Source organism: Scyliorhinus torazame, chromosome 11, assembly GCF_047496885.1.
Source record: "Scyliorhinus torazame isolate Kashiwa2021f chromosome 11, sScyTor2.1, whole genome shotgun sequence".
Taxonomy (NCBI): Eukaryota; Metazoa; Chordata; class Chondrichthyes; order Carcharhiniformes; family Scyliorhinidae; genus Scyliorhinus; species Scyliorhinus torazame.
This window is the reverse complement of record NC_092717.1, coordinates 153997268-154069356: the sequence shown is the minus strand read 5'-3', so window position 1 is coordinate 154069356 and position 72089 is coordinate 153997268.

Sequence of the window (72089 nt, the reverse complement as noted above, 5' to 3'; positions counted from 1 at the left end):
TTTGTTTACGCTACCTGACCAACTTAATTTCGGTCAAAAGCAGTGTTAAAATATAGACAATATTCCCAGCATGCTTCTAAGTGGGCAACTCATTAATTTCTCTTCCACAGCTGGTTTTCACTGTGCAGCCGCCTTCATCAATCGGGGGCTGACGTTTCATGACAGAGGCTAGAAAGAGGAGGCAGGTGTGTTTTCAGGTCAGAAACCTGCCTCTGGTAGGATTAAAATACAGATTTGCATGAGAATGAACACTTATCTGGCGTGTGGATATATTGCCTGACCAATAAAGGGGTGGATGGGCTGTTGAAGCTGGAGAGGGTGACACATCAACAAGTAGGTACACCCTTAGTTACTTCTAAAAACATTAAATTAAAAAAACTGCAAAAGAAGTTGTGGGGGTGAGAATCCCTCTACAGAGTGGTCTTTAGCTGTGCCTGCACCTTGGCAGGCAGGGAAGGTCAAGAGGCTCACCAGAGTCACCGGAACTACAGCCTGCCGCTGAATGCCTGTCAGTTGATCTGCCCCCTATCGTGTTGGGAAATTGGAGGCTGATTTAAAAATTGCAGTTGGCTTCCTAAACCCCAGTTTATTCAGGCCCCACTGCCCTCTGCCCCTCCAGATCCCTGCCTCTGTTCCCACCTTTGAGAGGGATGTGTGAAAATGTAGCCTCTAATGTGTGCCCCAATGCATCCTTCAAACCTGTGCACACACCGCAGACTCCATTTTGGAGTTCGAAAGGCACTTGTAGTATTGATGCTAATGAGTCCAACCTCCAACCCTAGTCCCAAAAGCAATTGTTTCTGCTGGGAAACCATAGTTATTGTTTTATTACTCTTCTGTAGTATGTTATGTTATACTACTGAATGTAATATATGTTACTCAATCCTGTTGTTGATGAGGTTTTATGAATCTTGATGAAAAAGACTCGAAGTTGTCCAGTAGTAACAAAAAATATATTGAGTAACTAAAACAATAATTTTGTGAGTTCTTTACTTTAATATTAATACTAGTAGTAATGTTAACAAGGTCTCAATACAGTAACTATGTTTAACTACACTAACACTCTGAGCTCACCTGTACTCCTGCTCTCGTCACAGTACACCCAAAAAAGAGAGAGGAGCAGCATGAGCTTGCCTTTTATACCCCTGTTGGTACTACCCTCTCGTGATCATCTGATTCTATTGATTACACATTGGCCCCTTATGTACATGGACATACAGATATCACTACAGTTCTTTTTTAATTCGGTAACCCTGGAAATGTGTTATCTTTCAGTGCTATTTATTTCTATCTCTTTTTGTTGTACATCAATCTAGGTTATATATATACACACCAGTAGTTATTAACAATTCTGTAACCTTTGTTGAACTGTGGATGGGATTTTCCTGTGGGATTGAAAATTTCCAGCCAAAGTCAACGGACCATTTGCTGGTCCGTCACATTTTCTATCCGGCCTGCGATGATTTTTGTGGCCAGCGGGATGGGAAAATTGTGCTCTATGTTTTGTATTGAATCCAGACAAACTGTTCATCCTTTGTATAGTCAATGCATGGTTTGACATCCAAATAATCTTGTACTGAGTATTCCAGGGAGTTTTGTCACTTATATTTCGCAACTTTTAGATTGATGGAAAGTTTATTGAAGACCTATTTTATTACAATTCATAAATTCACCTCTTTATTCCTGCAATATTAGGTCTATTATTATCTTTATTAATATAGGCAATGTGTATATATGTCAAATATAACCTTTCAGTATCAATGAAATCACAATTCCACAGTGGCTTGTTAAAATCCCACCAATTTATTAATCTACTGGTGCTTGCAAACTATTTCCTTGGTTCTTAGAAAAGTGCCCACAGCAATTACACAAAATGGTAGGAAGATAAGAAATCAAGAAGCAAGAAAAGACCATTTGGTTCGTCAAGGCTGCAACCAGCATTAAACCGGATCTGCTTCCCACTTTCAGAGGCCATTCCTTGAATAAAATTCTGAACAAATACTACCTGACTCCCCAAAACAGTCAGGCAATGCTCCTTTGTAATTCATCCATTTTTACTTTTTCCCACCATTATCTGCAGCCCTGCACAGACAACACTTGTTGGGGTCAGTCGTGGCGGAGGAAGCTACGTGTATATAGATGTTGTAAAATGGAGTGTTACTCATTGAACTTTAGGCATTCTGGAGCTGGAACAGCTTAACCAAATTCTTTGCAAATCATTGTGCTAACTCAGCAAGGCTCCTTCTGAGGGAGCCACCAGCTACAGCATGCAACAAAGAAATGTCAGTAATGTGATTAAGATCAAGAATTCCTGAGCAAAGAGATCCACTGCAAGAACAGAAGGACTGGTGATAAGATGATTTGCAACTGTCATGAGATGGTCAAAGACTGACTATGAACTGATCATGGAGCGAAAAGATGCCAAATTACTACCGTGATTGGATATGTATGTAATCAAGAACTGTGTTGATTGGATTATAACCAGCCAGGATGGGCTGATTAAATGTAAAAAAACTGATCATAGCTCATCTCTTCCTGGTCTCAAATCCACATCCCTACCTGTTGCCCATATGTTGCCCTGAACCCTTTAACTCATTTACTGTAGAAATATATCTATCTCTTTCTTGAAACCATTTAATGACTCTGATTCCACTGCACTATGGGACAGCGAATTCCACCAATTCACTTCCCTCTGCAAGAAGTAGTTCCTCCTTATCTCAGTTCTAGATTTACCACCTTGCAACCTATATCCATGACTCTTGTTCTAGATTTCTCCACAAGGGAGAACATTTGGTCTACGTTTACTTAATCTGTCCCATTTAGTATTTCATATACCTCGATCAGATCCACTCGCATCCTTCTAAGCTCCAGCGAGTATAAGCACAAACTGTTTAATCTCTCCTCATACGTCAACCCTTTCATCCCCAGAATCAATCTGGTGAACCTCCTCTGAACTGCCTCCAATGCCACCACATCCTTCTTCAAATAACGAGACCAAAACTGGACACAATACTCCAGATGTGGTCTCACCAACACCCTATACAACTGCAACAACACTGCTCTACTTTTATACTCCAGTCTTTCTGCACTAAACGCTAAAATTCCATTTGCCTTTTTAATTACGTGCTGTACCCGCATACCAACTTTCTGCGATTCATGACCAAAGACACCCAGATCCCTCTGCCCAGACGCATATTGAATCTGCTTTCTATTTAGATAATAATTTGCCCTTCCATATTTTTAGTCAAAAGGGATAACCTCACACTCACTTAGCGACATTAACTCCATCTGCCAAATTTTGGCCCAAGCCCCTTGCCTATCTATATCCACCTGTAAGATCTTATCCCCTCTTCACTGCCTGCTTTCCCACCTATTTTAGTATCATCCACAAATTCTACCACGTTACAATCTGTCCCTGCTTGCAGATCATTTATATAAATTGTAACCAGTTAAGGTCTAAGGACTGACCCCTGCGGCACCCTGCTGGTTGCAATTCGTCAGCCAGAGAAGGACCCATTTATCCCGACCCTCTGCTTTCTGTCAGTCAGCTAATCCTCAATCCAATCTAGTATTCTGCACCTAATCCCTGCGATCTCACTTTCTGAATCAGTCTTTTTTGGACCTTATCAATCATCTTCTGGAAGTCGATATATATCACATCCACAGATTCCCCATTATTCACCTTCCTGGTCATGTCATCAAACAAATTCAAATAAGTTTGTCAAGCATGACTTATGCCACATACAACCATGCTGACAATGGTGGATTGAGCTTTGTCTTTCAGTCATCTCATCCTTAATGATTGATTCCAGCAACGTCCCCCCAACAGAGGTCACGCTAATCGGTCCATAGTTTCCTACTTTTTGCCTCTCTGCCATGGAATAGGGGCACCACATGAGCATGTTTCCGAATCACTGGCACCCTTTCAGAAACCAGGGAATTCTGAAATATAATAATCAATGCCTTTACTATCTCCGCTGCCACCTCCCTTAATAACCTAGAGTGCAGGTCATCAGGTCCGGGAGATGTATCTGCCCTTAATCCCATCAGTTTATTCAATACTGTTTCCCTAGTGATGGTTATTGCACCAGGTTTCTCTGCATTAACTGTTGTTTATGGAAAATGTTTATTATCTTCTCCAGTGAAAACAGACGCAAAACATTGGTTCAGTGCCTTCGCCAGCTCTGTGTTCCCCATTATTACCTTACCAGTATTGTCCTCTAAAGGGACAACATTTACTTTAATTATTCTTTTCCTCTTTATGTACTTTATGGAAGCTTTTGGTATCAATGTTAATATTTTCTGCTAATTTCCTTTCATTGTTAATCTTAGCTCTTTTGAATTTCCCGTCTCCCCGAACAGGCACCGGAATATGGCAACTAGGGGCTTTTCACAGTAACTTCATTGAAGCCTACTTGTGACAATAAGCGATTATTATTATTTTATTTTTAGTAGCCTTTTTCTGAACTTTAAATCCTAACCCCAAACCTCCAGTTTACCACTAGCTTTTTCATTATGGCAAGCTCTAGTTTTTGCCTTTATGTCTCCTTGACTTCCTTGCTAAACCATGGAACATTTCTCGCACTTTTACAATTCTGCTTCCTTTCAGGAATATACTTTAATTGAGTGGTATTTAATATCTCCCTGAACATCTGCCATTGTTCCTCAACTGTCTTACCGTCAATTAACTGTCCCCAGTCTATTTGGGCCAACTCTTTCCTCAGGCCTGCATAATTACCTCTGCCAAACTCTGAAACTCTAGTATGGCACTCTGTCTTGTCTTGCTCAATCTGAATTTGAAATTCTAGCATGCTGTGATCACTCCTTCCAAGAGGATCCTTAATGACAAGACTATTGATCAACACTTCTTTGTTACATAATACTAAACCTAAAATAGCCTGCTCCCTGGCTGGCTCCATAACATATTGCTCTAAGAAACAATCCCTCAGACACAATCCCTCCCTGGAGGCTCCCCTTGCCAATTTGATTAATCCAGTCAATATGCATATTGAAATCACCCATGTTTACCATTTTGCCCTCTCACATGCCCTCATTATTGCTTGGTTTATACTATCCCCACTTTGGAAGTATAGGTCGGGGGACTGTTAATTAATCCGAAAAAGGGGTTTTCTCCATTGTTTTTTATTTCCACATCGATCAATTCAATTTGTGAGCCCTTAGTGCCAATGTCATTTCTTAACACAGCCTTGATGTCACCTTTAACCAATGAAGCAGCTCCACCTCCTATTCCATCCTGTCTATCCTTTCAGAATACTGAGTACCCTTGAACATTCAGCTCACAGTCCCGGTCCTCCTCTGACCATGTTTCTGTAATCCCCACCAAATCATACTCATTTGTCTCTATTTGTGCTGTCAGCTCACTTACCTTATTCCGAATACTGCAGGCATTTAGGTACAATGTTTTTAAATATGTCTGGCTGATTTGTCTTTCCCTTGCAGGATTTCCTTGTGCATGACACTTTTCAGACATTCTGACCTCCTTTATTAATCTCTGATAACACTCAGTCTCATCGCTATGTTATTCTCTAAGTTAAATCATTAGCTGTGATAAATATTTGGAACAGCTGTTCACACATTTTCCAGTTATAACTTAAATTACCGGTTGTTTCCAGCTGCCATGGAGTTCCAACAAGTTCCATTGAATCAGTTAGTCATCGAGGATCCATTTGCTGAATGGATCCACAGTCGAATATCCGGTTTAGGTTTTTCTTCTCTTGCTGGTGTCTAGCTAGCTTTCTGAAATCACTCCTGGTATCATAAGTTATTCTCTAAGTCTGAATAAATATTGTAGACTTCCAGTTAACACAAATACTTTATTCAATGGGTTTGTTCTGTTTCCAGAGCTTAACTAGATATAATACAGTCAAGAGGTATGAACAGTGAAGCTAAGGTAAACTGCCTAAGCTGAGCTGTCTCTGTGTGCTGCTGCTCCCTAGCCTTGTGCTTCTGAAAGAGGCGAATCCTCCCTTGGGCTGGACCCTTTATACCCGTCTCTGATGCTGCCCCCTAGTGATGCTGTAGCTGTTACATCTGTCTGTAGTCCCTGGTGTATGTGCAGATGTATGTACAGATGTCCAGATCACTACCCCCCCCCCCTTTTATTGGACATGTTTTCTAGACTGGCCTCAAGAAAACTGTACATAAGTGGTGAGAATATGCAAATCTGCACACTGTGAAAATGATAAAAGTAATACAGAAACAATTAACTGTGTTGTGAGTCCATCTTGAGAAATGTCCATATTCGTCTTGTGTGTGTGTTGGAGTGTCGTTACAAATTTACCCAGTCGGGTGGCTTACGGCTTCTGCTGGAGCGTTATAATGGTGGTAGTAGGGATGATGGTTTGATGTCATCAAGAGTACTGTCTGGCGTTGTGTGGTGAGGAACGTCCTGTGGACAAATGGACTCGGTCAAGTCCAGTGTGGGAAATACTGGCGTTCTAGGTCGAATCTCTAATAGATCCCGGTGGTTACGGCGAAAAGGTACTCCCACAGACGATCTGACAATGTAGGACCGCGGTGCCTCCTGCCTGATCACCGTGGCTGGCTCAGACCATCCGCCTTCTGGGTCCCTGATTCTGATGGTGTCACTTATTGTCAATGGCTTGAGTGAGATCGCATGTTGATCGTAGTATAGTATTTGTTTGGAGTATAGTGCCCACATATCGTTGAGAACTGGTGCATTTCCGAGGTCTCGGAATTGCTTTGCCGGTAGGGTTGTCCGGATGTCTCTGCCGAAGAGCATTTGCGCTGGCGACAGTCCTGAGCTCAATGGGATTGCTCGGTACGATAACAGAGCTAGGTTGCTGTCGGAACGTGACTCGGCTGCCTTGCTGATGAGTCGTTTAATAATGTGGACACCTTTTTCCCCTGTTCCATTTGATTGTGGGTAGCGATTCTGTGTCGCACCATTGTCTGACCTCGACTTTTTCCTGTGTTTGTATTGATTCTGTATGTCATTGTTCATGAAAGCTGTTTTGCTTGTTTGTTCTGGAGCAGATGTGAATTCATGAGATTCTTTATCATGCCATGGCATGTTTGTAGTCTTGTCATTGTTTCACAGTGTGCTGTGGCATTGTCCTTCATGTGCAGAGTTGTACCATGTTGTACAGGTCGTTGTTTCATTGTTGTTTCTGTCATTTCTGTCTTTGTTGTTTTCGTTGTCATTCTTGTTGTTGTCGTTCTTGTTGTTCTTTTTGTCGTGCTTGTTGATTCTTTTTTTGTTGTTTTCGCTTTTATTCTTGTTCTTTTTCTTGTCCTGCTTGTTGTTTCTGGGATGCTTCTCGTTGCTTTTGTCGTTCTTGCTGCGCTGCATGTTGTTTTTGTTGTTGCTGTTGTTGTTCTTGTTTCTGCTGTGCTTCTTGCGGTTTTTGTTGTTCTTGTTGCGCTCAATGAGTGTGCCATGTGTATGATTTGAGTCATTGTAACAGTTATTGGTGTCAGTGTCCTTTGTGGTATCTGCTACATTGAGCGTTTCTTCTTGAGAATTGTGAGAATGATCTGATGTTGCATTGATGTTGGTGACATCAGTCATTTGTGGTGGATTCAATTCCTCTTCTTTGCTTCCTTGGTACTCCGCTTCTAGAGTCATTTCTGGTTCACTTGAATCATCGTAGATTCCTAGGTCCTCCTCTTTTGGAGTCATTTCAGGTTCACTTGAACCATCACTGATTTCTTGGTGCTCCTCTGTTGGAGTCATTTCAGGTTCATTTGAATCATCTGTGATCTCTTGGTGCTCCTTTTCTGGAGTCAAAATCTTCAAGATTTCTATTGACGTGGTCTCTCTGGACTCTTGGTGCTCCTCTTCTGGAGTCAAAATCTTCACGATTTAATTTGACGTGGTCTCTCTGGACTCATGAGTAGCCGTCCTCTGATTATCGAGTGCTTCTGTGCAGACAAGCTGAGATGTGTCAGTCTCGCTGTGATCCTGCACATCCTGTATGGGAATTGTGATTTATTCGTCACTTGTCTCACATGCAGTGGGTAGACATTCAGTGTCTTCTTCCGGTGGCTCAAATAAGCTTGATAGATCTTCATGGTCTTGTACATGCATGGTGTTCGCTATGGAGTGTTTGCTTGCTTCCATTTTTGAGTCTGTCACCGAGCTGTCTGTGGAGGTTTGCGCCACTCTCTTTGTGGAGGCTTGCGTCGCTCTCTTGTGGAGACGTGTGTCACTCTCTTTGTGGAGTCCTTCATCGCTCTCTCTGTGGAGTCCTTCATCGCTCTCTCTGTGGAGTTTGTCATCGCTCTCTCTATGGAGTCTGTCATCGCTCTATTTGTGGAGTCATACAGTGTTCTCACTGTAGAGTCGATCTGTGCTCTCTCAATGGAGTCATTCTGTGCTCTCTGTGTGGCGTCGTCTTCATCTTGGGTATTGATGTCATCCAATGTATCGACGATCTGCCATGGCACCATGGTATTGGATTCATCTACCATGAGAGGAGTCGTATTGAGCTTTTCAACCATGTTGCTGATGCTGTGATCAGCATATCCAAATAACTCAGCCATGTCTGAGTAGTATTGTGCGTATTGTTCGATAGACAAATCATCGCTTTTAGTTTCGGAGTTGTGATCGTTCTCTTCATGTTCAATGAACAAATCATCTTCTTATATGGAGGCAGGGACCCTTCGTGGTGCATGGACCACTCTCTGTTTCTTGGCATCAGGCCCGCAGCATAATCCTGCACTCACGAATCGGGATGTCATCTATGCTGAGCTGAAGATTCCATAATCCGAAGAACTCATCGTCGGGGTCTTCACGGTACAATACCTCTAGTTGCAGTTCGGATTTGGTACTGGGGTAGCCATCTCCCAAGATGAAATCTTCATCTGAGTCGTAGTCTACAAGGACCATATCATCTTCTAGGGTGGTGCTAACTGCTTGTTACAGGATGTTGTGACAGTTATTTTCAACTCTGGTGTAATTTCGGGCATTGTTCTGTCTTTTGAGGCAAGAAAATTGGGTTTTGCAGCTTTAGATTTCTTTTGGTTCATTTTCGTGCATTTCCCTTTTAAGTGGCGTGGTCCTGGTCCTCTGACATCATGACGCTCATGACGTCATGCATAGGACTCGATTGCCCATGGGCACACCGAGTTACCTGTACAGTGCGCTCTTTTCGCAACTGAGCATGTGCGGCTCCTTTCTCAAGATGGCTGCCGCTCAGAACCTCCGTCTTCCTCCGATTCAACCCTGCCTCCGCCTCGTGGTGAATGTTCGTGCCATTTTTACCGATTTTTGTTTTCTAAATGATGATTCTGTGTTTGTAGAGACTCAAAGTCCTGATTTTGTTTTTGTTCATAAGCACGGCATTTTTGTATAGTGATTTCTAGAGTTAGATACTTATTTTGTGAAAGTTCTTCCCTCAAATTTTAATCAGATAGTCCAAAAATTAATTGATGCATTATCACAGTGTCTCTGAAATCAGCATACTCACAGCCTTGTGGTATTAACTTGAGATTTGTAATAAAATCAGAGATGGGCCCTCCGTTTCTCTGACAAGAGTTAAATCTTTCCAGCATCTCACCAGCCTGACTGTTACAGCGCTCATCAAATTTTTTGAAGATAATGTCTACATTGGTGTTCTCCTCACCTTCTGAGTAATTAAAGGAATTATAGATTTCTCCAGCTTCATGCCCTCCTGTTGAGAGTAGTAGGGCTAATTTTGTTGCGTCAGAGGCAGTGTTTAAATCATTAGCTGTGATAAATATTTGGAACAGCTGTTCAAACATTTTCCAGTCATAACTTAAGTTACCGGTTGTTTCCAGCTGCCATGGAGTTCCAACAAGTTCCATCGAATCAGTTGGTCATCGAGGATCCATTTGCTGAATGGATCCACAGTCTATTATCCGGTTTAGGTTTTTCTTCTCTTGCTGGTGTCTGGCTAGCTTTCTGAAATCACTTCTGGTATCATAAGTTATTCTCTAAGTCTGAATAAAGATTGTAGACTTCCAGTTAACACAAATACTTTATTCAGTGGTTTTGTTCTGTTTCCAGAGCTTAACTAAATATAATACAGTCAAGAGGTATGACCAGTGAAGCTAAGGTAAACTGCCTATGCTGAGCTGTCTCTGTCTGCTGCTGCTCTCTAGCCTTGTGCTTCTGAAAGAGGCGGATCCTCCCTTGGGCTGGACCCTTTATACCCGTCTCTGATGCTGCCCTCTAGCGATGCTGTGGCTGTTACATCTGTCTGTAGTCCCTGGTGTATGTGCAGATATATGTACAGATGTACAGATCACTACAATCCCCAGCTTTCACTCCCACAGTCACCTTATCTTTGATTTTTTAAGTTTCTTTTCCCCTCCATAGTCATTACACTGGCCCTGCCTGTCCATCCTAATAATCTCTACCTTCGCTTCACATGCCGACCGGCTGCTTTGGTTCCCATTAACCATTATAATTCTTGTAGCTTTACCCTTCCCTTCCCCGGCATTTGCTAGTTTAAAGTCCTTGTGACCACCCTATTTATCCTTTCCACTAGAACACTGGTCCCAGATTTGTTCAGGTGGAGATCATCCCAATGGTACAGATCCCTCCTGTCCCAATACTGATGCCAATGCTCTACGAAAAGGAACCCCTCTTACCCACATGATTCCTTTAGCCAAGTGTTTACTTCCCTAATTTTCTCGTCCCGATGCCAATTTGTACGTGGCTCGGGTAGTAATCCAGAGATTGTAACCCTTGAGGACCTGTCCTTTAATTTTGTTTGTGGTACCTAATAATCCCCAAATAGGTCCTCTTTCCTAGTCTTGCCTATGTTTTTTGTCCCTACGTGGACCACAGCAACTGGATACTTTTCCTCCCACACCAATATCCTTTCTAGCTGATCCCTCACCTTAGCACCGGGCAGACAACACACCATGCGGAACTCTCGGTCCTGCTTGCAAATGATGCTATCAGTTTCCATAATTATAGCGACCCCTACAACTACCACTTGTCTTTTTGCTTCCCCCCCCCCCCCCCCCCCCCGCTTGAATAGCCTCCTGAGCCATGGTGCAATGGTCAGCTAGCTGATCCTCCCTACAGCCCTTTTCCTCATCCACACAGGGAGCAAGTACCATGCACCTGTTGGACAAGATCAAGGCCAGAGGCTCCTCCATTTCTGAATTCAGGATCCCTCTACCTGCCTCACTCACAGTCACACCCTGCTGTCCCTAACGACTTGCTGAATTTGAGGTACGTAATCTACGGGGTGTGACTGCCTCCTGAAACAAAGCATCCAGATAACTCCCCTCCCAGATGTGTTGCAGTGTTTGAAGATCAGACTCCAGCTCATCCACACTGGGCTAAATTGCTGGCTTTTAAAGCAGACCAAGGCAGGCCAGCAGCACGGTTCAATTCCCGTACCAGCCTCCCCGCACAGGCGGCGGAATGTGGCGACTAGGGGCTTTTCACAGGAACTTAATTTGAAGCATACTTGTGACATTAAGCGATTTTCATTCATTTCATTTTCATTTCATTCATCAATTCTGAGCTGAAATTCCTCGAGCAAAAAATACTTGCTGCAGTTGTGGTCACTGCAGCTCGCAGTGGGATCTGCCAGCTGCCACATCATACAGCTATAGCGCATCGCCTGCCCAGCCATCTCTACTTAGTTAATTAATTAGTTTTGCAATGTTTTTTTTTTATTTATCAGATTTCCTATCAGGCAATTAGGTCATAGCTTTCCTGTGACGTTAGTCTTTTCAGCTTCATTGGAAACCCCGAAACTCACCGCACCGATGTTCCGCCTGTCTTGAATCTCCGGCTCCTCTCGCCCGCCTTGAATCTCCAGCTCCTCTCGCCTGCCTTGAATCTCCAGCTCCTCTCGCCCGCCTTGAATCTCCAGCTCCTCTCGCCCGCCTTGAATCTCCAGCTCCTCTCGCCCGCCTGGAATCTCCAGCTCCTCTCGCCCGCCTTGAATCTCCAGCTCCTCTCGCCCGCCTTGAATCTCCAGCTCCTCTCGCCCGACTTGAATCTCCAGCTCGTCTCGCCCGCCTGGAATCTCGAGCTCCTCCCGTGCTCCTTCAATCTCTGGCTCCTCTTGCGCTCATTGAATCTCCAGCTCCTCTCGCCCACCTTGAATCTCCGGCTCCTCTCGCCCACCTTGAATCTCCGGCTCCTCCCGCCCGCCTGGAATCTCCGGCTCCTCTCGCCCGCCTGGAATCTCCGGCTCCTCTCGTCCATCTTGAATCTCCGGCTCCTCCCGCCCACCTTGAATCTCCAGCTCCTCCTGCCCGCCTGGAACCTCCGGCTCCTCTCGTCCACCTTGAATCTCCGGCTCCTCTCGTCCACCTTGAATCTCCGGCTCCTCTCGCCCGCCTGGAATCTCCGGCTCCTCTCGTCCACCTTGAATCTCCGGCTCCTCTCGTCCACCTTGAATCTCCGGCTCCTCTCGTCCACCTTGAATCTCCGGCTCCTCTCGTCCACCTTGAATCTCCGGCTCCTCTCGCCCGCCTGGAATCTCCGGTTCCTCTCGCCCGCCTGGAATCTCTGGCTCCTCTCGTCCACCTTGAATCTCCGGCTCCTCCCGCCCACCTTGAATCTCCGGCTCCTCTCGCCCGCCTGGAATCTCCGGCTCCTCTCGTCCACCTTGAATCTCCGGCTCCTCTCGTCCACCTTGAATCTCTGGCTCCTCTCGCCCACCTGGAATCTCCGGCTCCTCTCGTCCACCTGGAATCTCCGGCTCCTCTCGCTCTCATTGAATCTCCGGCTCCTCTCACGCTCTTTATTCTAGTCATTCGACCTTTCACTCCCATGCCAGCTACTGTACAAACTATAACCAAGTCCACACATATCACCAGTACCCTGTGCTGCCATTCCAAGATAAAGATTTATGAATTTATTTTTGTAGAAGTTAAACAACTCAGCCTCAATTGCTTTTGGACAGAGTTCCTGCCAGACATTCAATGCAATGGGTATACTCAAGGAATACGCCGCATGCTGTATGGATGGCTTCAGGAAGTCGCCTGAGGCCCTCCCCCGATGCGCATCCCTCGATGGGCCAGGTTTCCGATGGCGTGGAACACATCTCCTTTGTCCAGCGCTGCCACAGTCGGTGGGGGGGGGGAGAGTCGTTCCGTGGGTAGGCTTTGGCGGAGGCTGGGAGCACTGGTGGGGGTTGGTCCGGGGGTGGCGAGGGGGGTTACTGGGGGACAGGATGTGGCAGGCCGGGTCCATGCATGGCCTGTGCCATGTTGCATGGCGCGGCCGCTGTAAGCCGCCACCGTGCGCATGTTCGGCCACGGACCTGCCAATTCTCTGGCCGTATCTGCCAGTAAAGCCGGGGGCTTAACGCTGCATTGCTGCTAACTCCCCACCAGATGGAGGATCGGTGCAACTTTTGCGCCATTTTTTCTGGCGTAAAACGCCACTGTTCCCATGCCGGCGTCAGCACTTAGTCTTCAAATCGGAGACTATCGGACTTCCCTGTCTTGCTTTCATTTTAAAATTAAAGAACCGATTCTCCAGCCTCATTGGGCTCTCGCTTGAGTGAAACGAGGCAGGTGAATAGCGGGAGAGGCCGAAAATGAGAATCGCGCCAGGCGTCAAACAGTTTGCGATGCAACCCCTGCCTGCTCCTGTAGACAAAATTGGGATCCAGCCGTAGCATGGCGAGAAGCCAATTATTACCACCTAAGCCCTATTGCCATACAATATTTTACATAAATTTAAAACATCGTTATTTTTGTATTCTATTCCTCTAGAAATTAACCTGCCTGTACCCTTCAAGGCCTTATCAGCTCATTTTGTTACTTTGAGTGATTTATTTGCATTCCCTGATTACTACTGCATCTACCCGCATTAGTTTCTTACCTCTTAAAAAATAATTGGTTTCCTTATTCCACCTACCACAATCAACCAACACAGAATTCTGCATGCTGAATTTAATTTCTTACTGATCTACCCACTCTGCAAGCCAGAAGGAAGAAACAATACAACTTGGAAATGGCTGGTATTGATCTGAGCTGGAGTTCTATTTTAAGTTATTTAAGGCCTTTTCAGACCAGTATCAGTTAGTTCCTTTACATGACTTATGTTTTTATGTCTTCTTGATATAATATGTAAATATCAACTTCATGCCTCTAACATCAGAGTTCAAATAATGTTTCTGGATAAATAAATTTATATGGACAGAGCTGGAGGGGAGGGGGGACGGGGGGTGGTATTTGGCAGGGAGTTGTAAATCAGGGCACCAGGATGACATTAAAGGGGAGTTGACATCACAGGGAAGGGTTGGTGATCATGGGTGGGGGACAGTCAGTGGGGGATTGTGGGAGTTGGAGTGGGGGTGATGGAAAGGGATTTAAATGTTTGCTTGATGATCCAAAAGGAAATACTCCTGCTCCTTCTGGCCCACAAGTAAAGACACTTTCCCCATGGACCCAACCCTTCCTTTTACCTGCTGGATTCCCTGGTTGATCATGGTTAACAATAGAAATCCTGTTGATGGCAGTTTTCAATGACCAGCTATGCTCCTGGGAGCAGGTTGTTTGCCTGTCCCTCACCCCACCCCCATTAAAGCCAGAAGTGGGGGAATTTGAGGTGGGTTGTAGTCATCTTTCAGATTTTTAACATTTTAACCCACCTACTTAAGAGGATTACATTTATCCCCATAGAGACACTCACCTCGGTTGGGTACTTTTGTGAAGAGGCTCCTGGGACTCTCTCTGGTGCTCACCACACAGCTGATCTGGTACAGCACATGGAGGTAGGCACACCTGAGGGGGCGGACGGTCGGAGGGCAGGCTGACCCCAGGGACTAGCTGTCATCCAGATAGGATTTGGGCATCTGGAACGGAGAGTACCATATATAGTGGAGATGCAGTCATAGAGCCAGGGACTACATGAGGAGTTGTCGGCGAGCATCCAGTACCTGCAGGTGCAGTTGGAGGAGTCCAACTGCGTGCAGCAGCAGGAGGTGGTGCCGACCATGCATGCCACAGACCAGCACAGCACGGGTGGTGTCCGCTTTGTGGCATTGGGGTCCACAGTTTTGGCTATGGATCAATGTGTCGAAGGCTTCGAGCATTCTGTTAGTGCATTGACCGAGGCCCAGGGCAGGGTTCCTGACTCATAAGCAACCATGAGCCAGAGTCACCTGGACATTGAAACGGCGCTTCTGAGTATGGCCATGGCTGGGAACTTCAGCGGTATTGCCCAGGCACTGGCCGACGTGGTGCAGAAACAGGAGGAGGTGGCCCAGTCCTAGAGGAAGATGGCGCAGTCACTGGCTGATGTGATACAAACCCAGAAGGTGGTGGCACTGTCAATGGGCGATGTGCCGCAATCAAGATGCAGATGGTCCACTCCCTGTGCTCCATGGCCAGGAGCATGCGGACCCACGTCTGGACCAGAGCGGGCCTCCAGGACTGGCAGCGCCAGGTGGCGGGGGAGCCTCAGGGGATAGATCCGCTCGCACCCTGGTTCCATAGAGTAGCCTGGGTGCCATCCGGCACCACGAGGGAGGAGGAGCTGATGGGGCCCGTGCCGGTGACTCCCGCAGGAAGGTGCCGGAACACCGTAGCACCTTGGACTGCCCCCTCCTTTCCCTGCTGCATCTGGTGGGAAGCGGGCAGAATGGGGCTAGCCCCACGCCACCGGGGACACCCGAGCAGCAGTCAGGCCCATTCAGGCCCAGTCACCCCAGGAGATGCCCGCCAATGGGGACACAGGTCGCAGGGCGGAAATCACAGCAGGCCACTTCCAGCACTGCTGTATCATCTGGGGAATCACCTAGATGTAGCGTGAGGGCCCGTTAGACACCAGTTAGTTGGCACGGGTGCAAGGCACAGTTTAGTTATAGGGGCTAGCGCACAAATTTGTAAATATTTGGTCACATTGAACATCTGTTCCCACTGTTACAACCTGCCTCAGTGCTCTGTCTGAGGCAGGGGGCGGGGGGGGAATGAGCAGATGTTTCGGGTGGGCTGGGCTCCCTCCTGCCTGCCCCCCCCCCTCCATCGACTGTTCTCACCACCGCCACCCCAGGGATTTGATGGGACCATGTGATGGAATGGCCAGTTCACATGCAGGATTCAACAAGGTGGACAGTGGAAAGTGCTACCATGGGCAGCGGTCAGACATTGGCATACGATGCGGAGCATCAGAGCTCATCGCAGAGTGTGTTGTCATCATCCTCTATGCATTGGAACCAGACCAGCTGTTACTGCCAACCCAGGGCCCACACCCCGTGGTGTGGCAGGTTTGTATCATGGAGGTTGTTGCATCTCAACCACCGATTCAAGACGACATTCAAGGGATTCTGGATCGTTTTCCGGACGTCTTTGAAGGCATGGGTAATCTTCCCTACCGATACAAAATTCAGTTACAACCGGATGCCAAACCTATGGTACACTCGTCGAGAAGAGTTCCTGCTCCACTTCGAGAGAGATTGAAGCTTGAACTTGCCAGACTACAACATCAAGGCATTATATCAAGAATTACAGAACCTTCTGACTGGGTCAGTTCCATGGTTTGTGTAAAGAAACCTTATGGTGGTCTGAGGATATGCATCGACCCTAAAGATCTTAATAAGAATATTAAGAGAGAGCACTATCCTATACCCAAGAGTGAAAATCACAAGCGAAACGGCTAACGCTAACATTTTTTCCAAACTGGATGCCTCCAGACGATTTCAGCAAATGCAGCTGGATGAATCCAGTAGAAAGTGATGTACTTTCAACATGCCTTTTGGGAGGTACTGTTTTAACAAGAATCCATTTGGGATTATCTCAGCATCAGAGATTTTTCATCGTGTGATGGAACAGATGACTGAAGGTATTGAAGGTATACATGTATATGTGGATGATATAAGCGTGTAGTCATCTACAAGAGAAGAATGCAATTCAAGATTATTACAAGTATTTCAAAGAGTACACAAATTTGGTTTGAAACTGAATAGAACCAAATGTAGTTTTGGTATTTCAACTCTGAAGTTCCTTGGAGACCAGAGTTCAGAACATGGGGCTGGATTCTCTGCACCCTGACGCCAAAATCGCGGCTGGCGGCGGGGCGGAGAATCCAGTTTGAAGCCGTAATTGGGCCCTGCGCCTGTTCGGTGATTCTCCGGGCACCGGAAATCGGCGTCACCGGTGAGTATGCCGCCCCGCCAGGGGGCCATTGCCAGAGGCCCGCTCAGCAATCTTCCACCCCCGACCGGCCGAGTTCCCGACGGCGTGGAACTAACCTAGTATTGCCGGTTGGGATGCTCGCGTGGCGGCTGCGGACTCAGTCCCTGGCCGGCCTGGTCGGGGGCGGGCCGATCGGAGACCAGAGGGCCTTCTCAGTGGCTGGGGAGTGATTATGTGGGGTTTGAGGGCCGGATGTGCTGTCGATCGGGGAATCTCTTTTTCGGGTCCAGCTCCACGGTCCGAGTCCGCTATGGAGCATGGCGTGGCTGCTGGAGGCCGCCGCCGTGCACATGCGCGGCCTCTGATCCGGAAGTGCGGGGGCCCGTATCTGCAACAAAAGCTGCGATATTTATTCCGGGTCCCTGCTAGTCCCTTGCAGGGCTCAGAATGGGGCAGCACAGTAGTATCGTAGTTAGCACAATTGCTTCACAGCTCCAGGGTCCCAGGTTCAATTCCGGCTTGGGTCACTGTCTGTGCGGAGTCTGCATGTTCTTCCCGTGAATGCATGGGTTTCCTTCGGGTGCTCCGGGTTCCTCCCACAGTCCAAAGATGTGCAGGTTAGGTGGATTGGCCATGATAAATGGCCCTTAGCATCCAAAATTGCCCTTTCTGTTGGGTGGGGTTACTGGGTTATGGGATAAGGTGGAGGTGTGGGGTTTCCAAGAGCTGGTGCAGACTCAATGGGCTGAATGGCCTACTTCTGCACTGTAAATTCTAAAAAAAAAGAATTTGTGTCCCTTCAATCCAGGCATTTCATGAGTAAAACTCCACCGTTTTGATGCCGGCGTGAGGTCATAGTCTCAATAATGGATAATCCAGCCCATGGTGTGCGACAACGACAAGATTGCTGCCGTACAACAAATGAAAGTCCCAGAGGACAAAAAGGCCATTTTAAGATTTTTAGGTGTCGTGAATTTTCCGGGAAAGTTCATTCCCAACATCTCGTCCAGAACTACTGCACTCAGAAATCTCATCAAGAAGTCGACCACGTTTGATTGGACTGACAATCATCAAAAGGAATGGCTCAATTTAAAGTCTCAACTGACGACTGCTCCTCTTCTTTTGTTTTTTGACCCAGACAGACAAACAAAAATCTCGACTGATGCATGTCAGAGCGTAATAGGAACAGTTCTGTTACAAAAAGATGACAATTCGTTATGGTTACCAGTTGCCTATGGTTCCAGAGCAATGACGCCGACTGAACAACGGTGTGCACAAATAGAGAAGGAATGCTTGGGTTTACTGATAAGTGTTTTAAAGTTTCATGATTATGTTTATAGTCTTCCTACCTTTACTGGTGAAACTGACTACAGACCACTTGTCCATATCATACAAAAGTATTTAACTGATATGACACCAAAATTACAACGGATCTTGATGAAGCTTCGTAGATATGACTTCAAACCTATCTATACTCCAGGCTAGGACATAATAATTGCTGATGCTTTATCACGTTCAATTAATTCAGAAGAAGAATCTCATGAATTCATACAGCACATAGCAGCTCAAGTGCAGCATCGAGCTGAAACTCTTCCTGCTTCAGATGTGAAACTGAACCTCATCCGCGAAGAAACCAAGAAGGATTCAATGCTTCAAAGAGTCACAGACCATCTCAACAATGATTGGCCAAAAGGGCATTGTTCCAAGTTCAGGAATATACAAGCAGACATAACAGTTGTGGATGTATTGTTACTTTGACTTGATCGGATAGTAATACCTTTGTCTCTCCAACTCATGATTCTTAACTAGATACATGAAGGTCACCTTGGCATTGAAAAGTGCAAGAGCAGAGCAAGTCAAGACAAGTATTGGCTAGGTATCAACCGAGGCATCACTGATATGATACTTGGATGCCAAACATGTCAGAAATTTCAACATGCACAATGCAAGGAAAAATTTCAACAGCATGCACTGGAGACATCGCCATGGACGAAAGTAGGAATAGATTTGTTTCATTGCAATGGTCGTGATTATGTGTTAATCAGAGACTACTTTTCGAATTATCCGGAAGTCATCAAGTTGTCAGATCTCACATCCAGATCTGTTTTAAAAGCAACTGAGGAAACCTTTGCCAGACATGGTATTCTGACATGTCTGACAATGGGCTGTGCTTTGACAGTCATGAATGGGCTGAATTCTCTTGCGAATACAACTTTGCTCACATCACTTCATATCCGCACTACCCTCAATCAAATGGTAAAGTTGAGAAAGGCGTTCAGACCATGAAACAACTTCTTTACAAAGCGTTTAATTCTCATGCAGACATGAATCTTGCATCACTCAACTACAGAGCAACTCCGCTTGCCACGGGTTTATCACCTGCGCAATTGTTGATGAACAGGGAGGTAAGGACTACTCTACCATCCATTACACTACCTGATCCAGTTCATCTACCCGAAATACAAAAGATGCAACATCAACGAGATAAACAACGACTGTACTATGATCAACATGCTGCTACACTGGACACACTGCTTCCAGGTGACACAGTCAGGATCAAAAAACCTGATGGAGGTTGGTCTGCTCCTGCAAGAGTTATTGGACAAGCAGAACCACGTTCCTATGTCCTTCAATCAGATGAAGGATCAATTGTTCGATGTAATTGTCGAACACGATTGAAACTCAAACAACACAATAACATCTTCCCAGATCTACAACTCTGTGAAAGTATTTTCAACGATACAATGCCAACTTCCAAAATTTGTGAAGATTCACAATGGACAGTAAACACTTCTAGGTCTCCTCTTCGTGGTTTAAGAAGGTCAACCAGAAAAAGAAGGAAGCCAGACAGACTTAATTTGTGAATGGTACCTGTTGAACTTTTTCATTTTTGATTTTTCACTACATGTCAAAGTCATATACATATCATGTATTGTACTAATATTATACATTTTTTCCATTGTAAATAGAAAAGAAATGTTAAAAAAAGGGGGGATATAATGATATGTCTATAGGCAAGCTAGTGAAGGGTTAATTATTACATCTCTGTGCAATTCAAACACTAGAGGGCGCCTCCATTTCTGTGTATATAAATCAGACCTCAGGGAATGCTGGGTAGTGTTAGTGAAGGAGAAAGCATGAGAACAGCACTAGGAGAACATAGAACATAGAACAATACAGTGCAGTACAGGCCCTTCGGCCCACGATGTTGCACCGAAACAAAAGCCATCTAACCTACACTATGCCATTATCATCCATATGTTTATCCAATAAACTTTTAAATGCCCTCAATGTTGGCGAGTTCACTACTGTAGCAGGTAGGGCATTCCACGGCCTCACTACTCTTTGCGTAAAGAACCTACCTCTGACCTCTGTCCTATATCTATTACCCCTCAGTTTAAAGTTATGTCCCCTCGTGCCAGCCATATCCATCCGCGGGAGAAGGCTCTCACTGTCCACCCTATCCAACCCCCTGATCATTTTGTATGCCTCTATTAAGTCTCCTCTTAACCTTCTTCTCTCCAACGAAAACAACCTCAAGTCCATCAGCCTTTCCTCATAAGATTTTCCCTCCATACCAGGCAACATCCTGGTAAATCTCCTCTGCACCCGCTCCAAAGCCTCCACGTCCTTCCTATAATGCGGTGACCAGAACTGTACGCAATACTCCAAATGCGGCCGTACCAGAGTTCTGTACAGCTGCAACATGACCTCCTGACTCCGGAACTCAATCCCTCTACCAATAAAGGCCAACACTCCATAGGCCTTCTTCACAACCCTATCAACCTGGGTGGCAACTTTCAGGGATCTATGTACATGGACACCTAGATCCCTCTGCTCATCCACACTTTCAAGAACTTTACCATTAGCCAAATATTCCGCATTCCTGTTATTCCTTCCAAAGTGAATCACCTCACACTTCTCTACATTAAACTCCATTTGCCACCTCTCAGCCCAGCTCTGCAGCTTATCTATATCGCTCTGTAACCTGCTACATCCTTCCACACTATCGACAACACCACCGACTTTAGTATCGTCTGCAAATTTACTCACCCACCCTTCTGCGCCTTCCTCTAGGTCATTGATAAAAATGACAAACAGCAACGGCCCCAGAACAGATCCTTGTGGTACTCCACTTGTGACTGTACTCCATTCTGAACATTTCCCATCAACCACCACCCTCTGTCTTCTTTCAGCTAGCCAATTTCTGATCCACATTTCTAAATCACCCTCAATCCCAGCCTCCGTATTTTTTGCAATAGCCTACTGTGGGGAACCTTATCAAATGCTTTGCTGAAATCCATATACACCACATCAACTGCTCTACCCTTGTCTAGAACTCAATAAGGTTTGTGAGGCATGACCTACCCTTCACAAAGCCATGCTGACTATCCCTGATCATATTATTCCTATCTAGATGATTATAAATCTTGTCTCTTATAATCCCCTCTAAGACTTTACCCACAACAGACGTGAGGCTCACCGGTCTATAGTTGCCGGGGTTGTCTCTGCTCCCCTTTTTGAACAAAGGGACCACATATGCTGTCCTCCAGTCCTCTGGCACTATTCCTGTAGCCAATGATGACATAAAAATCAAAGCCAAAGGTCCAGCAATCTCTTCCCTGGCCTCCCAGAGAATCCTAGGATAAATCCCATCAGGTCCCGGGGACTTATCTATTTTCAGCCTGTCCAGAATTGCCAACACCTCTTCCCTACTTACCTCAATGCCATCTATTCTATTAGCCTGGGGCTCAGCATTCTCCTCCACAACATTATCTTTTTCCTGAGTGAATACTGACGAAAAATATTCATTTAGTATCTCGCCTATCTCTTCAGACTCCACACACAATTTCCCATCCCTGTCCTTGACTGGTCCTACTCTTTCCCTAGTCATTCGCTTATTCCTGACATACCTATAGAAAGCTTTTGGGTTTTCCTTGATCCTTCCTGCCAAATACTTCTCATGTCCCCTCCTTGCTCGTCTTAGCTCTCTCTTTAGATCCTTCCTCGCTACCTTGTAACTATCCATCGCCCCAACCAAAACTTCACACCTCATCTTCACATAGGCCTCCTTCTTCCTCTTAACAAGAGATTCCACTTCCTTGGTAAACCACGGTTCCCTCGCTTGACGCCTTCCTCCCTGTCTGACCGGTACATACTTATCAAGAACACGCAGTAGCTGATCCTTGAACAAGCCCCACTTATCCAGTGTGCACAACCCATGCAGCCTACTTCTCCACCTTATCCCCCCCAAGTCACGTCTAATGGCATCATAATTGCCCTTCCCCCAGCTATAACTCTTGCCCTGCGGTGTATACTTATCCCTTTCCATCATTAACGTAAACGTCACCGAATTGTGGTCACTGTCCCCAAAGTGCTCTCCTACCTCCAAATCCAACACCTGGCCTGGTTCATTACCCAAAACCAAATCCAACGTGGCCTCGCCTCTTGTTGGCCTGTCAACATATTGTTTCAGGAAACCCTCCTGCACACACTGTACAAAAAACGACCCATCTATTGTACTCAAACTATATCTTTTCCAGTCAATATTTGGAAAGTTAAAGTCTCCCATAATAACTACCCTGTTACTTTCGCTCTTATCCAGAATCATCTTCGCCATCCTTTCCTCTACATCCCTAGAACTATTAGGAGGCCTATAAAAAACTCCCAACAGGGTGACCTCTCCTTTCCTGTTTCTAACTTCAGCCCATACTACCTCGGAAGAAGAGTCCCCATCTAGCATCCTCTCCGCCACCGTAATACTGCTCTTGACTAGCAGCGCCACACCTCCCCCTCTTTTGCCTCCTTCTCTGAGCTTACTAAAACATCTAAAGCCCGGAACCTGCAACATCCATTCCTGACCTCTTACTTGTCTTTGCACAAATATTTCCTTTTTCCTTAAGTTGAATACTGTCTTTAACTTTTTTAGTTAACCATAGAAGCCGAGTACTTCCCTTGGGATTTTTCTTTCTCGTTGGAATGTGCTTATTCTGCGTATTCTGTCTTTACTTGAACACCATTTCAGTACTGTGTCTCAAAGCTTTTCTTCGCAGTCAGTATGCTGTGTTCTTCGCACTCCGGCACTGCAACTTCATTGCAGCCTGACCGAAGCATCGAGGGTCATCTCATGCCATGTAGCATGATGGAAGGCTGTTCACCATGTCATATCTGTACTTAATCTTGCCGTCATCTGTCTGACCACTGCAGATCGCCATGCCCTGTCATTATAATGATAAAATACCTTGAGCTTAGTTACACAAGGGCAGCACAGTAGCACAGTGGTTAGTACAGTTGCTTCACAGCTCCACGGACCCAAGTTTGATTCCCGGCTTGGGTCAGAGTCTGCACGTTTTCCCCCTGTCTGCGTGGGTTTCCTCCGGGTGCTCCTGTTTCCTCCCACAGTCCAAAGATGTGCTGGTTAGGTGGATTGGCCATGTTAAATTTCCCTTAGTGTCCAAAAAGCTTTGGCAGGGCTACTGGGATAAGGTGAAGGTGTGGGCTGAATGGTCTCCTTCTGCACTGTAAATTCTATGATTCTATAATTCTACTGTATTAGACACAAGGGACCAATCACTTATAAGGGATTTGATAAATAGGTTATGTGTTCTTTTATTAACATTAGGCACATAATGGGGCAGCACGATGGCGCAGTGGTTAGAACTGCTGCCTCACGGCGCCAAGGTCCCAGGTTCAATCCCAGCTCGGGGTCACTGTCCCTGTGGAGTTTGCACATTCTCCCCAATTTTGCCTGGGTTTCACTTCAACAACCCAAAGCGCGGTAGCACAAGTGGCTAGCACTGTGGCTTCACAGCGCCAGGGTCCCAGGCTCGATTCCCCACTGGGTCACTGTCTGTGCGGAGTCTGCACATTCTCTCCGTGTCTGCGTGGGTTTTGTTGTGGTGCTCCGATTTCCTCCTACAGTCCAAAGACGTGCAGGTTAGGTGGATTGTCCATGTTAAATTTCCCTCAGTGACCAAAAAAGTTCTGAGGGGTTATTGGGTTATGGGGCTAGGGTGGAAGTGAGTCTTAAGTGGGTCAGTGCAGACTTGATGGGCCGAATGGCCTCCTTCTGCACTGTATGTTCTATATGAAGGCTAGGTGGATTGGCCAAACTAAATTGCCCCTTCATTGAAAAAATGAATTTGGTACTCTATATTTAAAAAAAACATTCGGCACATAAGAACAGTTATACATAGGTATAAAGCTCAAAGGTATCAGAGCTGTATGCATGTGTTCTGTTCAAAGTAAAAGTGAAACTAAGACTGGGGCACATTTTCCTTCTAGCAGTGTCACACTGACATCCCTGAAAGGCATATTACAACAAATGGCACACATTCACAATAGTGGATGTTAAGGTGGAGCTCCTGTTATTTTGGATGAGTTACATCATTCTGTCCTAACTTTTCCATTTGTGTTTATTTTGTTAGCTTCTTCTGAAATAGTATCCACTTTCTGCGAGAGCACTTCTTCAGAGGACGACCAGTGTATATTGGCCTGAACATAATCTCCTGACCCCTTAAAGTCACAAATCATGAATTATATCTTCTGCTAATGTAGGAATTTTGGAGCCAGAAATATGAAGCCAGTTTTAAAGCGGAATGGACCAATTTCATTCAGCTGTTCCACTGGACTCCTATCATAACTGTGGAATCAGTGCAATGGATAAGCCCCAAAAACCAGCTGGGCTCTAAACGCTCCTTAGCAGGTCTTTGTAGACCTTCCATTATTCAATTTCTTTCTCATCTACAAATTTTTCATTGGCATAGCCATACTTTAAATAAGCATGCAGTATCATTTAGACATGTTTGCATCATGTTAACCATTATTGTAGTCAGTGAAGAGTCTGGAAAGAGAGAGTCAAAAATAGTTTATTTCCCACTGATTCCAGGCAATACAATAGCAAAGCAACAGTCCAAGTCCCAGCCGGGACCATCCTGAGATACCTACTGCTTCCTGGGCCAGCTTTTACCTCGGGGAATTAACAAACCTGCTGTTGGGCCTCCACCCCTCAGTGAGGGACCTCGTACTCCACGAGCCCCATGGGGAGATCAATCAGGTCATCTCTATGGGTCTCATGGGGGTTATAATAACCATGTAATATTTTGGCTCACTTTTATCATGGGGCAGGGTTGTCCATGCAAGGGGCCTGTGCGAACAATGAGCTCGCATGTCAAGACCCATGGGCGCGATTCTCCGACCCCACACCGGGTAGGAGAATTGCCGAAGGCTGGCGTGAATCCCGCCCCATCTGTGTCCCGAATTCTCCGCCACTAGAGATTCAGTGTGGGCGGGAATCGCGCCGTGCCGGTCGGCGGGAATCACGCCGGTTGGCGGGCCCACCCCCGGCGATTCTCCGGCCCGCGATGGGCTGAAGTCCCGCCGCTGTCAACCCTCTCCAGCCGGCGTGGATTAAACCACCTTGTGAATGGCGGGACAAGGCGGCGCGGGCGGGCACCGGGGTCCTTGGAGGGGCGCGGGGCGATCTGGCCCCGGGGGGGTGCCCCCACGGTGGCCTGGCCCGCAATCGGGGCACACCGATCGGCGGGCAGGTCTGTGCCGTGGGGGCACTCTTTTTCTTCCGCCTTCGCCATGGGTCTTCACTGTGGCGGAGGCGGAAGAGACCCCCTCCCCTGCGCATGCGCAGGGATGCCGTGAGCAGCCGCTGACGCTCCCGCGCATGCGTTGCCTGGCGAAGACCGTTCGGCACCGGCTGACGTGGCGCCAAAGGCCTTTCCCGCCAGCCGGCGGAGCGGAAACCACTCCGGCGCGGGCCTAGCCCCTCAAGGTGAGGGTTTGGCCCCTAAAGGTGCGGAGAATTCCGCACCTTTGGGTGGCCCGACGCCAGAGTGGTTCTCGCCACTCCATTACACCGGAACCCCCGCCCCGCCGGGTAGCGGAGTATCCCGCCCCATATTTCCCATGGCTCATTCTCATTGTCCAGGCTCTGATTCTCACCCAAATAATGTTTCACTTAGTTAACTCAGTTTAACTTGTTACTTTGATCATTTCATATTGACATAAATAAATAATTTTGAGAATACATGGTCAATTGTAGAAAATATTTATGGCATTATTAGTGCTGCATATGTTACATTGAAATAGTCACCAGAATAATATCACTGATTAACACTTCTATTCCAGAACCAGAGAATATGCTATGACTGATAATCAGAGCTTTTTGTGTTACAATAAAACACCATGTGGCTACATTTGAATGAAAATTTCATGAGTTCGGTGTTGAGGAACTTTACTGATTGTCGTTGCTCATCTGTTTCTTATAATATATTCAGTGCACTTTCAGATTCATTATGTAAAAAGGAGAAAAAAGTAATTGGCTCCCTGTATTATTTCAGGATTTCTATTATTACCAGTGGACCTTTTTCAGGCTCTTACTTCATTTGATGTAAACATTCTTCTTTCCAAGTTTGTATCTGGAGACGGTGATCATTAACTGTGTGAAATTGGAGGATGAAATAAGGCCTCGAGTGAGCAATGAAATGCTCAATAATGACAATGGATTACCAGTAACTATGAATATTTTAATAGTCAGTGTTCTGTTATATGACAATGTGTTAAGTAGCAAGAGTAGTTGCTGTCATGTGTGCTGTGTTGTCAAGCTTCTGAAGCTGTTTATTTCTAACTCTGCAGTGTTGCAGTGTGCTGAGTTCTGGGCAAGCTCTTTGAGGGATTGACCTACAGCTGAAACTGTGCTTATTCCAGGAACATGCTCAGGGGATTAAAAGGATTTCACCTCATCACAGTGAGGTCAACCTGTGTTCGGAATGCAATTGAATACAATATTAATTTCTGCATAATTGGAAAATATATCAATCTGGTGCTGTCAGCCACTGCCAGCCAGCTGGACTTGGAGCGGAAGTCATTAGTGGCAATTGTAATAACAATAACTGCTTATTGGTGCTAATGAATGTGATTAAAATGTTTCACTGAAAGTAATACACTGCAGTTGAAAGCCATAGCAACAGTACCGAAAATGAGAACATTGAAATACAGAACAGCTTTTGTGATTAATATTTCGTAAATACTTCAACATTTCATCTGGAAATTTTCTGAACAGGATTCAGTTATTACCAGCTTCTCCCCAGTGTAACTCGGTATTGCTCCTTTGCCAACTGAGATGCTTACAAACAGAATTAAAATTATATCGATGATGGCAAGAGTAATTTAACACATCTGTCACATTGAGAAAAGCAATTCTGTTGAGGTACACTTAGGGCTAAAAATTTGATAACCCCCTCCTCTCCAATGACAGGCAGAGGGATCGCAGTGCATGATTAACCTGTGCCCGATCAAAGTGTTGCAGGCTGCCTGCTGGCTTCATGTGGAGTGCTAATTTTAATGAGAGTGATGTTCAGCCTGTAATTAGTTGGGTGGCACTAGAAAGGAAGATGGACAACAAACATGGTCAGTGCAAGGTGGTGTTTACTATGTCATTACACCATTAGCATTGTATACAAATTTATTGAAATCTAAGTGATAGGAGCAGGAGAAGATCACATAGCCGTGGAGCCTGTTCCGCTGTTCAATATAATCGTGGCTGATTCTGGGTTTCGGCTCCACTTATCCACCTCTACCCCATATCATTTGATTCCATGAGAGACCAAAAGTCTAGTCTGTCTCAATCTTAAATCGATTCAACAATGGAGCATCCTTCCAGAGCAGAGAATTCCAAAGATTCACAACCCTTTGAATGAACAAATTTCCCCTCATTACACTGCTTCCTCTTTCCATAAAAATAAAATGATTGTGGGTATTCCTTTTCTCCTTGAACAATATCTACAATTCAAAATTAGTAATTGGTTTATGAAGTCTCCCTGATCTCCTGACCCGAGGTTTCTTTTCATTCTTTCATGGGGTGTTGACGTCGATGTCTAGGCCAGCATTTATTGCCATTCTCCAATTGCCTTTGAGAAGATGATGGTGAGCTGCCTTCGTGAACCACTGCAGTCCATGTGGCAGAGGAACACCCACAGTGCTGTTAGGGGATTCCAGGATTTTGACCCTGTGACAGTGAAGGAAACAATATATTTCCAGGATAGTTTGGCGGGTGACTTGGCGGGGAACCTCCAGCTGGTGGTGTTCCCATGTATCTGGTGCCCTTGTACTTCTAGATCATAGAGGTCATGGCTTTGGAAGGTGCTGTCGCAGGAGCCTTGGTGAGTTCCTGCAATAAGGGCAGCACAAGTGATTAGCACTGTGGCTTCACAGCGCCAGGGTCCCAGGTTCGATTCCCTGCTGGGTCACTGTCTGTGTGGAGTCTGGACGTTCTCTGCGAGTCTGCGTGGGTTTCCTCCGGGTGCTCCGGTTTCCTCCCACAATCCAAAGACGTGCAGGTTAGGTGGATTGGCCATGATAAATTGCCCTTTGTGACCAAAAAAAGGTTAGGAGGGGTTATTGGGTTACGGGGATAGGGTAGAAGTGAGGGCTTAAGTGGGTCGGTGCAGACTCGATGGGCCGAATGGCCTCCTTCTTCACTGTATGGTCTATGTTCTAATGCATCTTGTAGATGTAGACATAGTTGCCACTGTATGTTGATGGTAAAAGTGAATGTTTAAGGTGGTGGATGGGGTGTCAATGAAGTTGGCTGCTTTGGTTTGGGTGCCATGCTTTCTGAGTATTGTTGGAGCTGCACTCATCTTGGTAGATGGAAAATATTCCATCACATTCTTGAATTGTGCCTTGGAGATGGTGGATAGGTTTGGGTGTGTCAGGGAGAATTACTTGCTGCAGAATTCCTGGCCACTGATCTGCTTTTGTAGCCATAGTATTTATATGGCTAGTCAAGTTCAGTTTCTGGTCAATGGTAACCCCAAGGATGTTGATAGTGGGGAATTCAGCAATGGTAATGCCATTGAATGTCAAGCAGAGATGGTTAGATTCTCTCTTGTTGGAGATGGTCATTGTCTGGCACTTGTGAATCACAAGTGTTACTTAACAATTATCTGGCCAAGCCTGAATATTGCTACATATGGACACAGTGTCTGAGAAGTTGTGATTGGTGCTGAACATTGTGCAATCATCAGTGACCATCCCCACTTCTGACCTTATGATGGAAGTAAGGTCATTGATGAAACAGCTAAGATGGTTAGGCCTAGGACACGGCCCAGGGGAACTCTTGCAATGATGTCCTGGAGCTGAGGTGATTGACCTCCGACAGCAACAATCATCTTCCTTTGTGCTAGGTATGACTCCAATCAGTGTAGTTTTCCTTCTGTTTCCCATTGACTCCACTTTTGCTAGGGCTCCTTGACTGGTGAAATGCTGCCTTGATGTCAAGGGCAGTCACTCTCACCTAACTTCTCGGGTTTAGCTATTTTGTTTATATTTTGACCAACGCTGTAATGCGGGTAGGAGCTGAGTGGCCCTGGTGTAACCCAAAGTAAAGATAAGTTATCAACTTATTCCTCAGTAAGTGCCGCTTGATAAAACTACTGTGGTCCCTTCCATCACTTTGCTGATGATTGAGAGGAGACTGATGGAGCAGTGATGGGGTTGCATTGAATCTGCTTTCTGTGGACAGGACATACCTGGTCAATTCTCCAGATTGTTGGGTAGATGCCAGCATCGTAGCTGTAATGAAACAGCTTGGCTAAGGGTGAGGCTGGTTCTGGAGTATACGTCTTCAGTACTATACTGGAATGTTTTCAGAGCCCATAACTTTTACAGTATCCAGTGCCTTCAGATGTTTCTTGTTACCACATTAAATAAATGATTGAAGACTGGCATCTGTGATGGTGGGGATCTTTGGAGGAAGCTGAGATGCATCATCCTCTTGGTACTTGGGCTGAATATGTTTGCAACTGCTTCAGCCTTGTCTTTAGTACTGATGTGCTGGGCTTCTCCATCACTGACAATGGGGATATCTGTGGAGCCTCCTTCTCCGGTTAGTTGTGTAATTTCCCACCACCATTCACAATTGGATGTGACAGGACTGCCGAACCTAAATCTTATTGGTTGGTTTTGGGATCACTTTGGCTCCGAGGGAACCACTATCGAGGTGCCACAGCTGTCACCCCCACCTTCCACCAGCTCAGAGACACACACCTCGGTGGTCGACATTAGTAGACAGGCTTCTGGGGCACAATCTGATGACCACCACACAGTTGCTGATGCACATCAGGTGGAGGCAGGAAAATCCAAGGGAGACAGCATTCGGAGGTTTACTGAATCCCAGGACACAGCTGTGATATTCAGGAGGGATTGTCAGTGACAGTCCAGCGACTGCATAGCCGATCAGAGGAGTCACAAAGGCTTCAGGCACAGGGGATGGTGTTGAAAATGCGTGGCACCGAGGCCAACTGTGCTCGGGTGGCGATCGCTGTTGAAAGCCTGGAGCATACGTCTGCATCTTGAGTCCAGGTGCCTATGGTTGAGGAACCTGACATCATGTCCCAGTCACTGAGGAACATGTCTCAGATGCAGGTGGGTGTTGACGAGGCACTGCAGGGCATCGACCAGTCACTGAAGACCATCTCTGCGGGCATCGACACCATGATGCAAACAAGAGAGCTGCCAGGTCTGGCAGAACCAGATGACTCAGAGGCCTCTGGAACTCACTTCAGCTGTCCGTCCATCTGATGGAGTCCCCCAGGGCCCTATGGGCACTGTCAGGGAGGACGAAGCGCTGGAGGCCAACCCAGGGCATGCCACCAAGGAGACGACGGCAGTCTCCAGTTCTTCCGAATCCCTCCTCCTGACACCGGTGCATCTCAAGGGCAGTGGGCAGAACTGGGGGTATGGCAACATCTGTGGCACCCATAAGTCAGCCTCTGGCTCCAGGCCCTCCAGAGAGCATCTGCCAAGGGCATCAAAGGTCACAGGTTGCAAAAAGCAGCAGGCTGCCTCCACCTCTGATGGGCATCATGGGGACACACCTAGACATAGCAGTAGACCACAAAAGATCAAGAACAATGAGGAGCACTGAATGGATACTGGGGGTTTACTATCTGTAGCTAGAGGGAATGCGAATGTAAAATTTTCACGATTAAAGCACACAACACCTGATACATGTGAAGCCTCTATCACCATAATCTTCACTATGGGCCTGCCTGCATCCCCACCCCCTGTTGCCTCCACTCCCTCACCCCTCGCTCCCCAGGCACTGTGGTCCAAGATCAAAAGCCCTCCAATGCAGACCCCATTCAGAGAATGGGTGTAAGCTCCCTATTAGCAGAAAGACAGGAGTCAGGCTTTTGCAGACACTGAGGAGTTCTAAAGCTTTCCTCACAACGAATTATCATCACTCTCCTGCCTTGTATATTGACCTGCTGACAGTGTTGACATAGGCCCATCACCGTGGCCTGCCCAGCAGACCACCAGGAGGTGTACTGCAGTGCACCACCAGAGTGGTCTAGGCACCGGTGGCATTTTCACAGTCCATCAATGCACCACTCAATGACAGCATGTATGGCAACATGGGCCTCATTGTAATCAGTCTCCACCTCGATCACAAGCCTCCGCACCGGCGTCATCAACTATGACATCAGCAGGTATCCCTTCTCCACAAGAGCCAACTTATCATCCTGTGATGGCCCTCAAAGACATTCAGGGAGTGGAACCCCTTCCTATTAATGAAGTGCACTCCCCGATGCCCCGGTGCGCACAGGACGACATGCATGTCATCGATTGCCCCGTGGATCTGGGGCAACCCAACGATGGCGAAGAATCTTACAGCCCAGCACCTTGGTGGGCTTGGTCCAGCACCAAGGTGATAAAGTCTGATGCCTGGGCAAACAGGGCATCCGTGACCTCCTGACTGCACCTGCGATTGAGAACACAGGTCCCCGCTTGAGCCTTGGGATGAACCGGTGGCATAAAACTTGAGGGCTGCAGTGATCTTCGTGGCCACTGAGAGTGGGTGTCCTCCTTCTCCAAGGGGTGCCAAGTCCGCAAGGACGTGGCACAGGTGCCGCACTATCTCTCGCCTGAGACAGAACCTTCTGCGGCACATGCTATCTGTTATCTCATTGAAAGACCGACAAGGCCTGTACACCTTGAGCAGTTGTTGGCCTCCACCTCTGGGTCCCTCCTCAGCCTGATGAGCGGTCAGGTCTTTCGGGTATGCGGTGGCCCCCTGCACATGGGGTGCCGCCTTCAGTCGCTGCTGCCTTCTCCGGCATCTGACTGTTCTGGTTGCCACCAGCAATGTGAGGGCAACTGCTGCAGGATCAGCACCAGCAACCATTTTTGTATCTCTAAAGAATTGGAGAAGGAGGTAGACCGACAATCAGTTAGGGCTTCCACCTGGGACCCTCAAATCCCCCAAGCCTCCTCCACCCTTACGTGTTCCGTCTTCTCTCTGAATGCCATCTAGTGAGCCTGGTGCTAGCAAACCTTGATCTGCAGACTCACCCCGAGCCACATCAGGAGCCCCTAGGCCCAGACGCCAGACATCTGCTTGGAACATTAAGGAGACCGTACTCACATGCCCTCCCCTGATCCAGACACTTACCATTTGGTCGTGAGAGGCCCAGTGCTTAAGACCTGCTCTTTAGTGATTGATTTTTAGCAGCTGCCTCTGTTGCTGAAGCTCCTACAGTTTAGGCACACTGTTCAGGAATCAAAGTTTGCTTCGCTGCAGTGCACAAATCATCCTCTGAGATATGGTGAATGTGCCCTTGAGGAGGCATTTGAGAGTTGAAGAGCATGAAGTATTATCACAACTAATTCCTCAGTTGAAATAGCATTCAGCTGCGAAGCAAGAGGCTTCTCACAGTCAAAGAGGGTGAAATTGACTTTCATGCAATAAGCTGCACCAGGGCTCTGTCCTGGAAGTGTTTTGGTCAGCAGACAGGCTGCAGCTGTGATTGGCCCTAGTATGGATCTCCACATTTTTAAAGCCATATTTAAAGAAGCAAAACCCCTCATCACCCCCGGCTCAGGATGACCCCCGATCTAGAATGCTTCAGCCCCTTGACCAAGGCCAAACCCAAACTCAAACCCACGTCCAAGCACAAATCCAAGCACCCTGGGGGCCCCATTCCACTCCTCCCACCCCACCCACGCCCCTCCCTCCCACCGAACATTGGGGCAGCAGCTCCTGTGCTCTTTAGCTGCATGTTGGAAAATGGAAATGCATACTCACCTCCTCATTTCCTCTCAGAAACCATTACGCCAGCTTCATGTTTGTAAAAATGAGTACTAAACGATACCGGTGCGATATCTCGCTGGCGAGTCAGGTAATTACCGGGAGGCTGCTGCATTCGATTTCAATCTCATTACTGAGATTGAACTGAACGAAAGTGAGGGTTAATGATATGATCACCATTTTTGGTTGCGATCCAGAACTGGCCATTGGGAGCGGGCTGGGTAAATTGTAAATTGGTTCATGCTCGGTGCGAATCTTGATTTTGGTCTTTCCCACTATTCACCTGCCGCGCCCAGATCCGTGCCAGGTACAAGGCGGTGGTTAAATCACCCATATTTTGCATAAAACTGAATTTTCTTTTATCTATTTCATAAGACCTTAAAACACAGGAGCAGAATTAGGCCACTTGGCCCATCGAGTCTGCTGATATTTTTCTCATCCCCATTTTCCTGCCTTTTCCCCATAACCCCTAATCCCTTTATTACTCAAGAACCTACCTATCCCTGTCTTAAAAACACACAGTGATTTGGCCTTCACAGCCTTCTGCGCCAGAGTCCCACATATTCACCATCCTCTGGCTGAAGAAAGTCCTCCTCATCTCTGTTTAAAAAGAACATCCCTTTAGTCTGAGAGTGTGTCCTCTAGTTTTAGTTTTTCCTAAAAGTGGAAACATCCTCTCTACGTCCACTCTATCCAGGCCTCGCAGTATCCTGTAAGTTTCAATAAGATCCCCCCTCATCCTTCTGAACTCCAACGAGTACAGACCCAGAGTCTTCAAATGTTCCTCATATGACAAGCTCTTCATTCCAGGGATCATTCTTGTAAACCTCCTCTGGACTGTCTCCAAGGCCAGCGCACCCTTCCTTAGATACGGGGTCCAAAACTGCTCACGATACTCCAAATGGGGTTTGACCAGAGCGTTAAGGGCAGCACGGTAGCACAGTGGGTAGCACTGTTGCTTTACAGCTCCAGGGTCCCAGCTTTGATTTCTGGCTTGGGTCACTGTCTGTGCGGAGTCTGCATGTTCTCCCGTGTCTGTGTGGGTTTCCAATGGGTGCTCTGGTTTCCTCCAACAAGCCTCGAAAGACGTGCTTGTTAGGTGAATTGGACATTCTGAATTCTCCCTCTGTGTACCCGAACAGGCGACTGAATGTGGTGGCCAGGGGCTTTTCACAGTAACTTCATTGCAGTGTTATGTAACACTACTTGTGACAATAAAGATTATTAACTGTTATTATACAGCCTCAGAAGTACACCCCTGCTCTTGTATTCTAGCCCTCTCAACATGAAGGCTAACACTGCATTTGCCTTCCTAACTGCCGACTGAACCTACACGTTAATCTTAAGAGAATCTTGAACAAAGACTCCCAAATCCCGTTGTGCTTCTGATTTCCTAAGCATTACACATTTAGAAGATAGTCTATGCCTCCATTCCTCCTTCCAAAGTGCATAACCTCGCACTTCACCACATTGTATTCCATCGGCCACGTCTTTGCCCACTCTCCTAGCCTGTCCAAGTCCTTCTGCAGCCCCTCTGCTTCCTCAATACTACCTGTCCCTCTACATATCATTGTATCATCTGCAAACTTAGCAGCAGTGCCTTTACTTCCTTCTTCCAAATCGTTAAAGTATATTGTGAAAAGTTGTGGTACCAGCACTGAACCCTGAGGCACATCACTAGTCACTGACTGCCATCCTGTAAAATACCCCTTTATTCCCACTCTCTGCCTTCTGCCAGTCAGCCAATCCTCTAATCATGCCAGGATCTGACCCTTAACATAATGGGCTCTTAACTCCTATGTGGCACCTTGTCAAAGGCCTTCTGGAAATCTAAAATAAATCACGTCCACTGGTTCCTGGTTCTCCTTTGTCTAACTTCCTTCTTACCTCCTCAAAGAACTCTTAACAGATTTTGTCAGACATGACAAAATCTTTGACGAAGCCATACTGACTCAGTCATATTTTATCATGCACTTCCAACTACTCCGCGATCTCATCTTTAATAATGGACTCTAAAATCTTACCAATGACCAAAGTCATTTAGTTTCATACTAATGTTTTTGACTGAACTGTTTTGTGTTCAATTTTAATGGCCAGATTTGGTAGGATCAGACTTAAATGTGCCCTTAGCCATCTCCTCATCATTAGCATGAGCTATAATGGCGTATAGGGCTGTCCTGTACTTTCGTAGGAAATTAGCCATCTGCTGTTTCATACTAAGTTTTGAACATCCATGCAACATTTGTTATTATTTATCTTCATGAAATTCTGGACCTGAGCAGAATGAAATTGAGGACCATTATAAGAGACATGCTCCTCCAGTAATCTGGGACAAGCAAAAATAGACTATAACTCATCCATTGTTCATTCAGTATTGGTATTTTGATCCATTAGCTTTACTTCAATGCATTTCGTGACTATCGATAAATGTTAAGGAATTGTGTTTGCATGAGCTCTTTGAAATGATTGAGTGGGTCATAACCACAACTGCAAAGGAGTTTTAGGCAGCTTAATTCTACAAGTTTGACAGTACTTTTGCGAACTATGATTCTGGGTCATTGTCTAGACCAGACCAATAAACAAAACCTCTTTCGATGAATTTCATACTGACTATTCATGTGTGTTGGATATGGAGTCCTTCCAGACCCCCCAACTCAATGTATTCCTACTCACATTGTGACCATTATGGAATGGTTTCAGTTCCTCATCGGTACACGGCTCACATTCTGTTCATTCATTCAATGTCTGAACATAAACTCTTTTAAACACTTCTACGTTTCAGCGGCAAATTGAGTTGCAGTCATTGGATAGCCCTCATCCAACGCTCTAATTATGATGATTGCACTTTCACAACCTATTTCTGAGTACAGATCCATTAAATGTGGCAATCCATCAAAGACTGCATTCTCTTTCAAACTGTGATTGTATATTGTGATATTATTCAAATATGATTTCAGCACTATATATTCATACGTATTTGTACTTAAGTATCTGGATTGCCAAATCAATCACTGTGGTACTACAATCAGATATCAAGTAACATTGGCAGCATAATGTGTGATAGGAAAGATGTGTTTGCTGGCATTTGTGTCTCAAAGCATGATTATTTTGGGCTACTGGAAACTATAATATGCATAATTGTGGCCTCGCCTCTTGTTGGCCTGTCAACATATTGTTTCAGGAAACCCTCCTGCATACACTGTACAAAAAACAACCCATCTATTGTACTCGAACTATATCTTTTCCAGTCAATATTTGGAAAGTTAAAGTCTCCCATAATAACTACCCTGTTACTTTCGCTCTTATCCAGAATCATCTTCGCCATCCTTTCCTCTACATCCCTAGAACTATTAGGAGGCCTATAAAAAACTCCCAACAGGGTGACCTCTCCTTTCCTGTTTCTAACTTCAGCCCATACTACCTCGGAAGAAGAGTCCCATCTAGCATCCTCTCCGCCACCGTAATACTGCTCTTGACTAGCAGCGCCACACCTCCCCCTCTTTTGCCTCCTTCTCTGAGCTTACTAAAACACCTAAACCCCGGAACCTGCAACATCCATTCCTGTCCCTGCTCTATCCATGTCTCCGAAATGGCCACAACATCGAAGTCCCAGGTACCAACCCATGCTGCCAGTTCCCCTACCTTGTTTCGTATACTCCTGGCATTGAAGTAGACACACTTCAAACCACCTACCTGAACACTGGCCCCCTCCTGCGACGTCAAATCTGTGCTCCTGACCTCTATACTCTCATTCTCCCTTACCCTAAAACTACAATCCAGGTTCCCATGCCCCTGCTGCATTAGTTTAAACCCCCCCAACGAGCACTAACAAATCTCCCCCCCAGGATATTTGTGCCCCTCAGGTTCAGATGTAGACCATCCTGTCTGTAGAGGTCCCACCTTCCCCAGAAAGAGCCCCAGTTATCCAGAAATCTGAATCCCTCCCGCCTGCACCATCCCTGTAGCCACGTGTTTAAATGCTCTCTCTCCCTATTCCTCATCTCACTATCACGTGGCACGGGCAACAACCCAGAGATAACAACTCTGTTTGTTCTAGTTCTGAGCTTCCATCCTAGCTCCCTGAAAGCCTGCCTGACATCCTTGTCCCCTTTCCTACCTATGTCGTTAGTGCCAATGTGGACCACGACTTGGGGCTGCTCCCCTCCCCCCTAAGGACCCGGAAAACACGATCCGAGACATCACGTACCCTTGCACCTGGGAGGCAACATACCAAACGTGAGTCTCTCACGCTCCCACAAAATCTCCTATCTGTGCCCCTGGCTATAGAGTCCCCAATTACTAATGCTCTGCTCCTCTCCCCCCTTCCCTTCTGAGCAACAGGGTCAGACTCCGTGCCAGAGGCCCGTACCCCATGGCTTACCCCTGGTAAGTCATCCCCCCCACAAGTATCCAAAGCGGTATACTTGTTTCTCAGGGGAATGACCACAGGGGATCCCTGCACTGACTGCTTTTTCCCAGTCCCTCTTACAGTTACCCACCTATCTCCAATCTTTGGTGTAACTAATTCCCTGAAGCTGCTATCTATGACCCCTTCTGCCTCCCGAATGATCCGAAGTTCTTCCAACTCCAGCTCCAGTTCCCTAACTTGGTCTTGGAGGAGCTGGAGATGGCAGCACTTCCTGCAGGTAAAATCAGCAGGGACACTAACTGCATCCCTCACCTCAAACATCCTGCAGGAGGAACATTGCACTCCCTTCCCTGCCATTCCTCTAACTTTCTACCAAGATCTGGCTAACAACTAAATTAAATTTTTTATAAAAAATAATAATAATATAATAAAATATGGTACTTACCTCAGACCAATGGGTTTTATTATTAGGTTAGAGGAGGAGGTTTTGGGTAATGAACCAGGCCAGGTGTTGGATTTGGAGGTAGGAGAGCACTTTGGGGACAGTGACCACAATTCGGTGACGTTTACGTTAATGATGGAAAGGGATAAGTATACACCGCAGGGCAAGAGTTATAGCTGGGGGAAGGGCAATTATGATGCCATTAGACGTGACTTGGGGGGATAAGGTGGAGAAGTAGGCTGCAAGTGTTGGGCACACTGGATAAGTGGGGCTTGTTCAAGGATCAGCTACTGCGTGTTCTTGATAAGTATGTACCGGTCAGACAGGGAGGAAGGCGTCGAGCGAGGGAACCGTGGTTTACCAAGGAAGTGGAATCTCTTGTTAAGAGGAAGAAGGAGGCCTATGTGAAGATGAGGTGTGAAGTTTCGGTTGGGGCGATGGATAGTTACAAGGTAGCGAGGAAGGATCTAAAGAGAGAGCTAAGACGAGCAAGGAGGGGACATAAGAAGTATTTGGCAGGAAGGATCAAGGAAAACCCAAAAGCTTTCTATAGGTATGTCAGGAATAAGCGAATGACTAGGGAAAGAGTAGGACCAGTCAAGGACAGGGATGGGAAATTGTGTGTGGAGTCTGAAGAGATAGGCGAGATACTAAATGAATATTTTTCGTCAGTATTCACTCAGGAAAAAGATAATGTTGTGGAGGAGAATGCTGAGCCCCAGGCTAATAGAATAGATGGCATTGAGGTACGTAGGGAAGAGGTGTTGGCAATTCTGGACAGGCTGAAAATAGATAAGTCCCCGGGACCTGATGGGATTTATCCTAGGATTCTCTGGGAGGCCAGGGAAGAGATTGCTGGACCTTTGGCTTTGATTTTTATGTCATCATTGGCTACAGGAATAGTGCCAGAGGACTGGAGGAGAGCAAATGTGGTCCCTTTGTTCAAAAAGGGGAGCAGAGACAACCCCGGCAACTATAGACCGGTGAGCCTCACGTCTGTAGTGGGTAAAGTCTTGGAGGGGATTATAAGAGACAAGATTTATAATCATCTAGATAGGAATAATATGATCAGGGATAGTCAGCATGGCTTTGTGAAGGGTAGGTCATGCCTCACAAACCTTATTGAGTTCTTTGAGAAGGTGACTGAACAGGTAGACGAGGGTAGAGCAGTTGATGTGGTGTATATGGATTTCAGCAAAGCGTTTGATAAGGTTCCCCACGGTAGGCTATTGCAAAAAATACGGAGGCTGGGGATTGAGGGTGATTTAGAGATGTGGATCAGAAATTGGCTAGCTGAAAGAAGACAGAGGGTGGTGGTTGATGGGAAATGTTCAGAATGGAGTACAGTCACAAGTGGAGTACCACAAGGATCTGTTCTGGGGCCGTTGCTGTTTGTCATTTTTATCAATGACCTAGAGGAAGGCGCAGAAGGGTGGGTGAGTAAATTTGCAGACGATACTAAAGTCGGTGGTGTTGTCGATAGTGTGGAAGGATGTAGCAGGTTACAGAGGGATATAGATACGCTGCAGAGCTGGGCTGAGAGGTGGCAAATGGAGTTTAATGTAGAGAAGTGTGAGGTGATTCACTTTGGAAGGAATAACAGGAATGCGGAATATTTGGCTAATGGTAAAGTTCTTGAAAGTGTGGATGAGCAGAGGGATCTAGGTGTCCATGTACATAGATCCCTGAAAGTTGCCACCCAGGTTGATAGGGTTGTGAAGAAGGCCTATGGAGTGTTGGCCTTTATTGGTAGAGGGATTGAGTTCCGGAGTCGGGAGGTCATGTTGCAGCTGTACAGAACTCTGATATGGCCGCATTTGGAGTATTGCGTACAGTTCTGGTCACCGCATTGTAGGAAGGACGTGGAGGCTTTGGAGCGGGTGCAGAGGAGATTTACCAGGATGTTGCCTGGTATGGAGGGAAAATCTTATGAGGAAAGACTGATGGACTTGAGGTTGGTTTCGTTGGAGAGAAGAAGGTTAAGAGGAGACTTAATAGAGGCATACAAAATGATCAGGGGGTTGGATAGGGTGGACAGTGAGAGCCTTCTCCCGCGGATGGATATGGCTGGCACGAGGGGACATAACTTTAAACTGAGGGGTAATAGATATAGGACAGAGGTCAGAGATAGGTTCTTTACGCAAAGAGTAGTGAGGCCGTGGAATGCCCTACCTGCTACAGTAGTGAACTCGCCAACATTGAGGGCATCTAAAAGTTTATTGGATAAACATATGGATGATAATGGCATAGTGTAGGTTAGATGGCTTTTGTTTCGGTGCAACATCGTGGGCCGAAGGGCCTGTACTGCGCTGTATTGTTCTATGTTCTATGTTCTATAACATGGCGGCATTTGTGGAATATTTCCTTTGGTCTGTGAACTCATGTGGTCATCCATACTCTTGCACATTCTCTCTGTCTGGTCTGCATTACTTTGTTGCTGTTTCACTGCATCAACCCTGCTGCCTTTCTCTTGACTCTACTGAAAGCTACCCATTAGAGTGGTCAGCATCTTCATCTGTCTACTCATAGCTTCATGTGCTCTTGCAACCTATTACCTATAGTATTGTGAGGTTGACTTTTCCAATCAGTGTTTTTCACATAGCAAGTTATGTAGATTTCCAAATGAGCTGGTCTACCAGCTTTTCATCTGTTTCTCTGAATTTGCACTTGCTGGCATTAAGAAATTATCAACAGGTTCACCTGATTCCTGCCTAGGCTTTGAAGTACATATTGGTGAATCCAACGGCTCAATTTTGGCTGGAGATGTGTGCTAAAATTCTCAATTTCTTTCTGGACTTTTACTTTCATCCTCACTCATTTCCAAGCTCTTGAAATGTTCAAACCATTTCCCTCCTGATCTATCTAAGCCTTCCCTCTGACTTTTAGAAAGCTACTAAAGGTCAATCTGCACTTTTTCTGAAACTTCTCATTTGCATCTACAAACTTACCAGTTTATCCAGAGCAGGGGCTGTGCAATCTGTGCTGCAGGGATGACCATTTTTGTGTGATTGACTCCATTTTTCCACCCCCGCTGACACTAATGTGGGTTGCTAATTTGGGTTGATTTTTATCAATCTAATTCAGCATTTCTTTTGTTTATAATGCATGGGTTTTACTCACAGGCATCTGCTGCCACCACCTTGTTCATATGTTTAAACATCGTGTTCATGGTGTCCCCACTGGGTCTTGGTGAGTTCTACACCAGATGTTAGACATTCTCCGGACACTTGGACTGATCACGCATTTTGAAGGAGGACACAAAGCCTCAGAAAGTTTTGCCAGGAAACAGAGGCCTGGGTGACTCATAGGAGAGTATTGTCAGCCCTCCAGTGATGATTTACTGGAGGCCATTAACAAACTGCAAGAAACAGTGGAGCATTTAAGAGAGGAATGCAAAAAGCCAAGCAGAGTGGGCATAACAGGAAGATGAAAAACTGTTGGAAGAAAGGTGCATTGGGGGCTGGAAGAGAAACATTAAACTGCATAATGCAGAGATTGAGAAGTACTGCCACACCAGTGACATGCTGCTTTAACTCTGAAGAAGTGGCACATCAATTTGCCACCTAAGCAATACCATGAATTATGTCAATGAGAAAAGAAAACAAACAAACAATAAAATACTCTTAAGGTATTCAATTTAATTATAAAAGTCGATTCTCAATCTTTGATAGTAAACATAAAAGTTAATGCTTGGAACAATTATACTCATATGTGGTAGCATTTATTTTTAAAGAAAGGGGGTGTTATATATGATATTATACCAATATGGTTTAGGAACTATATATTCATGCATATGTATACATAGGTATCTAGAATGCCACATCACTTACTATGGGGTTATAGTCAGGTTACTGAGCAGCAATGTATCAGTCCGCAGCACGTGGTGTGATCTGGGAAATATGTTCAACAAAACTCCAGCATTTGTGTGTAAAAGTGTGATAAGTTTGAACTTTTGGAAACCACAAGATATAACAGTAATATTCCACATTGTAGCTTTACTGAGGGAAATACAGCTCACCACTGCATCCTTGATGTTGCCACTGTCTATATTGTTAATTCAGAATAGCTCAGAAATATCCAGAATATCTCCAGACATTATGATCTGTTACTCTTGTGAAGTTTCTACCCAGCACAAAACCGATGAAACATTTTATTCTGAAGATGATCGCAAGCATTTCCTTTGCTATCTGTGCCTAGTTCCATTCCCTCTTGGTCAGTTTACACAACAAAAATACCATGTGCATCTCTTGTCCATCATCCAATACATGACAGATAACTGCCCCGACTCCATAGTTTGAAATATAAACATCATAAACATCTTGTGCTTTGGACAAAGCTTATCCAAAATACAGCCCGTGGGCCAAATGTGCACCGCAAAGCCCTGCTGTGAGGCCCCTGGAGGTGGTTTTGAAAATGCCTGTAAAACAGATAAGCTACAATGGGAGATTGTTCAAGGGGAAGATCCACCAATTAAAGGCTGAACCGTGTCATCTGCTGAAAGGTTCAATAAAGTAAAGTCGCCATTTCTCCTTTGAGGGGGACAGCTGGCTGGTGGTGATTTAACCTGAGAATCACCAGACCTCAAGTGAGGGGCAAGGCTCAGAAGACAGGACCTTAATTAATAACCTCAGCCGGTACAGGAATCAAACCTGCACTTTTGGCCTTGCTCTGCATCACAAACCAGCTGTCCAGCCAACTGAGCTGAACTTGTGTTGTTCCTTGTGTCTTAATAACACTCATAGTCTTGAAGTTTAAGTAGATGCTTTATTGTGAGTTTGTTTTCTCTTCAGTGCTTAACTTTAAGTTACATTTGAGCTGCCTGTCTGGGTCTTGCTACCAGCTCCCGTTCCTGTGAAGTGTGTGCTGACTTCCTGGTCGTGTGTTTTTATACCTCCTGTGCTCCCTCTAGTGATTGCTCAGTTGTATTGAATCTAAATTGACCCCTTGCTTAATAAACACAGATATACAGATCACTGCATCCCCCCTTTTTTCTTTACATATTTTCTGTACAGTGTTAAAGAAAATTGTACAAAACAGTTAGATTACTTATGATATGTGTATCTGTACAAGCGATTATGATATTGGATATTTTACAAAGCCAATTAATATGTATGAGTCCAATCTTAATAAAGACATTTATGAGTCCAAACTTGATGAATTTGTTTGTTGAGTTTTTTCTTTTTTTCGTTGTTGACGTGGTGATATTGATGTTGCAACTCTGTTGTGAATGTGTCAGTGTTCTCGTTTTTTAAGTAACCAACAAGTCATCCCGAGGTATTTGAGTGGTCGAACCACTGATGTTGAGTGACATGGACTTTTTTCTGTGCCTGTGGTATCGATTTAGTTTGTCATCTGCCTTGAAAGCTGATGTGCTTGCTTATTCTGGAGCAGATGTGAATTTATGCGATTCGTTGTCATGCCATGGCATGTTTGTAGTCTCGTCATTGTTTTGCAGTGTGCTGTGGCATTGTCCTTCATGTGCAGAGTTGTACCATTTTGTACAGGTTATTGTTTCATTGTTGTTGTTTCATTCATTTCTGTCATTGTTGTTTTCATTGTCGTTCTTGTTGTTTCTGTTTTTGTTGTTTTCGTCGTTTTCCTTGTCGTTTTTCTTGTTGTGCTTGTTGTTTCTGTTTTTGTTGTTTTCATCGTTGTTCTTGTCGTGCTTGTTGTTGTCTTTGTTATGCTTCTTGTTGTTGTTGCTGTTGTTCTTGCAGTTTTTGTTGTTGCTGTTGTTCTTGTTTCTGCAGTGCTTCTTGTGGTTTTTGTTGTTCTTGTTGCGCTTCATGTTGTTTTTGTTCTTGCTGTTGTTGTTCTCGTTTCTGCTGTGCTTCGTGGTTTTTGTTTTTCTTGTTGCGCTCAATGAGTGTTCCGTGTGGATAATTTGCGTAATTGGTGCGAGTGTCCTTTGTGGTTTCTGTTACCTTGAGCGTTTCGTCTCGAGAATGGTCTGATGTTGCATTGATGTTGGTGACATCAGTCATTTGTGGTGGATTTGATTCATTTTCTTTGCTTTGTTGGTGCTCCTCTTCTCGAGTCAAAATCGTCCCGATTTCATTTTCTTGTTGGTCTTGGTGCTCCTCTTCTGGAGTCAAAATCTTCAAGATTTCATTCTCTTGTGACTCTTGGTGCTCCTCTTCTGGAGTCAAAATCTTCACAATTTCATTTTGTTGTAGGTCATAGTGCTCCTCTTCTGGAGTCAAAATCTTCAAGACTTCTATTGACGTGGTCTCTCTGGACTCTTGGTGCTTCTCTTCTGGAGTCAAAATCTTCAAGATTTCAATTGACGTGGTCTCTCTGGACTCATGAGTAGCCCTACTCTGTGCTTCTGTACAGACGAGCTGAGATCTGTCAGTCTCGCTGTGATCCTGCACCTTCTGTATGTCGAGTGTGATGACATTGTCACTGTTTTCGCATGCAGTGGGTAGACTTACATTTTCTTCTTCTTGATTATGTGAGCTTGGTAGACTTTCATAGTCTGCTTGTGGTTGCTCAGTTACGATGGGTTGACCTTCATGGTTTTGATCATGCATGGCATTAGCAATGGAGTGTTTGTTTACTTCCATTTTGGAGTCTGTCAACGAGCTGTCCATGGAGGCTTGCGTCGCTCCCTCTGTGGAGTCTTTCATCGCTCTCTCTGTGGAGTCATGCAGTGTTCTCTGTGGAGTCAATCTGTGCTCTCTCAATGGAGTCGTTCTGTGCTCTTTGTGTGGCGTCGTCTTCTTCTTGGGTATTGCTGTCATCCAATGTCTCGCCGACCTGCCATGGCACCATGGTATTGGATTCATCGACCTTGAGAAGAGTCGTATTGAGCTTTACAACCGTGTTGCTGATGCTGTGATCAGCATATCCGAATAACTCAGCCATGTCTGGGTAGTATTGTTCGAAAAACAAATCATCTGTTTTTTCGGATTTGGTATCATTCTCTTCGTCATTTTTTTGTTTCGGATTTGTTATCGTTCTCTTCACTTTGGGTGGTGCAGACAGCTTGTTCCAGGGTGTTGTGAAAGTTATCTTACCCTGCTGGTATAAGTTCATGATGTGGAGATGCCGGCGTTGGACTGGGGTGAGCACAGTAAGAAGTCTTACAACACCAGGTTAAAGTCCAACAGGTTTGTTTCGATGTCACTAGCTTCTGCTAGTGTGTGCACTCATGTGTGCGGAACTTGGCTATAAGCTTCTGCTCGGCGATTCTGCGTTGTCGCACGTCCTGAAGGCCGCCTTGGCGAACACTTACCCGGAGATCAGAGGCTGAATGCCCTTGACTGCTGAAGTGTTCCCGACTGGAAGGGAACATTCCTGCCTGGTGATTGGCCTCAACCGGGACCTGGGATTCATGTCGCATTACATTCATCCCCCACCGCCTGGCCTGCGAAATCCTACCAACTGTCCTGGCTTGACACAATTCACACCTCTTTAACCTGGGGTTACCCCATCTCTGGATCTGTAAAGATTTAATCACCTGCTAATGCTCACATTCCAAGCATTGTCTGGCGTCTTTGAATTTGTCTATATATATGTTTCTGGGGCACACCTCTTCATTCACCTGAAGAAGGAGCAGCGCTCCGAAAGCTAGCGACATCGAAACAAACCTGTTGGACTTTAACCTGGTGTTGTAAAACTTCTTACGGGATAAGTTCAGGCATTGTTCTGCCTTTTGAGGTAAGAAAATTGGATTTAAAGCTTTAAGTTTCTTGTTTTCAATTTTTGGGCATTTCCCTTTTAAGTGGGTGTGGTCCGGGTCCTCTGACATCATGAAGTTCGTGACACCATGCGTCAGGCTCGATTGCACATGCACAAATCGATCTTCCTTCACTCTGCGGTTTTTTGTACCCTGCGCATGTGCGACTTGCGCATGCGCAGAGCCTTCTTCGAATGGCGCGATCTTTTCTTTGAACTGGGCATGCGCACATCAATCTTCCTTTACAGTGCGCTTTTTTGTGCACTGCGCATGTGCGGCTTCGGTTTCCTGAGATTTCCGTCTTTTGTTGCCCGCAGACTGTACAATGTGCTCAGTCGCCATTTTGGAGTGGATTTCAGCATTTTTGCTTTGTGAGACATTAAAGTTACTTTTTCTTTTCGATCTGGCCTTTTCAATCACGATTTTCAGAGTTAACCCTTTCTGTTCTGGTTCTGATTGTTTGAGTTTTGCATCACTCATTCCCTGTGCAATTTGGTCTCTGTGCATACAGTACTGTTCAAATTCCATACCGTGCTCTTCAAATTTTTTGAGTATTACTTCTAATTTGGTGCTGGCTTCGCCTTTCAAGTATTTAAAGCAATTATATATTTCTCTAGCTTCATGTCCTGCGATGAGTCGAGCTATTTTCATTTCTTCTGAGGCTGCTTTTAAATCATTAGCTATGATATATATATCGGACATTTGTTTAAATCTTTTCCAGTCATTACTTAAATTACCGGTTGTGTTCAGCTGAGGTGGGGTTCCAACAGATAGCATCGAATTAGCGAAGTCTTCCCACGTCGAATGTCCGGTAGGAGTTTTCCTTGCCATTTTGTCTTTTTGTGTCTGCAGCTTGTGTAATCTTATCGTAAGCTTTCTGAAGCTGGTCCTGGTACCATGTGTTGTTCCTTGTGTCTTAATAACACTCGTAGTCTTGAAGTTGAAGTAGATGCTTTATTGTGAGTTTGTTTTCTCTTCAGTGCTTAACTTCAAGTTACATTTGAGCAGCCTGTCTGTGTCTTGCTCCCAGCTCCCGTTCCTGTGAAGTGTGTGCTGACTTCCTGGTCGTGTGTTTTTATATCTCCTGTGCTCCCTCTAGTGATTGCTCAGTTGTATTGCATCTACATTGACCTCTTGCTTAATATACACAGATATGCAGATCACCACAGAACTGACTCCCTATTAGTTCAATAATAAGCCTATCAGTGGGAGAGAAGCATTGTGTGATTGAAGGAAAGAGGACAAGAGCGGCAGGGAGTGTGGGCCCAGGAAAACAGTGAGCTGGGGAGCGGGGCCAGGATACAGAGTGATTCGGTGTGTGAGAGAGAGTGTGAGAGAATGAGTGAGTGGGGGTGAGTGTGTGAGAGAGTAATAATGAAATGTATTTGTGTAGATAACTAAAGGGTTAATTATAACATCTAACTGTAACACTACTACTAGAGGGCACCACTAGATCCCACTATAAATATCAGCTCCCAGAGGACCTTTGTCTCTTTCCACCCAGGAGTAACCAGACAGCAGTAGAGTATGAGAGATAGATCACAGCATAGTTAGCACGCGTAGTTTTGAATCAGTTAATCCATTAATATTTAATTACTTGATTACGAGTGATAGTTCTGTAGAGTATCGAACTCAATTATAATTAATCGTACTTAATAAATTTGTTTGCTTTAAGTTGAAGACTTGTGGTTTCTTCAGGATCAGACCTTCTGGATATACAGCAACTTGTAACGATACATATTACTAAACCAGTAATATAACAAGAGTGTGTGTGGGAGTGGGTGCGAGAGACGGAGTGAGTGTGTGGGGGTGAGTGTGGGGGATAGAGTGAGTGTGTGGGGCTGAGTGTGAGGGACAGAGTGAGTGTGTGGGGCTGAGTGTGAGGGACAGAGTGAGTGTGCATGGGTGAGTGCAAGAGCCTGAGGGCACGATTCTCCGGAAAGATTTCTAAGTGTGCGAGCAGGACCTACCACGGGTTTCCCCGCACTTGGCCCAGCGAGGCCAGCAGTGCTATTCAACGTTAATTGATCCATTTAACGAGGCTTCACTGGCCTTTCACCACAAATGACGGCTCACCAGCTGATTAGCTGGGACCACGCTCGCCAGCCCCATGCTAACAAGGTCGAACAGCACTTAAGCTGCACTTGACCCATCCCTCCCACTGACCACATGTCCATTCTCCCGCAGGTCCTCCAGCCGATGGAGCCAGCCCATTCCGGGCTGCACCCTCTCTTGACTCCGGGGAGAACTCCGGAGGGGAGCTCCGAGGATGCAACCGTGGTCGTGGCACAGCTTTCATCCCTACCCCTCGCCAGTGCAGATACACACATCTTGGTGGGAAATGTTAGTGGTCAGGCCTCTGGGGCACAATCTGGTGAGCACCACGCTACTGATGATGTAAATCAGGTGGAGACAAGAACCCCCAGATGAGACAGCAGTTGAAGGGCTGCTGGATCCCTGGGCCCAGCTGGGTCCCAGCCTGATGCTGAGCCTCTGGAAGTGGATTACCCGGAGCTGATGGAGACGATAGTGTGCAGCCAGGATGTTCAGAGGGAGATGTCACTGTCACTCCAGCAGATCCATCGCCGCTTGGAGGAGTCCCAAGGCTACGGTCGCAGGAGATGGCGCTGGCAATGAGTCGCACCGAGGACAACACTGCTAGGGTGGCGACCGCAGTGGAGAGCCTGGTGCACGATGTTGGCACCATGGGTGAAGGTGTCCAAGGCGTCGCACATTCGGTGAAGGCCATGGCTGAGAGTCTCGGTAGAATGTCTGCCTCGCTGGGGGATGTCACCCAGTACAAGATCGACTTTGATGAGGTTCTAGAGTGTGGCCTGGTCACTGGGGGATATGGCCCAGTCACTGAGGAACATCATCGAGGGCGTCGACATGATGGTGCAGACCATGGGGAACTGCCAGAGCTTGCAGAGCCCGATGATGCAGGGGAAGCTGCAGCTTGAACCGGGGTGTCCCCGGAGCTGTTCGGATGTTGCGTGTGTTGTGTTGCCTCCTGCATTGTTCAAGTACAGTGTCCAGGCATCAAGGTGCGTTTGGGATGCTGGACAATGACTCCCACGTGCCCCATGGCCCGCTCACCAACGGGAATCCACTTGGCATCTGCTAAGTGCTCACTTAACCACGATTACCAATTCCCTATTAGCGATAGCCTTTAGCCGCGCAGCCAGAGGCCTCAGCAGTCGGTAGAGGTTATGGGTGGTCGTTGGGCCAGACGGACAGACTCAATTGTTGTCCGTGGAACAGGAACACATGTTTCAGGGTTGGCATGATGGTGCCGCGAACAGTTGCCCCCCCCATCCTACCGTGCCGATCCACCCCTGCAAAGGGTCCCGCACCCCAGTCGTGGGTCCCCCACCCCCCGCTGAGCACTGGTGTGGCCAGTCCTGGGCGCCTTGCCTGTGACAAAGATGGCTACTCACCTCCTCGGCTCCTCACAGAAGCCCTTCTGCCAGGTTCACATTTTTCAAGAGGAGTACTAATCAGCGGCAGCATGAGCACTCGCTGGGGAGGCTGCTGAATGACGGGAGGCCATTGGGGTCGTTCTTGTTAATTGTATGGAAATAGAGCTTAAGTGATGATAATTGGTTTCTCACCACACTACCGCAAGATCCCAATTTCACCTAGGGGAGCTGGCTGGTTGCATTGCAAACTGTTTGGAGCCTGATGCGGATTTCCTTTTTGCCCTCTCCCGCTATTCACTGGCGAGAGCACAACAAGGCCGGAGAATTGCGCCCTGGGTGAGCGTGTGGGGGTGAGAGCAAGAGACTGACTGAGTAAGTAGGTGTGTGAGGGTGAATGTGAGACAGAGAGTTTGTGTGGGAAAGAGTGTGAGAGGCTTAGTGAGTGTATGGGTTTGAGTGTGAGAGACGGAGCAAGTTTGTGGGGGTGAGTGTGAGAGAGAGAGAGTGTGTGTAGGAATGGATGTGAGAGACAGAGTGATTGTGTGAGAGTGAGTGTGAGAGATGGAGCGAGTGTGTGGGGGTGAGTGCAAGAGATGGAACGAGTATGTGGGGGTGAGTGTGAGAATGGAGTGAGTGTGTTGGGGTGAGAGCCTTTGTACAAAACAGTCTGTTATTTGAGTGATTATTAGTGACAGAAATGCTGTACACCCTTAGTTCTTCTTCACTTAAGCACTCCGAATTCACTTCAAGACTGTGAACTCAACCCTTGTGTTGACGCTGTCTTCCATTCCCACTGGAATACCTTCTCTTTCCTACTTTGGACATCGCTGGGCAAGCAGTTGGAATGTGGCCTTCTGCAGATTTCTGCAGTTTAGGCTCAGCGGAAACTTTCTGATAGTGAACAGAAGCTGTATTTGTCACTTGAACAGGGCAAGATTGCCAAGCATGTTTTGGTGCCATCTCCATGGTAAAAGTAATCTTACACGTTCGCTCAAATGTAAGTTTAGCAAATTTGATTGGATTCTTTCATCCACACTTGAATCTGTCACATAATGTACAGTATAAAATGTGTCAAAATTGCAACATAGTGCTAAATTCTTCAATGCCGCAATGTCCTCACCAACTGTTTCACTTCTTTCCTGGCCTCTGGTTCTAAATCTGTTGTTTTTCCACTGCCTCTAATGGCTTAGTGTTGAAATGTTCCACCAGCTTCGTGATGATGTTTGATTCTTTGGGAGCAAAAATATTTGTTAGTGTGCCATACATTTCTGTTAGTAAAATTGCTTTCTTGTGCTCAAGAATTGCAGTATTCTGCATCTTGGCATCTTCACTTTCACCTTTTGAGTTCCAAAGTGTTATTTGCTCTGAAAAACCTGTCCATTCTTTCAATATATGGTTCTAGAGCTCTCCCATATATTCTGAGACCTCCAATATATCCCACAGGTGCAGCCACATTGGCCTGTTTCCAAATTCTCAGCGATACAGTAACACTTTATATTGTTTGCCCATCGCAATGATACCCGATACCAGCCTAGTTGCTGGTAGAAAATGTCCTCTTGCCCAGATGAGCATAGATTCCCTACTGTACAGAAAGAGGCTATTCAGCCCATTTGGCCTACACCAACCCTATTAAAGAGCACTCTACCTCGGCCCATTCCGCCGCCCTATCCCTGTAACCCCACCTAAACCTTGGACACTAAGGGGCAATTTAGCAAGGCCAATCCACCTAACCTGCACATCTTTGAACTGTGGGAGGAAACTGGAGCACCCGGAGGAAACCCACGCAGACACGGGGAGAACGTGCAGACTCCACACAGTGACCCAAGTTTGGAATTGAACCCGAGTCCCTGGCACTGTGAGGCAGCAGTGCTAACCACTGTGCCACCGTGCCACTCCATTTTTTAAAAGTAAGACTCCCATTATAGCCATATAGCACTTTTAATCTGATGCACACTAGGAGCCCGCTGCATTCCATCCACCATAAAGACAGTTTGAAGCTCAGACCTTGCACAATCCAACCAAAATGTTCGCTATCCGAGCAGGTAGGTTTTTGGGATGTGGCTGATCTTGTTCACTGAGGCTTCTGTTGCTGTTGGCTGCCTATGCTTATGGACTTGATATCATCTTTGTTGCCATTTTTTTGTAATTTATTGGGTGGCGCTAACAAGGAAGATCAAGAAAATGTTAATTACATCAATACATCAACACAGCACTAATATAATCCACATAAACATTACACAACCCAGCACTGATCATGCTGCTGGATGGCTATGTGCTTCAACAGGGGGCCTAGATTCGGACAAGGCCAGCACCACTTAAAGCTAGCCTGTATTAATTAAAGCCAGACGGCAACTCTTAAAGGCAAAGTTTTTTAACTACTGCAGGTATTGGAAGTTATCGTAGATGAGTGTCTGATCTACAAAAAGAGTGAAAATGTTGCAGCATGGCAGAGAGTGGGTCCCAGATTGTCAGATTAAGGCCATGATGCAGACGGTGGACAGGAGGAGAGAGGTCCTTATCTTACAGAGGACAGGAAGCCCCTGAAATGGTGCCAGAAAATGGCAGCAATCACAGTGTGCATTATTGCCCCAAGGATTTGAATGCAGTGCCAAAGGAAGTTTGATAACAAGAAGGCCACTGATTGTCGTGTTGGGTGTTCCGCTATACAAACGAACCAACACGGTTGTAGATGGTACAACTCTGTTTTATTACTCTTTATAACAACATCTGTAAACTTATGACTGTGGTTCGTACTTTACCCGTTAACCTGTGGACCCAGCCCTAACATTCTCTTAAAGAGGCACTCAGCACATGGTGTATGTCTGAGTGGCACGCTGTGAGCTCTGTGCCCTGAGCTGTCTCCTGCTGGAATGAGCGAGAACTGTGGTGTTCCCCATTTTATAGTGCATGTGCTCTCACTGGTGATTGGCTGTGATGTTGCGTGTGTGTTGATTGGTCCATTGATCTGCCCATCAGTGTGTATGTGTGTTTGCACCATGATGTTTATCTGAATATCATGACACTGATGATGCAGAAACACTGTCACTCAATTGTACTTTTGCAGCTATTGGCAATGCATGGACATCAGAGGGTAACATAGAGGCAAGATCCACTCCTGTTGAGACATTATGAGTGGTCTGCAACTTCATCGGGAAGAAAGGATAGAGCAAATACTGGCTTTGCAAAAGGCAAGGTCACACACAAATTCTGCTGTACAGATTCCAGATGAGGACTTTGATTGGACAGTCCACAGAGAAGAATGCTTGGTATAAATGAGGAGGCTTACCTGAAAGCCCACTGTAAATAGAAAGAGCAGAGAGTAGCCCAGGTACAGCTTGGCACAGAACCTGGAGTCCATCATTTCCTGCATGCAAGTGGTGACTAGCTTCATGAGAAAACTTGTGGAGTCGATCATAATGCAGTACCTAATGGCTGATCTCTCATCCTCCATTGCAGCTTAGGCAGAAGCCACCCAACTACAGTGGGAGCTCAGACTTAGATCACCTTGTTGCAATCCTGGATCAAAATTGCTGCCAGCATGGCTGCAGAAACTGGAGCTCAAGGGGATCTTCAATTTGTCACCACAGCGTTCCAGCAATTTTTATTACAGCAGAATACGAGGATTGTTAAGGCACTTATCCAGGCATTTTGGGAATGCCCCATGGAGCACAAACCGACTGACCTTTCTCTGGATGCTCTCTGCTCTCGATGTAACACATTAATCACAATTATAACTACATGAAAAAATGTTTGTCAGACATTATTCCTAAATATATGGTTACGAAGGAGAATTAAAAAATTGAACACAAATGCAGAAGTGTGTGAAATCGCATCTTTATACCTTATTGACAATGACCACATTTTGAAAATTTGGACCATATTGAATTAAAATCAACTTTTCCTTTTAATTTTTAGTTAAAGTTTGAAATCAAAGGGCCAAATCTTCCGAGGAATGGCAATCATCATTGGATTGTCACTCCGCGTCAATTTACTTACCTTATTTAGGTGCTCTGCATTTCTTAAAACATTTTTTTTAGAGTACCCAATTATTTTTTTCCCAATTATGTGATAATTTAGCGTGGCCAATCCACCTAACCTGCACATCTTTGGGTTGTGGGGGTGAATCCTGTGGTGATACACATCACTGTAAGTACACAAAGGGTTAATGTACATACACTACACCTAGCTAGACACTAGTGTACAGCAAGCAGACTATGACATCCTACCATGCTCCAGTGAACAAGAAGAAGACTCTGACAGTCTACCACGCTCAAGTGAACGACAAGAAGACACTGAGGCTCTACCCACTCTATGTGAGACAAGTGACGACGGCATCCCACTTCCCATACCAGATGTGCAACGTGACAGACCTCAGCTAGAATGTACAGAGGTACTCGACAATCACAGTGAGACTACTGGTGACTCCGGTGACACCACGTTACTTCAAACCTCATTCGCTCAAGCCTCGCCACAAACAAATGCATTCCTGAATGTTTTGACTCCGGACGGGGAGCATCAAGAAATCTCAGCTGACTCAAGTGAACATGCAGTGACTCCGGACGGGGAGCGTCAAGAAACTAAAGCTGATTCAGGTGAACCAGAAAGGGTTCCAGGCGGGGAGCATCAACAAACCAAAACTGACTCAGGTGAAACAGACTAGACTCCAGACGGGGAGCATCGACAAGCCAAAACTGACTCAGGTGAAACAGACCAGACTCCAGACGGAGAGCATCGACAAGCCAAAGCTGATTCAAGTAATCCGGACATGACTCCAGACGGGAAGCGCCGCAAACTCAGTGATGGCATGCTCAAGGAAACAGCAGATGCCACAAAGCACGCTGATACGAGTAACTGTGTGAAGGACTCGTATTATCCACAGAGTGTGGTCCTTGAGCGCAGCAAACACATCAACAAAACCAGCCAACACAACAACAACATCAAAGATAATAGCAAGAAGTGTACCAAAGGCAACAACGTCGACAACAAGCACGACAAACACAACACCAATGGAACTACGACTGGTACGACATGGTACAACTCTGCAAATGCGGGATACTGTTACTGCTCAGCTCAGTACAATGACATTCCATGGCAGGATGATGCATCTTACCAATTCACGTTTGCTGCACTATCAACAGGCAACCTGGCTTTCAGGACAGATATCATCAAGAATTTCCACCACAAGCATCGAAAGAAAAAAAGAGTCCAAATCAGACAACAAAGTGATTTGACCACTTCTTGGTTCCTTCAGCACAGGGACACTGATGCCGTTTACAATGCAACCATCACAGGGAACACGAGAGACATGACACACAGACAGTCAACCATAGGTCAGTAAGATAGGACATGACCAATGGGCATTCACGATACACACAGAGGTGACACTACCATAGGGGGTCATTACACCAACCCATATAAAAGGACACATCACACATGCTCAGTCTCTTTCCAGTGGAAACTCTCAGTGAGTACAGACACAGGGTTGATTGAACATCACTCCCACCACGTGGATTGTAGCAGACTGGTTCGTCAGTCTGAGTAGCTATAGCAGGATTAACAGAAGCGTCGAATCCAAGTAGGAGAATTGTTAATAGTTCAATAAATGTGTTAAAGCTATCTCCAAGCCTGAACCTTCCTTTGTCAGAGTTCACGTCAAGGAAGCAGCTTATGCTACGACAAGAGCATAACAAAACAAAACCCATGGAGACATGGGGAGAATGTGCAAACTCCACACGGACAGTGACCCAGGGCCGGGATTCGAACCCGGGTCCTCAGCACCGTAGACAGCAATCCCAACCACTGCGCCACGAGCCGCCCTTGGAGCTCTGCATTTCTTGCCCAGATTTCTGAACTGGGCCCCCTCAGAAATGCAGTGTATGCCTGCTCTGGGAGTCCATCCTCATTGTAGCGCACAAAGACTCCGTGAGACGAATAGAGTGAAGTCGATGAGGCTTTATTAAGCGTGTCTGTTCCCCCGCAGCTCGATAGTAGAATGGCCTGCGGGGGAGTACTCCGGCTTCTTATACTCCGCCTTCAGGGCAGAGCTAGAGGTCAACGGCCAACCAGGACCCGGGATCTGTCAGCCAATGACATTAGGGCTTCCAGTCCCACATGACCCCTAATACATACTACCACATTCACCCCTTGTCAAAAATGAACCCGGTGGGGTGATGCTTCGCATGGTGGTAAGGGTTTACAGGGCTGGTCCTGGGAGGAAATCATTCACATGGCAATACAGTATTGTACAATTTTGTCCTGTTTCAACTATTTACAGAAGGTATCGGGAGAAAAGCAAAATGTTCTTGTGAAAAGTCCATATATTGATTTAGATCGACGCCACGAGTCGGTCGGGCGGTCTGGTCGTCCGTGTCGATCGCCTCGGCCCCGGTGGTGGTGGTGGTGCTTGTACCGGTGTTGTCGTCTCCGGGAGCCTTACGGTTTCAGCTTGGGCTTTATTCTTGGTCGGGCCTGAGGGGAGGGGAACCGATCCTCCTGGGAAGGGGGCGGTCGCGGGGTGCGGCGGTGGCAGGAAGGGGGGGGTTGGGTGAATGGTCTCGGGGGGGTGTGTGTGTTGCCGGCGGGCGCCAGATCCCGCAGGGAGACCGTGTCCTGTCGGCCGTCGGGGTACTCCACGTAAGCGTACTGCGGGTTCGCGTGGAGGAGGTGAACTCTTTCGACCAACGGGTCCGCCTTGTGTGCCCGCACATGCTTTCGGAGCAAGATGGGTCCTGGGGCCGCCAGCCAGGTCGGCAGCGACGTTCCAGAGGAGGAACTCCTAGGGAAGACAAGGAGACGCTCATGAGGCGTTTGATTAGTGCTCGTACATAACAGCGACCGGATGGAGTGGAGAGCGTCCGGGAGGACCTCCTGCCACCGTGAAACTGGGAGGTCCCTGGACCGTGCCGTTCTCCCTCTCTACTTGCCCGTTCCCCCGGGGGTTGTAGCTAGTCGTCCTGCTTGAGGCTATGCCCTTGCTGAGCAGGAACTGGCGCAGCTCGTCACTCATGAAAGAGGACCCCCTGTCGCTGTGGACGTATGCGGGGCAACCGAACAGTGTGAAGATGGTGTTCAGGGCTTTAATGACTGTGGCCGCGGTCATGTCAGAGCAGGGAATGGCGAATGGGAAGCGGGAGTATTCGTCCACCACATTAAGAAAGTATGTGTTGCTGTCGGTGGAGGGGAGGGGCCCTTTGAAATCGAGACTAAGGCGTTCAAAGGGGCGGGAAGCCTTAATCAGGTGCGCACCATCCGGCCTGAAAAAATGCGGTTTGCATTCCGCGCAGATGTGGCAGTCCCTTGTGACTGTACGGACCTCCTCTAAAGAGTATGGGAGATTGCGGGACTTGATAAAGTGGAAAAACCGAGTGACCCCCGGGTGGCAGAGGTCCTCGTGGAGGGTTTGGAGGCGGTTAATTTGTGCGTTGGCACATGTGCCGCGGGATAGGGCATCGGATGGCTCGTTCAGCTTTCCGGGACGATACAAAATCTCGTAGTTGAAGGTGGAGAGCTCGATCCTCCACCTAAAGATCTTGTCGTTTTTGATTTTGCCCCGCTGTGCATTATCGAACATGAAGGCTACCGACCATTGGTCGGTGAGGAGAGTGAATCACCTGCCAGCCAGGTAATGCCTCCAATGTCGCACAGCTTCCACTATGGCTTGGGCTTCCTTTTCCACTGAGGAGTGGCGGATTTCTGAAGCGTGGAGGGTTCGAGAGAAAAAGGCCACGGGTCTGCCCGCTTGGTTAAGGGTGGCCGCTAGAGCTACGTCGGAGGCGTCGCTCTCGACCTGGAAGGGGAGGGACTCGTCGATGGCGCGCATCGTGGCCTTTGCGATATCCGCTTTGATGCGGCTGAAGGCCTGGCAAGCCTCTGTCGACAGAGGGAAGGTCGTGGTCTGTATTAGGGGGCGGGCCTTGTCTGCGAACTGGGGGACCCACTGGGCGTAGTATGAAAAAAACCCCAGGCAGCGTTTCAGGGCTTTTGAGCAGTGCGGGAGGGGAAATTCCATGAGGGCGCGCATACGTTCGGGGTCGGGGCCTATTATCCCATTGCGCACTACGTAGCCCAGAATGGCTAGCCGGTTGGTGCTAAAAACGCACTTGTCCTTGTTGTACGTGAGGTTCAAGGCTTTGGCGGTCTGGAGGAATTTTTGGAGGTTGGCGTCGTGGTCCTGCTGGTCGTGGCCGCAGATGGTTACATTGTCGAGATACGGGAACGTGGCCCGCAACCCATGTTGATCAACCATTCGGTCCATCTCCCGTTGGAAGACCGAGACCCCGTTTGTGACGCCAAATGGGACCCTTAGGAAATGGTATAATCGCCCGTCTGCCTCGAAGGCTGTGTACTTGCGGTCACTTGGGCGGATGGGGAGCTGATGGTAGGCGGACTTGAGGTCCACAGTGGAGAAGACTTTATATTGGGCAATCCGATTGACCATGTCGGATATGCGGGGAGAGGGTACGCGTCTAGTTGTGTGTACCTGTTGATGGTCTGGCTATAGTCTATGACCATCCTTTGTTTCTCCCCTGTCTTCACTACTACCACCTGTGCTCTCCAGGGACTATTGCTGGCCTGGATTATGCCTTCCTTTAGTAGCCGCTGGACTTCGGACCGAATGAAGGTCCGGTCCTGGGCGCTGTACCGTCTGCTCCTAGTGACGACGGGTTTGCAATCCGGGGTGAGGTTCGCAAACAAGGACGGGGGTTGCACCTTGAGGGTTGCGAGGCCGCAGATAGTGAGTGGGAGTATTGGGCCGCCGAATTTGAACGTAAGGCTCTGTAGATTGCACTGGAAATCTAATCCCAGTAAAGTGGGGGCGCAGAGTTGGGGAAGGACATGTTGTTTGTAGTTTTTGAACTCCCTCCCCTGCACCGTTAGGGTACAAAGAACAAAGAACAAAGAAATGTACAGCACAGGAACAGGCCCTTCGGCCCTCCAAGCCCGTGCCGACCATACTGCCCGACTAAACTACAATCTTCTACACTTCCTGGGTCCGTATCCTTCTATTCCCATCCTATTCATATATTTGTCAAGATGCCCCTTAAATGTCCCTATCGTCCCTGCTTCCACTACCTCCTCCGGTAGCGAGTTCCAGGTACCCACTACCCTCTGCGTAAAAAACTTGCCTCGTACATCTACTCTAAACCTTGCCCCTCTCACCTTAAACCTATGCCCCCTAGTAATTGACCCCTCTACCCTGGGGAAAAGCCTCTGACTATCCACTCTGTCTATGCCCCTCATAATTTTGTATACCTCTATCAGGTCGCCCCTCAACCTCCTTTGTTCCAGTGAGAACAAACCGAGTTTATTCAACCGCTCCTCATAGCTTATGCCCTCCATACCAGGCAACATTCTGGTAAATCTCTTCTGCACCCTCTCTAAAGGCTCCACATCCTTCTGGTAGTGTGGCGACCAGAATTGAACACTATACTCCAAGTGTGGCCTAACTAAGGTTCTATACAGCTGCAACATGACTTGCCAATTCTTATACTCAATGCCCCGGCCAATGAAGGCCAGCATGCCGTATGCCTTCTTGACTACCTTCTCCACCTGTGATGCCCCTTTCAATGACCTGTGGACCTGTACTCCTAGGTAACTATGCAAAAACCTTGGATCTGTACGGAGTGGGATCCTGCAGCTAGGGAAATCTTTTGTGCGCTGGGATAGGTGGTCAAGGAACAGCGTCTTACCGTGTTGGGGTGGATAAAGCTCTCCGTGCTCCCGGATTCGACTAGGCATGGTGTCTCGTGGCCGTTTATTAGCACCGTTGTCGTCGTCGTCTGGAGTGTCCGGGGCCGAGCTTGATTGAGCGTAATTGAAGCGAGACGTGGTTGTAGTAGTGGAGTGGGGTCCGTTGTTGCCGTCCAAGATGGCGTCGGGGATGAACAAAATGGCCGCCCCCATACATCGCACATGGCTGGGGGGTCACAAGATGGCGGCGGGGGTGGACAAAATGGCCACCCCCACGCGTCGTACAGGTCTGGGGTGGTCCAAGATGGCGGCGCCCTTCCTCCCCTCGTGGTGGCCGGGACCCAAAATGGTGGCATCTGCGGGTCGCACATGGGGCGCTGGGGGGGTTGGGGAGCGTTAGGACCGCGCGGGGCTCCCTCATCTCTGGGGACAGCGGTGGTCGGGACCCAAGTTGGTAGTGCCGGCGGGTCAGACGTGGGGCGCGGGGGGGCGGTTTGGGGGGCGTTAGAGACGCGCAGAACTCCCTCTTCTCCGGGGAGAGCGGTGGTCGGGACCCAAAGTGGTAGCGCCGGCGGGTCATACATGGGGCGCGGGGGGGGGGTTGGGGAGCGTAAGCGGCGTGCAGGGCTCCCTGTTCTCCCGGGACAGCGGTGGTCGGGACCCAGAGCGGCTGCGCCTGTGTGTCGTACATGGGGCGCTGGGGGGGTTGGGGAGTGTAAACGGCTTGCAGGGCTCCCTGTTCTCCCGGGACAGCGGCGACCTCGCGGGACCGGCACACAACCGCGAAATGGCCCTTTTTCCCGCAGCTCTTGCAGATTGCTGCGCGGGCCGGGCAGCGCTGCCGGGGGTGTTTCGCCTGGCCGCAGAAATAGCAGTGGGCGCCCCGGGTGCGACTTGGCGTTTGGACCGCGCAAGCCTGTGGGGTGTCCGGGGGGGGGGTGGGTTTGTCGCGACGGGTACGTACGGAGCCCAATGGGCTGCCGCGCGGTCGGGGCCGTAGGCGCGGGTATTACGCGCGGCCTCGTCTAGGGAGGCTGCTGGGGCCCGGGCCTCTGAGAGTCCTAGCGACTCTCTTTCTAGAAGTCTTTGGCGGATTTGGGAGGAATTCATACCTGCCACAAAAGCATCGCGCATTAACATGTCCGTGTGTTCGTTTGCGTTCACCGAAGGGCAGGTGCAGGCTCATCCCAAAATCAGCAGCGTGGCGTAGAATTCGTCCATCGATTCTCCGGGACCTTGCCGTCTCGTCGCGAGCTGGTAGCGAGCGTAGATTTTGTTAACTGGGCGGACATAGAGACTTTTCAGTGCTGCGAACGCCGTCTGGAAATCCTCCGCGTCTTCGATGAGGGAGAAAATCTCCGTGCTCACCCTCGAGTGCAGGACCTGTAGTTTTTGGTCTTCTGTGACCCGGCCGGTGGCCGTTCTGAGGTAGGCCTCGAAACAAGTCTGCCAGTGCTTGAAGGCTGCTGCCACGTTCACTGCGTGGGGGCTGATCCTCAGGCATTCCGGGATGATCCTGAGCTCCATAGTCCTTTTTAGGCACGCTTAATAAATTGTAGCGCACAAAGACTCCGTGCGACGAATAGAGTGAAGTCGATGAGGCTTTATTAAGCGTGTCTGTTCCCCTGCAGCTCGATAGTAGAATGGCCTGCGGGGGAGGACTCCGGCTTCTTATACTCCGCCTTCAGGGCGGAGCTAGAGGTCAATGGCCAACCAGGACCCGGGATCTGTCAGCCAATGACATTAGGGCTTTCAGTCCCACATGACCCCTAATACATACTACCACACTCATAATGTAGGATCATCGAGAGAGGCCAAGCTATTCTCCCTCTTTATGGCATTAGCTGCTGTATTCCAGTAAGCTTTAAGGTCCCAAAGCCTGTTTGAGAATCTGCATGAGAAGGTAAGTCTGTAAGGGGAGAAGTTGGGGGAGGGGGGGGGGCAGGTGGATGAGGAGGTAGGGTGGCAGGTGGGTGGGGTAGGAGGTGGGTGGGTGAGGGAGTGGGATGGCAAGTAAATAGGTGAGGGGGTAGGTTGACAGGTGGGTGAGGGGGTAGGGTTTCAGGTAAGTGGGTGAGGAATAGGGTGGCAGGTAAATGGGGAGGGGTAGCGTGGCAGATAAGTGGGTGAGGGCGTTGAGTGGGTCATGGGTGTTGGGAAGTTAATTGGATGATGGGGAGTCGTGTGGAGGACAGGTGGTCAGGGGCTAGTCAGAGTTTGTGGGGATATCGGGTGGTCCTGGGGGTTGTCGTATTGCGGAGGCTAGTTGGGCGGGAAGGGGGCATTAGTTTGGGGGAGATGGTGGGTCAATAGTATGATTACCCAGGAGATGGCACTGGTTTTAATTCCTCTAACGCTTCCTGGGTAACTAACCTGGTAAGTAAATTGGAACTATCCAAAGTCTCTAAATGTATTCAGAGTTTCAGAGGGTTCTAGGTGTAGAGAAATTGCCCACCAGGAGTCCAAACGTTTCAGACAATTCCCAAATAGCCAGTGCGTGGGACTTCCGAGACATTCCCCAGCGCAGTTTGTGGGTAACACCAAGCCTCCCACCCACCTTATCCCGCCACCCTCCCAAGTGACGTTCTTAGGTTAGGTACATCTTCTGTAATGTGATATGAATCCCACACAAAACCAGTGTTTTGAAAACATTGTGGTAGGGAATCCCAGTGGGTAGCTTACATTAGTGAAAGTGTATTAAATTCTTCTTCTTCCCTCTACTGATATGTTCACCTCCAAGAATTAGATTGAAATCTCCTGCATTTTGTCAAGCATTTACATGTATACCATCTGCCATTGGCTTATTTTGGACTGCTAATACATCTTGTTCAAAATTATCAAATGATGACTGAACTAAATCAATCAACATCAGGGCTACAGTCCAATACTGTGTGCAGTGCAACTTTACTGTTATTTGCCAGAGACATCAAAGACTAAAGTAGAAACTGATTTGCATTATTAACATGACTATATGCTTGGGAGCTCGCAAACCTCGACCGATGGCAAGAAAGCATGCAAGTCCGGGGAGCAAGTGACCCGGAGTGTGAGCGCAGGAATCAGGGAGTAGGGGCCTATATTGTAGTTGCTCTGCCTTTATATAGTTTTACCTCACCCTTGTTTGAATAAATCACTTTTGTGATTTAAGCAGCCTTCTTGTTGATACTGCGCACGGTTACACTGGCATTTTGGAATTCTCAGGCCATTAGGATTCTCTTTTCCCGCTGGCAGCACACCCCGCCCTTTGGTTTCCCAATGGCGTGGAGTGGCTTCAATGGGAAATCCCATGACAAGCGGCGGGAAGAGAGAATCCCACTGCCATCGAACGACGTGCCGCTGAGAAAAACACGGCTGGGGGACCAGAACATCCTGCCCATTATGTCTGTCTGTGACTCCAGAACAAAAGGGGAGTGCCGGAGTCCTCCTGTAGCCTAGAAGTAGAATACCCAGGAACTGATGTGTTCCTATTATAATAAAATAGACCATTCCAGACCTGAGTGCTGGAAATTGAGAGGAAAGCCCGTGTGTTTACTGCCTGGGTTGGGACAACTAAACTGCTGCCTCACAGCGCCAGGGACCCGGCTTCAATTCCAGCCTCGGGTGACTGTCTGTGTGGAGTTTGCATTTTCTCTCCGTGTCTGCATGGGTTTCCTTCAGGTGATCCGGTTTCCTCCCACTGCCCAAAGACATGCAGATTAAATGGACTGGCTGTGACAAAATTGCCCCTAAGTGTTCAGGGATTTGCAGGTTAGATGGGGTCACAGGGATAGGGTGGGGGAGTGCACCTAGGTATGGCGCACTTTCGGCGGGTCCGTGCAGACCCGATGGGCCAAATGTCCTCCTTCTGCACTGTAGGGGTCTATGATTCTGTGAACCCACAGGTGGATGGGAAAGAGGTAAGCTGGATAAGGGCAGCTCAGCCCGATGATCAAATGACCTGGCTCAAACCTAGCATCCCCCTGCAGATAGTCCAGTCTAAAATGAGGCCAATGGTATATGTACTGAATGTACATTCCAGCAGCCAACACTTAAAAATCAGCGGAGAAGGCCTAGGAAGAATCATCATTGAAGAGTCTGCATTTGCCTCCCTCCCTCCCCACCTCGCTCCAGAGGAAAGCTCTGCAGAAAGCCCAGCAACACCACTCAACCTTGTCAACAAAAATTCTTATTTAGGCATTTTGGTTGCCACCTGCTTCCCTCCACCGTGATAGGCCACCCAAGTCTCCACCACATCTGAGTTGTGAGTGAATGCCCCACTGGAGATACTTCTAGGTGAAAAAGCCAAACTCTTTCATTGAGTCTACCTGAACAGTTACAAAAAGGCATATACCATCAGATGACTTAACTAACCAATATCACTTTCTCAGGTGTTACTTAAGCATATCCACATACATTTTTTAAACTTAACTGTTTGATTATAAAACTTCTGGTAATATAGATTTTTATCTCAATATCACGGTAACATTTGACTTCCTGTACAATTCCAAAAATTATTTCCAGCCTCAGAATGTGAATTGTTCACAAAGAGACAAATCTATTTAAACCAAAAGAGAATTGCTTGCCTGTTGGTTCAGTGAACTCTAATTTAATTGATTACATAACGTAGTGAATTGCAGCATTGTCTGATAATAAGTCAGACGAAAAGGCCTGAAGCATTCGGGGGAGAGGAGAAATTGATGCACATAGCCCAGTCCTGTGTTGATTCTCCAGTGGCAGGCACACTAAGAGATGTTGCATACGCAGCCCATGTGGCATTTTCCACTGATTGGCAAATGCTGCACAGACCACTGCACAAATACACTGCACCACCACTAACTGTTTCTTTCTCCACAGATGCTGCCTGACCTGCTGAGTATTTCCAGCATTTTCTGTTTTCATTTAAAATTTCCAGTATCGAAGGTTTTTTTTTGCCACACTGTTGAAATAGAATTTGACTCTTCAAGGCCATGTTGCAGTTTGTGAGAGTGCCTGGTCGTTTGAGTCTCCAGGAAGGAAGCACAACCCATTTGAGGGATTATAAAACACTCTCATGGCCACATATCACATAAATGTTCAATCTATATTATTTTAGTGGAAACAACCAGGTGTCATGTTAATGGAGTGATGCTCCTTCTTGCGTGAGAAGCAGTTCAAGGTAGGTTTACTGGACTAATACTGGAAATGGGGAAGTTATCTTGTGAGGAAATATTGGAGATGATTTCATCCACTAGAGTTTAGAAGGGTAAGAGGGGACTTGATTGGGCAGCATGGTAGCATAGTAGTTAGCAGTGTTGCTTCACAGCGTCAGAGCCCTGGATTCGACTCCTGGTTTGGTTCACTGTCAGTGCGGAGTCTGCATGGCCTCCCTGTGTCTGCATGGGTTTCCTCTGGGTGCTCTGGTTTCCTCCCACAAGTCCTGAAAGACGTACTTGTTGGGTGATTTGGACAATCTGAATTCTCCCTCAATGTACCCGAAAAGGCGCCGGAATGTGGCGACTGGGGGATTTTCACAGTAACTTCATTGCAGTGTTCATGTAAGCCTTACTTGTGACACTAATAAAGATTATTATTATCAAAACCTTTAAGACCCTGGGGTGGATGTGGTGAGGATGTTCTTTCTTGGGGGAGAATCTATAACTAGGGGTCACTGTTTAAAAATAAGAGGTTGCTCATTTAAGGCCGAGATGAGAAGACAATTTTGCTCCCAGACTGACATGAATCTCTGGAACTCACTTCCTCAAAAGGCAGTGGAAGCAGAATCTTTTGAACATTTTGAAGGCAGAGCTATATAGTTTCTTTATTAACAAGGGGTGAAAGGTTATTGCGGGATAGGCAGGAACGTGGGGTTGAAGTTACTATCAGATCAGCCATGACCTTATCGAATGGCAGGACAGCTCGAGGGGCCGAGTGGCCTACTCTTGCACCTAATTTGTATGTTTGTATGATGCAATCATTTAAAGCTAGTTACTCTGTATGTCTCAGGCAACTCTTGCATCCCTGGAGGATTAGGTAGATAAGAAATGGATTTGAGGTTATGCTAACACTATTAAAAGACCATCCTGATCTTTTATTATAATTCTTCAATGTATATTTCTCACATAATTTTCTTTGCAAATTATCTCTAATCATTAGTCCACCTACCTAAATTCTACTGGGTAGATCCCAGGAGCAGCGCGCAGCGGTGCAACACGGCTGCTAGAAGTTGGGAGACCCCGCTCCTGGGATCTACCCAGCTCGCAACACATCATGAGATCTAATGAGATCTCGCAAGATGTTTCGATGTAAATCCAGCCCATTGTAGGCGGGATCACCTTTCGGCAAATCTGCATATTAGAATCAGAGAATCAGAGAATTAGCCGCACTTTAATATGCAGATTCCTGAGGTACCAGAGGCATGGAATCTATCTTCTTCGCCTCCGAGACCTTGGGTGAGCACTGTTCAATACTGGTCTCCCCAAACAGGGACCAGATGTAACGGCACTCATTGGGGTCCCCAAGGGGATCGGAGGCTCCCAGGTGTATGCCCTTTGGACAAGATGTCACCCTGGCACCCTGGCAGTGCCACCTGGGTGCCAACCTGACACTGCTGAGTTGCCCATGTGGCACTGCCAACTGGCAGGGGTACTGCCAGGGTGGCAGGTTGACACTGCCAAGGTACCAAACTGCCATTTGCTGCGTGGTAGCGATCGGCTGGGGGTGCTGTGCGAGGTGAGCAGGGGAGGAGGCGGCAGAGGGTCGCTCCCATAGTCCATTGGGGGCTTGTCGGGGATTGCTTCGGGGCTCCAGAGTTCGGGACGCCATTTAAAAATAGCGCCCCGATCTCTCGCTACACTGAGGAGTTCCGGCGAGCATTGCTCCTCAGTTCACAAAATGGGGCTATGTGCGGCCTCAGCCACGCATTCCCCGCTGAGGCCCCCTATCTAATGTGAATACTGTTTGATAGTGTCGTGTTTCTAGGCGCTACGAGCTCCAGGAAACAAGTGGCTAAATGTGCTGGCTATGGGATTTTTTTTCCATTTAGTTAAATTCCATCCTAAATGATTTTAACCATGCACATGATTTGATTAGGATTACAATGCTAAATCAATATGACTGAGTGTCTCCAAATTGCTAGATCAATCTGGATTGTCAATTAATCTAATATGCGGTTGGAAAAAATATCTGGAGCCTAAAAATATTCCTTCATCTTCAATGTTCCCCAAAATATGTAAAATTGACCATTTACAGCTGGCATGTGCATCCATTATGTGCTGCTGTTATGCCCAGTAAAAGTAGGGCATATTCATAACTTTAACTTTGGACTCTGTGTTCATATGGAAGTTTCTGGAACTGTCTTTGATTTAAAATGGATACTGATTAACTGTTGGGATGGCTATTCAGGAACAGGTAAGCTTTGCAGCTTCAATACAGCCTATTTAAAGCTTCTGGAAAGTTCTTAATTACATCACCCTGGTGGGGGCCTCTCCCTGAAATGGACTTTAGTAACTTGAGGAAGCCCACGGTAGTGGAACAATGATTTATTGAACTATGTATAATACAGTTCAGTCCTTGTTGGGACAACCAAGAACGCTGGGCCCTGCTTGGGCCGGCTTTTTGTGTAGGTCTTTAATGAGCTCCAGCTGAGTGACCATTGGGAAGCTCGTACCCCAGGAGTCCCATGGGGAGATCAAGAATGGTTTCCCCGTGGTCGTCATGAGGGTTATGACAGGAGATATCAAGACAAATACTATGTGTGAAATTCACACTTACTATTGTTTGGGGATTTACTCAAAACACAAGTCCAGACTCAATGTTTCCACGTTTGAACCCGAACAATGTATGCTGGAAATAAGCTAATTTATCCCGAGTATGAAGACTTCATCCATTATCTTCATTGTGTGGCAATGACTTTAGCTTTAAATCAGTCTGGTTGGAAAATGCAATTATTTGTCATGTGATTGAGATTGGCTGGAAGTTTTACCTTAAGATTCAAAAAGACTTGGGCAGTCTGTAGAAAACTTTGAAAGAGACAGTAGTAGCTGCAGAAAAATGCTGTGTCATTTAAGAAGCTGGATGCTATATATCTTAAAAGAGCCTCCCAACCTGATTTCAGAAAATCCAAGTCCATCTGTAAAGAAATTGGGCCTCATGGGGTTCAAAAATCACAAATGCCTAACTTTGTGACATGCTGAGTTTTGTGAGGGCCACGAAGAATCCAGCACGAGTTTCAAGCTTGCAAAGAAATAACATTTATTTACAATAACATATATATACAACAGCAGCAACCTCACTTGCTGCTTACTCCTTCCTGCTGGTTCCAAACTGGCCTGATTTATTTATACAGGGAGTCTGCTAATGATTTCTCCGCCCCCCTCATTGGGGAAGCTCATACTCCCACAGGATTGTGGGATTGTCATTAGTCCCCAGCCAATGGTAAGCAGGCAGGTTATAACATCCCCCCCCCCCCCCCCCCCCCCCCCAAAGTCCAAGGAATCCACCGAAGACCCTGGCGAAGGAGGGTGTCGGACTCGCTTTGCTGCAGGCCGGACACCATTTGCACGAGGTGCTGGATCAGGCGGCGTGTAACGAGACGGAGACCGGCGCTTCCGTGATGAACGGTGCAACGGTTGTACATCCACGGCCCGTGGGCCCGAGGATTCCCCCTCTGATGCGCCCTGTGTCTCCATCTCGGAGTCAGAGTCTGCTGCCTCCGTCATCTCAGCGTCTCTATCTCCACACGGTTCTGTAATGACCTGCGCAGGCTTTGAGTGAGGCACCAGAGGAAGATTGTGAGGAATACTTTCCATTGTCTCTGGTCTCTGCGGCTGTAGAAATGAGCTCCGGGGGCGGGGAATCTTTGGAAGGGATAGTCTTCTGGACCGAACGTGGTCTACATGTTTGCGCTGGAGACGACCCTGGGCTTGCACCTGGTAAGATATAGTGCCCGTTTGGCGAAAGATTATGCCAGGGACCCACTGGGCACCACCAGCAAAATTGTGAACGACCACTGGGTCACCGGGCGCAAACTGCCGAATCGGCCGATGCTGAGAAAAACCCTGTCCCTGCCGTTCTTGTGTGCGGCGTACTTTTGCGCCAATGTCAGGGAAAACCATACTAAGGCGGGTGCGAAGTCTTCGGCCCATTAGGAGTTCTGCGGGAACTACCCCAGTCACCGCATGGGGGGTGGTCCTATACGAAAACAAAAAGCGAGCCAGTCTCGTGTCCATTGACCCGGAAGACTGCTTCTTTAGGCCTCGTTTGAATGTCTGCACTGCGCGCTCTGCCAACCCATTTGAAGCCGGGTGGTAAGGGGCAGTGCGGATAAGGCGTATGCCATTCATCTTCATGAACCTCGTAAACTCCTCACTGGTGAATGGAGTGCCGTTATCCATGACCAGCACCTCGGGGAGGCCTTGCGTACTAAAAGACAAACGCATCTTCTCAATTGTTGCGCAGCACGTTGTGCCCTGCATCTTATGCACCTCTAGCCCTTTAGACTGGGCGTCGATTAATAAAAGGAACATGGATTCTTGAAAAGGGCCGGCGAAATCCGCATACATGCATGCCCAAGGCCGCCCTGGCCATTCCCAGTGATGTAGGCGCGGCCGGCGGAAGCTTCTGATGTTCCTGACAAATGGAACAGTTTTGGGCCACCTTCTCAATTTCGGCATCGAGGCCTGGCCACCAAACATACCTCCGGGCCAACATTTTCATTTTGGTCACACCTGGATGCCCATTGTGCAAGTCTCTTAGTATCAGCTCCTGTCCTTTTTCCGGGACAATCACACGCGTCCCCCACAAAAGGATGCTGTCTTCCACGCTGAATTCTGACAGCTTGGAGGAAAATGCCCGCAACTCGCCTGGGAGCTGTCTATGCTGCCCACCATACAGGACTATGTGTCGAACCTTTGACAGGACTGGCTCCGTCTGGGTCCACTCACAGATCTGTGATGCCGTGACAGGCAAGGTGTCCATCAAATTTGGGGTTGCAACCACCTCACCGGTCGTGGGGGTCAACATGGGGCCGGTCGATAAAGGCAATCGGCTCAATGCGTCTACATTCGCTATCTGCGTTCCTGGTTTGTGCTCCAGAGAATACTCATATGCAGTGAGCAACAAAGCCCAGCGCTGGATCCGTGCAGAAGCAATGGGCGGTATTGGCTTATTCTCTCTGAAAAGTCCCAGCAGAGGCTTATGATCAGTCACGATAGTGAAATGGCGGCCATACACGTACTGGTGGAAGCGTTTCACCGCAAAGACCACTGCCAGGCCCTCCTTCTCGATCTGCGCGTACTTTTTTTCCACTCCAGTCAATGTGCGGGAGGCGAAAGCTATCTGCCGCTCGGCCCCGTTCTCCATCTTGTGGGACAGGACGGCCCCAATACCATAAGGGGATGCATCACATGTGACGAGCAAACGCTTTCCAGGATCATAGTGGGTTAGTAACCCAGACAACGACAATTGTCGTTTTACCCGCCGGAAAGTGGTTTCTTGCGGCTGACCCCAAACCCAGGTGTGATTTTTCTTTAGCAGAAGATGCAACGGGGCCAGCGTAGTTGCCAGATTGGGGAGGAACTTCCCGTAATAGTTTACGAGGCCGAGAAAAGAACGAAGATGCGAAGTGTCAGTCGGGGCGGGGGCCTGTTGAATCGCGGGGACCTTCTCTGCGACAGGGTGCAAACCTTCGTGGTCCACCCGATAACCCAGGTAGACTACTTCCTTCACCTGAAAGATGCACATTGTGCGAAGTAAATGGACTCCAGCCTCCGAAAAACGTCTAAGGACAGCATCCAGATTTTCCAAATGTTCCTGCTCCGACGTCCCTGTGATCAAGACAGCGACACGTGGTAAACCTCTCAAAATGCCCTTCATAACGTGTTGAAAAATAGCGCAGGCAGAGGATACTCCAAAGGGCAACCGTGTATATTCATATAGGCCCTGGTGTGTATTAATCGTTACATATGGTCGGGAGGCAGGGTCCAGCTCCAACTGTAGGTAGGCGTGACTCATATCGAATTTTGTGAACGAGAGTCCACCTGCAAGCTTTGCGTAGAGATCCTCTTTGCGAGGCATTGGATATCAGTTGAGTCAGGAAGCCGTATTCACTGTAGGTTTATAGTCGCTGCACAAGTGAACTGTGGCATCTGGCTTCATTACAGGTACAATTGGTGCTGCCCAGTCAGCCAAACGGATGAGCCTGATAATACCCAAAGTTTCCAAACGAGTGAGCTCCCCTTCTACCTTCTCGAGCAAGGCGTAAGGCACCAGGCGCGCCCGGAAATAGCACGGCGTGGCTCCTGGTTCGACTTGGATATGGGCTACGGCCCCTTTTATTTTCCCCAAACCAGGCTGCAATACGTCTGGGTATCGTCCTAGCACCTCAGTCAACCCTCCAGAAACTGTTTGGAGGATGTGCTGCCACTGCAAGCGCAAATGGAGCAACCAGTCCCAACCCAACAGGCTGGGCCCATGGCCGTGCACCACGATAAGTGGGAAACGCCCCTCCTGGCGTCCATAAACAACAGGGGTCATCATAGTTCCTGCAATGTCCAATGGTTCCCCCGTGTAGGTGGCCAACCTGGCCTGTGTGTCGGTTAATGTAAGGGTCTGTATACCCTGCTTGATGCGGTCGAATGTCCTCTGGAGACCGCTGCGCCAGTGTCCAACTCCATCGCAAGCGGGTGACCATTGAACCGTACTGTCACCTGAATGGGGGCCAGACGGGGAGCTGCCACACAATGCAGCTGCAGGCAGTCGCCCTCCATCTCCACGTCCTCAGGAGTAGTCGCTGCAGGTTCATCCACATGGAAGGTACGGTCCCAGTTTCGGTCGGAACGACGGCGCGCCCCCAGGACCGGCGTCCATGACGGGGTCGGCGCCTACAAGTCTGACACGGACATGGCTACTCATTCATTGGTTCTGGAGAAGGCTCCCTTTGGGGGAGGAATGTCCGACGGCCACTGGCGTTGATCCGGACGTCGCCTCGCCCAAGGTACCGCAGGAGGGCGGGGGGACGTTTTCAGACGGAAGGGGTTGTGCCCCAAGGCATGCACTTCCATCCCCTGTAGCTCCTGCACTCCTCGTTCTGCGCTCTCTCGGGACAATACTATTTGAATGGCTTGTTTAAAAGTCAATGTTGGCTCAGCTAACAACTTTCTCTGGGTGGCTGCATTGTTAATACCGCAAACCAAATGGTCACGTAACATTTCTGACAAGGTCTCACCATAGTCACAGTACTCCGCAATCCTGCGTAGCCTGCATAGAAAGTCGGCAAGGGATTCTCCTAGGGTCCTCTCAGCGGTATTAAATCGGTAACGTCGGACTATCGTGGACGGGGTTGGGTTAAAATGCTGCCCCACTAAATTCACAAGTTCATCAAACGTTTTGGTATCTGGCGCAGCTGGGTACGTAAGGCTCATAATCACCCCAAACGTATGCTGGCCGCAGGCGGTGAGCAATATGACCACCTGCCACTCGTTTTCGGGTATTACTCCTTCCTACTGGTTCCAAACTGGCCAGCTTTATTTATACAGGGAGTCTGCTAATGATTTCTCCGCCCCCCTCATTGGGGGTGCTCATACTCCCACAGGATTGTGGGGTTGTCATTAGTCCCCAGCCAATTGTAAGCAGGCAGGTTATAACACTGAGCATTCATCTCTTTGAATTAATCCTGCAATAATCCTAATATCTGACTTTGAATATTTGAATCCATCTGAACCATAATTCAAGAGTGGATAAAGGTTTCTTTCTTTATTGGGCCCACAGCAACTGTTGTTCTACCACAAGCCCAACACATGAACAATTAACCAGTCTTTGGTTTACAACTTGTAAAAGTGTACTATTTTCTTGAACAGTACATTTCTCGTGTGTGTGAGTGTGATTGGCATATTTTTTAGCTTTTTGGGTTCAATTTTTAATATGTAAACCCACTAAATCTTGCTGCTGTTAATTCTAAAATGATCACCCATTCTGGGTGCTAAGAACTACACAAATCCTCCTCCCCAAAGTCACACTGATTATGGACAGTAAGAGAATGGGTTCAAATCATGCAGTCTGTAGTCAATATGTAGGATTCCCAGGGATACATCCATGTGACATTATAATGATGTGCCCCACCTCTAGTGTGTTTATTCTGTGAGTGGGGAGGAGCAATACCAGACATACATTAAGAAGTATTAAGCAAGCAGAGCTACCTGCATGTTAAACATTAAGAGAACTCAACCCAAGATGGTGTTGTAGCTTTGGTCCAAACCAAATAGGTCCAAGAGGTGTTTGCTAGTGGAGCAACAAATGTAGCTATTCTAAACTTCAAGTTAGAATTCAATTGAGTAGTGCAGTGTTCTTCAAACTTTTTTTCCGGG